The sequence below is a fragment of the Rhinolophus hipposideros genome, assembly GCF_964194185.1.
Source record: "Rhinolophus hipposideros genome assembly, chromosome: 21".
NCBI classification, from domain to species: Eukaryota; Metazoa; Chordata; class Mammalia; order Chiroptera; family Rhinolophidae; genus Rhinolophus; species Rhinolophus hipposideros.
In genome coordinates, this window is record NC_138067.1 from 44,733,547 (window position 1) to 44,789,984 (window position 56,438).

The 56,438-nt window shown below is 55.5% G+C and overlaps 3 protein-coding genes across 10 annotated transcripts; all 3 read right to left on the reverse strand.

The window, feature by feature from the left end:
- Positions 1 to 1,222: 1,222 nt before the first annotated feature.
- JOSD2 (Josephin domain containing 2) lies at positions 1,223 to 5,288 on the reverse strand. Of its 3 annotated transcripts, none has more exons than XM_081031240.1 (5): positions 4,965 to 5,288; positions 4,283 to 4,442; positions 2,624 to 2,749; positions 1,548 to 1,742; positions 1,223 to 1,466 (listed from the first exon to the last, which is right to left on the reverse strand). In XM_081031240.1, exons 2-5 carry the CDS (start codon positions 4,426 to 4,428, stop codon positions 1,367 to 1,369), a joined length of 567 nt encoding a protein of 188 aa, XP_080887366.1. In that variant the 5' UTR covers positions 4,429 to 4,442; positions 4,965 to 5,288; the 3' UTR covers positions 1,223 to 1,366. The 3 variants fall into 3 exon arrangements, with proteins under 3 accessions (XP_080887366.1, XP_080887367.1, XP_080887368.1); XM_081031241.1 differs by having other exon boundaries at positions 1,234 to 1,466; positions 4,283 to 4,445; positions 4,965 to 5,191; XM_081031242.1 differs by having other exon boundaries at positions 1,234 to 1,466; positions 4,923 to 5,191.
- Positions 5,289 to 5,450: 162 nt separating this feature from the next.
- On the reverse strand, positions 5,451 to 9,778 carry ASPDH (aspartate dehydrogenase domain containing). 4 transcript variants are annotated; one of them, XM_081031208.1, is made up of 7 exons: positions 8,330 to 9,778; positions 7,009 to 7,153; positions 6,665 to 6,749; positions 6,422 to 6,571; positions 6,120 to 6,340; positions 5,896 to 6,050; positions 5,451 to 5,600 (listed from the first exon to the last, which is right to left on the reverse strand). In XM_081031208.1, the coding sequence occupies exons 2-7, from the start codon at positions 7,065 to 7,067 to the stop codon at positions 5,557 to 5,559; spliced, it is 714 nt and encodes a 237-aa protein (XP_080887334.1). In that variant the 5' UTR covers positions 7,068 to 7,153; positions 8,330 to 9,778; the 3' UTR covers positions 5,451 to 5,556. The 4 variants fall into 4 exon arrangements, with proteins under 4 accessions (XP_080887334.1, XP_080887333.1, XP_080887331.1 ...); XM_081031207.1 differs by lacking the exon at positions 8,330 to 9,778 and adding an exon at positions 7,372 to 8,230; XM_081031205.1 differs by lacking the exon at positions 8,330 to 9,778 and adding an exon at positions 7,372 to 8,230 and having other exon boundaries at positions 5,453 to 5,600; positions 6,422 to 6,749.
- A 323-nt stretch (positions 9,779 to 10,101) lies between these two features.
- On the reverse strand, positions 10,102 to 44,659 carry LRRC4B (leucine rich repeat containing 4B). 3 transcript variants are annotated; one of them, XM_081031152.1, is made up of 4 exons: positions 44,284 to 44,659; positions 30,985 to 31,109; positions 28,582 to 28,912; positions 10,102 to 12,600 (listed from the first exon to the last, which is right to left on the reverse strand). In XM_081031152.1, exons 3-4 carry the CDS (start codon positions 28,876 to 28,878, stop codon positions 10,759 to 10,761), a joined length of 2,139 nt encoding a protein of 712 aa, XP_080887278.1. In that variant the 5' UTR covers positions 28,879 to 28,912; positions 30,985 to 31,109; positions 44,284 to 44,659; the 3' UTR covers positions 10,102 to 10,758. The 3 variants fall into 3 exon arrangements, with proteins under 3 accessions (XP_080887278.1, XP_080887277.1, XP_080887279.1); XM_081031151.1 differs by lacking the exon at positions 30,985 to 31,109; XM_081031153.1 differs by lacking the exons at positions 30,985 to 31,109; positions 44,284 to 44,659 and adding an exon at positions 14,768 to 14,918 and having other exon boundaries at positions 28,582 to 28,720.
- Positions 44,660 to 56,438: the final 11,779 nt, after the last annotated feature.

Below are 56,438 nucleotides of genomic sequence, written 5' to 3' on the forward strand. Positions count from 1 at the left end.
GCCGGGCTGCACAAGCCAGACCCAGAGCTGGGGCTCAGGAAATGAGTGAAAGGCTGACAGAACAGGGAGATGCAGGAAGGGACAGCAAGCCCTGAGGGGAAGGACATGGAACAGGAGGGGGCCTGCTCTGGTGAGAATGTGGGGAAGACAGCTAATGGGACCCTGGCCTTGCTCTTCTCAGATCCCAGCTGCCCACCCTGGGCATCATATTCCCCCTTTATCACCTCTCCACCTTCCCCTCCTTGCCTCTCCCTCTCCACACCCGGCACCACCCAGCCCCAAGGCCTTTGCGTGGCTGGCTGCTCTCTTCCTGGAATGCTTTTCCTCCAGACGTGCCCAAGGCACCCTCTCTCCCCTCCTTGCAGTCTTTGCTCAAATGACACCTTCTCCTGGAGACCCACTGCCCTAAATGAACCCTAGCACTGCATTTGTTTCCCATGGCTGCTCTAACAAAGTTCATGGCTTAAAACAATGCACGTTTATTCTTTTAACACTTGTGGCGGCCAGACTTCCAAAATAAATCTCACTGGACTAGTCAAAATGTGGGCAGGACAAGTTCCTTCTGGGGGCCCAGGGGGAGTCTGCTTCCTTGCCTGTGCCAGCTCCTAGGAGCCGCTCTCATTTCCTGGCTCATGGCCCCTGTGTCTTCCAAGCCCCCATGTGGGGGCTGGCTCTCAGCCCCTGCCTGCTTCCTTCTTCAAGTCTTTCTCTGGCTTTCCTCTCCTCCCTCCCTCTCCACCTTTCAGAACCCTCACCATCCTTCCTTTGGAGAGTGCAGGATCCTCTTCCTATCTCAATGTCAGCTCCCAGAGCAACGCTGACTCCCTCTGCAGCCTTCACTCCCCTTTGCCATGTGACTGAACATATCCCTAGGTTCCAGGGATTAGGCTGGGGACATCTTTTAAGGCCACTACCACAATTGAAGGAATAGAATTGAGAGTCAAGAAATAAACCCATGCTTTCTCCTTGGCACTTCTCTCTCCGAACGGTCTACTGGCACCTATTTGTTCACTGCTGGTCTCTCCCTGCCACCGGAATGTGGACCTCCCGAGGGCAGGGAGGAAGCCGAGGTCCAGGATGGTGTGACTCGCAGGAGGTCATAAAGCTGGGGGGCAGCAGAGATCCAGCATTAGGGTTCCTGGCATGGCCCGCCTGGGTGCCCCGCCTGTGACAAACAGAAGTAACTGAAGAAAAGGGGGCCCCACTCAGACTCGGGCCAGGCCTGGAGCAAATCTGCAGGTTTATTGAGGCAGCAGCAGCATAGGGAAGCAGAGGCGGGGGAAGGGAGAGGGGCCTCCGCAGGGTCCATGAGGCGCAGGCACAGGGACGCGCTGGGTGGACGGCAGTGGTTCCCTCCTCCACGGCGTCAGTCTGTGCGAAGCCAGCAGCCCGTTTCCTCCACGTCCCTGGTCACCACCAGCAGCACTTCACACAAGCCCTGAGCTAGGGCGGCTGCCAGGAAGGCCCTGGGCGAACAGACAAGGAGACTGAGGTCCAGGGGGCCTCGGCTGGCCTTGGGGGAAGGGGCCTCATCACCTCCCCCTCACCTGACGCTGTCCTCATCCCCCAGGGCCTCAGGCGCCCGCAGCTTGGAGTCCAGGTTGTAGTAGACACCGTCCACCTGGCGCAGGGCCACCCAGTGCCGCCGGCGCAGGGGCAGGGACAGCAGCCCCAGCGACACAGGCGAGGGCAGGTTCAGGATGAGCCCCAGCACGTGGGGCAGGGCCAGCTGGGACAGGGGCCTGTGTGGGCGGGGCCGGACACGTGGGCAGGGCTGAACAGACTGGGCATGTGTGGCCCAGGCTGCCGTTCGGCGGTGGCGCCTGAACCCACCAAGGACCCTCCTCAGTCAGCCCACCGTTTCCTTTAACTCGCCTGTTCTCCCACCCACCCACCCACCCGCCCATCAAAAACCCCCAGCAACCATCCAACTTCCTTCTACTATTCATCCCACCACCACCCACCCATCCAAGCCTCCGACCACCATCCACCAACTCTCCATTCACTCTTCCCACATCTACCATTGATCTGTCCTTTATCCATTATACACCACCTACCCACCACCCATCCAAAGTTCCCAAACAACTAACAACCACTCACCATCCAATGACCAATCTACTGTTCACCCAAACACCATCCACCCACTGATGCAGTCACCACCATCCAACCGGCCACCTACCTACCCACCAGCTTATTCAACATCCACCCAACTCACCCATCCATTACCCATCCACCCAACCACTTATTTGCTGTCCACTGCCTATCAACTAACTATCCATCCTTTATTCACTCAACCACTCGCGTACCATTCATACAGCCCATCACCCAATCACCGTCTACTCAACACATCCAAGCTCCATTAACCTTCCAGGTAGTCACCCAGTTACCATTAATTTACCCAGTATCCATCCATCAACTCACCCATCAACCATCCAGAAATTCACACATCCTTCTATCACCTCCCAAGCCATCAGTCTGCCAGCCATCATCCACCATGTAAACCTTCCACCCAACTACCTCTTCCTCCTTCCAGTCCACCCATCCCCTTCCTAATTCCATCCACATTGACCACCATCGTGAGGCATGCACCATCACGTGGCACCCATGGCACCAAGCCTCCCACCTCCTTCTGTCCCACCACACTGCGGCCAGGCCCAGTCCCTGCAGGGCGGCCATAATCACGTTGACGTCATAGTTGCCGGTGCCCAGGAGGCTGCGATGGGGGTTCAGCCGGGAGTCGGGGGCCAACCTGGTTGGGGGGTGATCAGAGTCTGAGTTTGGGGTCACTGGAAAGGTCTCCCCACAAAGCAGGAGAGTCCCAGGGTCCATGAGTCACCCACCCTTTGAACTCTTCCCTCTTTTTAACCCTTGCGACTCATCAGCCCCAGGCCCTACTCTGCCTGTCCTGCTCTCTCTGCCCTGTCCTCCAACCACGTCTTCCTGTTCAGGCCTTGTCCTCTGCCACCGGGACCTTCACCCAGCCTCGTCTCCCCCCTCCCGTCCATCTCCCACAGGACCAGGGGATCTTTTACACCTGGTGCTGACCCTGTCCTCCTCTGCTCCCAGCCCTGCCTGGTGCCCTGTCACCCCAGGATAGAGTCCCAGCCCCTCAGCCTGGCCTTAGCGGCCCCACATGGTCAGGTCCCTGCTGGCCTCCTAGCCTCAGCCCCCACCAGCCCCTTCCCAGCCACCTGTCTCCAACCACATCTCCTGTGATCCTGCCCCCAGTCTTTCCTCCAGCTGTCCCCCAGAGCAGGAGGGTTACCCCGCCAACACTCGTCTTTCGGGCCCTGCCTCCACTGAACAACAGGACCTTTGTTCTCTCTCTGGGCTCTTGGTGGTCAGGGCAGTGGGAGGGGGTGGAAAGGAGAAAATCTGTATATTATTTTTCTGTGTATTCTGTCTGCCTGGCCCCTCAGGGCAGGGCGCGTATCAGACACAGCTTTAGGTCTCCAGCATGGCCTTGGCACGACTGTGTTGAATGACACAGGAGATGGGTCAATTCTCTAGTAATCAATCTGAGGGGCTAAGACTCAGCCATGGGAGGGCTGCAAGCAAGAGAGAGGGAGATGGGGTCTCTTCTGGGTACAGGATCCTGTGGAGCCTGCCAGGGGTGGAGAGACTGGAGGCTGACGGGAGGATCCAAGGGACAATGGGTACTGAGCTGGGGCCAGGGCTGTGGGGAAAGGAGGGGGACGAGCCAGAGAGGTAATAAAGAAGTGATGTTTGAAATCTTGAACAGTGAGGAGGAACATTCCAGGCTGCGAAGAGGACGAAGCCGTGACAGGCAGAAAGAACAGTTTGTGCAAAGGCCCAGGGGCATCACAGTGGGGGTCCTTTAGGGACGGGAGAGAAATGTGGTTTTTGGGGAGCAGTGAGATGTGAAGCTGCAGAGGCCAGTGGGGAACAGCACGGAGCGGCTTGGATATCAGGCTGCAGGCCTTGGGACTTCTCCCCGGGATGCTGGGGAGCCACGGATGGGCTGTGAGCAGGGGAGAGGCGGGGGCAGCACTGGGGCATGTGAGGATGGACTGAAGAAGAAAAACCACAAACGGGGAGGCTAGAGGGAAAGTGGGGACCAGGGCCCAGATAAGAGAGGGTGAAGCCTGAGTTGGGGTGAGGCCCTGGGGATGAACAGGGAGGCAACACGTCCATCTCTGAGTCCCAGGGTCCAGCTTAGGCATGTGATGGGGGAGCAGAAAGCCGCTGGGCTGCACCCCTGCCTTGCTGAGACCCAGGTGGGCAGCTCTGCTTCTCCAGGGGTGGGGTGGGTGACGGTCACCTCTTGCAGATCTCATCGGCAGCCTCCTGGCTAAAGAGTTGCTGCTGGAGGACGTTGTTGAGGGCGTGGATGGCACACAGCTCCAGGCGCTGCCGCTCGTGGTACACGGAAGGCGGGCCCGGCTGTGCTCCCGGGCCCTGGGACATGCCGCCCTCGGCTCCTGCTTGGGGGGCGGGGGAGAAGGTGTTCGGGGGCCTGGGATCTGGAGGCCCAACTTGTCAGCAGGCCCTCGGGGCGCCACCATTGAGACGGGGCTCAGAGCAGCCTGAGGGAACGCTGGGCCCTTGACCCTTTTCTGGCAACAGGGTACACCCTCCATCCTCCATTCCTAGGGAAAAGCCTTTTTCTGCTCACCCAGCAACATAGGAATACCCCCACCACGTCCCTAAGTGAAAGGGTCCTATGGTGGTCACCTAGCAACAGAGAACCCCCCACCAGGTAACAAGTCTCTTCTCTGGTTACTTAGCAACAGAGGAATCCTCCTCTCCTGTCTCTAGGTAACAGGGTCTCTTCTGGTCGCCTAGCAACAAGACGACTCCCGTCCCCTGTCACTAAACAACAGGGTTTTCTCTTCCTGTCACCTGGCAACAGGGCCCCCTCCCCGGACACCAAGTAGCAGAGCCCTTTCCCCAACCCGTACCCCAACCGCAGCGCTTGCCCGTTGCCCAGCAACGCCCCTCACCCCGCCTGCCTCTCTCCTCGCCGGAACCAGGGGCTCCCGCATCCCCCTGGGCAGCGACTGTAGGCTCCGAGTGTGGGGCGGGCAGCACGGCGCTGACTGGGCAGGCCGGGCGGACCACAGCTCCCGGCGGCCGCCGCGTGCCGGACTACGACTCCCGGCGGTCCCCGCAAGTGCTCTTATTCCGCACGGAACGTCTGGGCAAGCGTGGCCCGGAAGTTCCGCTACTGCTCGGAGAACGGGGGCTGCAACTTCGGGACTGTAGTTCTCCGCGGAGGATCCCGGAAGTGTGTCCTACAGAGTCCCCTTCGCTCACTACCACGCCCCCTGGTGCTCAGAGGATTCTGGGAAATGTAGTAGGCACGCTCTCGCGATAGCTTCCAGGCTTTTTGCTCCCGGGGTTCCCGCCCCCTGATATGGCGTAACGTGCAGCGCGAAGGTGCAGCTTGACGTCACAGAGAAATTAGAAGGGAGTAGAGACGCCAGGCTGTGCAGTAAGAACCTCCAATCTTTAATGAGACAGGAGGGAGGTCCGGGGAAACTGAGGCCAGAGCAGCTGCAGGACGGTGGTGGGGGCGAGGTAAACGAAGGCTTCTCAGCAGAGGTGGATCCCCGGCGTTGAGGGGAGCTGGCAGCAGCCTACGGGCAGAGACGAGGGATGAAAGGCCGACACAGAGAAATGAGACAGAGACACCTGGGGGAAGGGACAGACCCAGGGTGGGGTGGAGGAGGACCTAGAGAAAGGGACCAAACCCAGAGTGGGACAGAGACCCAGCAAAAGGCACAGAGACACAGATAAAAAGATTCAAAGTCATGGCATAGAAGGCCAAGGAGACTCAGAACCGAAGGCCAACCCCCAGACACGCGAGCAGCACTGCGGGATGGAGACCCAGCTCTGCCGAGCGCGGAGCCGTGGCTTGGGGCCGGGCCTCACCCCGGAGGCTGCGCCAGAAGGCAGTCACGGTGGCCGAGCCGGTGACGGCGCCCGGCGCGGCGGGGTTCTCCCGGTGGGTGCGCACAGCGAAGCTCCGTCCTGTGGGGCCTGGGGGTCCTCTCAGCTCCACGTCCACCACATGCATGTCGCTGAGGCTGGGGCCAGCGGGGTGGTCAGTCTGGCTGGCCCAGTCCCAGCCCAATCTCCCGACCAGCTTAGCTCACCTGAGGTCAGCCACAAGCACCCCGATCACACGGTCGAAGCCCAGGCTGGGGGCAGCCAAGGCAGCCGCCGCCATGGTGTTGGAGTTGCGGGGGGCAAATGGGCAGAGGCCCCGGACCGGGCCTTCGTACAGCACAGTGCGGGACCCGCTGCTGTGCGCTGCCGCCAGGGGTCCCTCAAGCCGGAAGCCATCAGGATGTGTGGCCATAGTAACACGGAGGCTCTAGAAGTAAGAGCCAGGGTCAGGGGGCCCTGGGGTCTCTGCAGGCCCCCTCTGGATCCTGGGGGCCCAACAGGCCCTCACCTGGAGGCCTCCAGCTGCATCCAGTCTGCTGATGTCCTCAGTACCCCACAGGGCCCCCCGGGCCACGAACACAGCATGGTGCCACTGGTGCGAGGCCTCCAGGAGCCGCTGTTCTGTGGCCTGGTCAGCCAGTGCTGACGGCGACCCGACCTGGGGTAGGTGAAGGTGGGAGGGACTGAGGTCGGGATGGGAACATCCCACTTTGGGGTGGGGTGGGGCCGAGGCAGAAAGGGCAGGGCTCACCAGGAGATTGGCGTGGCGCAGGATCTGTGCCCCAGATTCATGGATTATTTTGGGATGGGCCACTTCCACCACAAGGTCAGGGTGCCTGGGAGAGGGGAGAGATGGGGGAGGGCCTTGGAGAGGTATTAGGCCTCCCCTCCCCAGATTTCCTTAGTCTATAGAGGCCTGTCATTCTTCACCCTGGCCTGGGAGGGGGAACAGGATGTATGGGCTTGTCCCATGGCACATTTGGGTGAAGCAAGGCCCAGAGAGGGTAAGGGATTCCCCTGAGATCACACAGCAGCTAAGGAAGGCTAGAACAGGAGCTTCAGGGAGCCCCACTCTCTCATGGCGAGGTCACTGACCTCTCCCCAAGAGCAGCGAGGTTCTGGAGCTGCAGGGAGGGGGGCACACTCCCCGCCATTCGTCCTGGGTCACGATTCCAGACAAAAACAAGTTCTAGGCCCAGTTCCGGTCCCTGAGTCAGCAAATGGGAGACCAGGGACTGTCCTAGGGAGAGGGAAAGAAACTCAGAGAGGGGAACAGAGAGAGGGGGACAGAGACACAGAGAAGGATGGAGCCCTTTGGTGGGGAGTGGAAGATGATCAGGCAGACAGACAGCCAGGGCACAGATAAAGGCATAGATGAAAGGGGTGTTTGTGGAGGACATGGGGGCGTTGGGGGCTTCAGGAGGGGACCTGGGGAAGAGGCCCCAGGCAGGGACTCACCAAGCCGGCCGTAGCCCACCACCCCCACCCTCTGCGGGACCCTGTCGAGGGCCATGTCCTTGAATCTGGTGGTCTGCGATCTGAGCTCTGTCCGTCGCCTGCTGGCTGGCCCCCCCAACACACACACACCAGGCCTGGGCAGCCGCTGATCTTTGGACATTTGACCCTTGAACCTTTCCCAAGCTCTCCCCCTTCCCAGCAGAGGCCCAGAGGCGAGGGTGCAGATTTGCTGGGTGGGGGCGGGGTGACAACCCTGAGGACAGTGGGCATGAGGATTTGGGGTTCCAGTGGCCCTGCGTGGCCCCCACTGTATGGGCGGCTTCCTTCTCTGCATCACTCCTTCCTTCCTGCTGATGTGGAAAATTTCCTCTGCAGTCCCCCGCCCCCCCTTCTGGCCGGCCAGGTTGTCATGGAAACTGCATCCTGCTTGGGGTGGGGGTTGAGAGGGTTGGGAGCAGGGAGAGGAGATGGTGATGGGGCCTCTGGGCTCTCAGTCTGGCCCTTTGTGCATTTCCAGTTCCCATCCTGTGGCCGCTGCACCCAACCTTGGCACTGTGTTTGTGAACACTGTCAATGGTCCTCCGTGTGGTCCTCCCTTTGGGTCTCTGTATCTCTCCGATCTCTCTCTCTCCATCCCTGTTTCTCCACGCTGGATCGCCATCCTTCCAGCCCCTGCCCCCATCTCCTCTGGGCTGGCTGCCATTCTGTACCCAGCCGGGCCAAGACATCATTTCCTCCCCACCGTGAGGTCTGAGGGAGGCCTGGCCTGGTCATGCTCCGTCGTCTCCCCACATCGCAGCAGGAGATGGAGTTCCACTCACCCTAGCCCCTCTCCAGAACCTCCTTCAGTTCACCTTGACTTCTCGTCTTTCATTCTCCCCTTCCCCAGCTGTGCCATCTGGCCCCCCCATCCTGTGCTGTATTCTCACTCCCAAGCCTGTCCCTCCCCACGCCCCACCTCCCACAGGTCAGTGAGAAGCCTTTGAGGCCTGGGGAGGCCACGAATGCCCCCCAAAATGAGCCTCAGCCAGTGCACCTCATGGGTGCCCGGCATTGGAAATGGTGGAGGCTGCGGCAGTGCTGGTTCCCTGCCCCCAACTGCCACCTGGTACCCGCTGCAGCGTTGCCACGGCAACCAGGATTGGCTCTGAAAGAGGACCAGGGAGAAAGAGAGCATGAAAGAGGGAGTGAGGGGTAGAGTCCCAAGTTGACAGGCGACAGAGCAGACATGCAGACAGAGCCCCGCAGCCGATAAGGGAAGACTTTGCTTTAGGGGCCTCAGGAGGGGGAAGAGATAAGATGCCGTGGGGCAGAAACAGACAGGGAAAAGGGGCAGGGCCACCCTGGACTGCGGCCAGGCCCTCACAGAGCATACTGGGCCCTGGTGTCGACCTGGGGCTTCCTGCCTGCCCTGCATTCAGTCCTCAACTCCATGGGGCCTGAGTGTCGCACAGCACCCACGCCTGCTGTATGTGCTGTCAGGTTGGGCTGAGGTGAGAGAGAAAACGGCTGAGACCCAGCCTACGCCCCGGCCTAGTTCTGTGTGTCCATGGCTGAGCCGGCCTGGACTGGCCCCTCATCCAGAGTGGGCCCCTGCTTCCATTGGTCTCTGTCTGTCTAAACAGCAGGAGATGGCAGCCCAGGGAAGCCCAGCCCTCCCAAGGCTGAAATGCCAGCACCCTGGCCTCCCCCAGCCCCACCAGCAGCGCCCACTGTCCTGGGTGGCCCCTGGGTTTGCTCCCACACCCTGGCTCTGGGGGCTCTGCATGCGGCTCCCTGCCCTTCTGAGCACCAGCATAGTCCCCTCCCAGTCGGGGACCCCATCCGTCCTGCCTCTGCGTTAACAAGATGGAAGTGCAGCTCTGTCCTGCCCCGCAGGCCCCCGCTGCGGCTGCAGCACCTCACACCACTTTCCTCCTTCCCTCCCTTTTACCTTCCCTTTCCCGTGTCCCTCCTGACCCGCTCCCTGTGGCGGTGTCTTGAATGGGTTTGCAGTGGGGATGGACGCTCTCTGGGTTGGCTCTGTCATGGGCTGACCTGTGTCCCTCAGTAAGATGTATTGAAGTCCTGACCTCCGGGGCGTGCCTATGAGTGTGACCTCATTTGGAAACGGTCTTTGTAGACGATCAAGTTGAGATGAGGTGATGCTGGAGTAGGAAGGGCCATCATCCAATATGACCCATGTCCTTATAAAAAGGGGCAATTGGGACACAGAGACAAGCATGCACAGAGGGAAGACAATGTGGAGACCCAGGGAGAACGCCAGGTGGAGATCAGGGTGACGCTGCCACCACGCCAGGAACGTCTGGCGCGACCAGAAGCTGCAAGAGGCAGAGCAGGGTCCTCCCCTGCAGGTTCCAGAGGGGGCCGAGCCTGTCACCCCTGATCTCGCACGCCCGGATCCAGAACTGTGAGACACCACATTCCTGCTGTTCTGGGCCACCCAGTTTTTACTACTTGTTGCAGTAGCCCCAGGAAACTAATACGAGTCCCTCGGTTTCTGCTGAGAAGTGGGGACAGGGGAGAGGACCCCAGTACCTACCTCAAAAGAGCAGTGGGGAGATTAAATACTAGTGCTGGGTGACCGAGCCCCTCCTCGTGGGACCTCTGAGCTCAAGGATGAGGGTACTCAGCACTCGAGGGGCCAGCACCCCCACCTTCCTGAAGGCCCTGCAACGTCCTCTCATTCTGCTCCCCACCCACATTCACTTCGTTTTTTCTCTCCTTCATGCTTTCATGACCAAAAAAAATATTTTTTTACTTTTTCCGTGTTTTTTTTTTTAAAGTAATTACAGAGCAGGTAGTCATTGACGCAAACCTCCCTTCAGTATCAAAAGAGTCTGTGGTGTGGGTGAGGGCTGGGGCGATTGTGGGGGGTGGGCTGAGGCTGCCCCACCCCCAGCCAAGGGGCCTAAAGGACAGGAACGGACTCAGTAGAGGGCAGGGCCAGGGGGTGTGGAGGTGCTGACGACCACGTGTCTCTCTCTTCAGTTTCGCGGGTGGACAGGAGGGGGCTGGGGACAGGCGTCAAACTGCAAAAAATGAACCGTAAAAGGAGGGTTGTTGGGGGTGAGGGGGAAGGACGCCCCTCCGAAAAGCTCCTGTGCCCTGGAAGGCAGAGGGCCAGCATGTCGGTCAGGAGAGCGAGGAGGAAAAGCGGAGGGTTCCGGCCACTTCTCCTGAATCCCACAGCGCCTCGGGTCACCCAGGACCACGGGCTCCACGCCTGGGGCCCCACCCTGTCCTCGCCGGGCCAGCCGCCCTGGGGTCCAGATGGGCTCTGCGCCCGTCTTCCCCGACCTTCCCTGGGCGGCCCGCGGGGGCGGGGGCGGGGGCTGGGGGGCGGGTCCCAGTGGGTCCCGAGCCCGGGCCCGGGCCCGGGCAGCGTCAGATCTGCGTCTCTTGAACGTTCTCCTTGGAGCCGCTCTTGAAGAGCAGAGGTTCGTGGATGGAGTTGAGGCCGGGCGGGCCCTTGCCCCCGCAGCCGCCCCCGCCGGGGTTGCTGCCGTAGTGCGCCTTGAAGGCGGCTGCCACGTAGTGGTGGTGGTTGAGGTGGTCGCGCTCCAGGGCGGGCAGGGCCAGGTGGCTGTCCCCGCCCACGCCACCTCCACTGGCCACGGCGGCCGCGGCGGCCACGGACACGGCCGAGGCGGCGGGCAGCTCGTCTTCCACGTTGATGATCTCCACCGTGCGCGTGGGCCCGTGGTGCTTGTGGAGCTGGTGCTGCTTGCGCAGCTTGTAGAAGGCCACAAGCATGACGGCGGCCATGAAGGTGATGGCCACGAAGCAGCCGATGATGATCTTCGTGGTCTTCATGACGTCGTCCAGGTCCTTGAGGGCGTTCTCTGTCACGTCCGTGATGGGCACCGTGAACGCCTTCTCCGTGGGCCTGGAGGAGCGCGGGGCAGGGGCCGTGGTGGACGAGGAGGCGGGGCCGGCCGCATCCCCGGGCCGCGCGCCGCCCCAGGCGCCGTCGGTCGTGGGCCCGGGCGGCTCCTTCTCCGTCCCCCGGGCCTGCAGGACCTCCTCCCCGGGCTGCGTCTCCAGGGTCTCCACGGTCACCGTGGTGAAGTAGGTGTAGCCACCGCCGCCCCCTCCGCCAGCACCGCCCCCCGGGCCGCCCCCAGCGCCAGCAGCTCCGCCCGCCGCCCCCGGGTCCACGGCCGACACGTTGAGCGTGGCTGAGGCGGTGGTGTTGCCGGCCGAGTTCGTCACCATGCACGTGTACTGGCCCGTGTCCTGCACGGTGACGTTGGTGAAGTTGAGGGTGCCGTCGTGCAGGACGGAGATGCGCACGCGGTAGGAGCCGTGGGTCATGAGGGTGCCGTTGGGCGTCAGCCAGTTGACCGAGGTCATGGAGGTGCCCGTGCGGCACTTGAGCTCTGCGGCCATGCCCTCGGTGACATTGAGGTCCGTGGGCGGCTCCACGATGACCGGCGCGTAGCAGGTGAAGTGCGACTGGTCCAGCTCTCCGATGTAGCGGCCCTTGAGGCCGGCGGGGGCGTGGCAGCGGGCGCAGCAGGTCGTGTTGCTCGGCACCGTCTCCTTGAGCCACCAGCTCAGCCAGAGGACGTCGCAGTTGCAGTGCCAGGGGTTATGGTTGAGGTGGACGCGCTCCAGGCGGTGCAGAGGCGTGAAGAGGTCGTGGGGCAGCGACATCAGGTTGTTGTGGGACAGGTTGAGTTCCTCCAGCGACTTGAGGTCATCGAAGGCGTTGCGCTCGATGGTGGCCACCTGGGCGTGCATGAGCCACAGCTTGCGGAGGCTGGTGAGGCCCTGGAAGGAGCCGGGGCGGATCAGGTCCAGCCGGTTGCCCGACAGCTCCAGCTCCTCCAGGCGCACCAGGGCCGTCAGGTTGGGGATGTCCTTGAGGTTGCACATGCCCAGGTTGAGGTAGCGCAGGTTGACCAGGCCCTCGAAGGCCGCCTCCGAGATGTACTCCAGCCGCTTGAGCTCGCCCAGGTCCAGGCGCCGCAGCGAGGGCACGCGGTTGAAGGCGTAGGACGGGATGCTCTCGATGGGGTTGTTGCGCAGCCAGAGCTCCCGCAGCTTGGACAGGTACTCGAAGGCTTGCGTGGGCACCGTGCTCAGCCGGTTGTCGAACAGCTCCAGCGTGTTCAGGCTGGGCAGCCCGTTGAAGGCGCCCACCTCGATCTTCCGCACCAGATTCTTGCTCAGCTGCAGGATCTCCAGGTGCCGCAGGTGCTTGAAAGTGTCCGTCCGGATCACCTGGGGCGGGGGCGGGAGAGACACCAGTCAGTGACGCGCGAGGGGAGGGAAGGAGCGCCAAGGGCACGCGGGCCGGAGCGTCCCCAGCTCTCCATCTTTGCCGGGGGAGGGGGGGGCAGGAAGATCAAAAGACCACTTTGGGAAACGGTCTGAGTGTTTCTTATCAACCTGAGAGTTACCCCACGACCCTGCCTTCACACTCCTGCCACTTTCCCCAAGAGAAATGGAGACAGAGGCCCATCCCCCTGCCTAGGGTGGGTGCTCACAGCACCTGGGTTCATTCTGGCCTAAACCGAGGCCGCCCATATGTCCCTAGAGGGGGAAGGACAGCGCGCCGAGCGGTGCAGTGGACACTCCGGGCAGTCGTGATAAGGGACGAACTATCAACAGGCGCAACAGCTTGGGTGAATGTCACCGGCTTCGTGTTGAGCACGAGAAGCCAGCCGCACAGAGCGCAGCGGTGGGACCCCATTCGTCCTTCGCTCTAGATGTGCCGAGCGCTGTCTCTGGGCATGTGTGTGGGACAGGCCGGCAAGGGGCACATTCCTGGGGTGATAGAAATTGGGGGGGGGTTACATGGCTGAATGCAGCTGTTAAAACTGTGCACATAAAACGGGGGCATTTTATTGTATGTGTATTACACCTCAATAAAAAAGATTAAACAGCAGCTAACATGCGTTGAGCACGTCTTCAGTGCTAGACTCTGTTCTAAGTGCTTTATGGGCAACAACGGATTTAATCCAACAAACCGTCCTGTGCGATAGGTCCTTATTCAACACCTGAAACTGAAATCCATAAGCTCAGAAAACCAGATTTTTCATTACTTTGGCACCAAATCCCATTTGGTGGCAAAACCTGATCAGCACTCATACGAGCTGTTTAGGCCTTTTACTGATCCCACTCATGTGACTATTCAAGCCTTCACTCTAGAAACATTCGCACGTTTGATTAGGGGCATAAGATACCCTGACGTGCTATGAAAAGGTATGCTGTCTATTATTACCTTTCTACTACCAGAATGCCAAAACACATCTGGTCTCAAGCGTTTCACATGAGCGATTATGAATTCTCCCCATTTAAGTGGTAAGGAACAGAGGCACAGAGAGGTGCAGCGACTTGCCTAAGGTCACACAGGAGGAGACAGCAGACCTGGGATTGGACCGAGGTGGTCTGGCTCCAGAGTCCAGGTTCTTAACCCCTGAACGTGGCCACCACTCCTGGGGCTGAGGCTGCCGGGCCCCAGAAGGGGCAGTGCTGGGCTGGGCCTAGAAGGCAGAGTCTCACCAGATTCTCCTCACTGATCACCATGCCGGGTACACTGAAGCACAGAAGTCCATACAGCCATCGGATGGCATTTCTGAAGCCTAGTCAATACCATGGGGGATGCTTGCATTATAATATTAAGGGGAAATGGAGAGCACCACACAGTGTACTGTGTGGTCGAGACTTTGTAAAACTTAAAAAGAGGCTGAAGAATTCGGTAGCTGCACATAAGTGTCAGGAAAAGGCTGTAAGGAAATAGTCTGAGTTCTTTTTACAGTGAACTCCAGCTGTTGGGGATTAGGGGCCATTTTAACTCTTAGTTATTTTTTTTTCCTTCAATGGACAAAAACTACTTTTATAATCAGTAGAAAATCACTTTTTAAAAAGTTTAAAAAGCGAGACTATACCTGAAAGGCACCCAGCATAAGGAACAATAGTATTCCTGGTACAATCACACTCATAAAACAGTTAGCCACTATTTACCCCAGCACAATCCAACAGAAATACCCCGCGAACTATGTATTTTAAATTTCCCAGAAGCCATGTTAAATGAAAACGCAAAACAGGTGAAACCAATTTAATCGTACATTTATTTAGCCCAGTAGATCCCAAATATTATGATTTCAACACGTAATCAAGATGAAAACTGAATGAGAAGTCTGACTTTCTTTACACCCGGCCTTCCGATCCCATGTGTGTGTGACAGTTCACGGGCTCGGCGGGTGGGTTGCACATGTCACAGGGCGCTTTCCTGACGCCACGGTGCTTCACAGCACAATCACATTTTGTCCCCCAGCAGCCTGTGAAGAGGACCGTTAGGGCCCCATTTCAGGAAGGAGGGAATGGAGGCACAGGGAGGTGGGGACTGGCCAGGGCCCCACCCGCACGGCCACCTCTCACTGACCTGACGGATGGCATCGCTGTGACCATTCCACAGAGCTCCAGATGTGGCCACAGGTATGGCCATGAAGACAGCTCCGTTCACATCCCATGTCCCTGTCCTGGCTGTAGGGTCTATCACTCGAGCAATTGGGGCCTCAGGTCCATGGCTGGCCCTGAAGGGACAATGATGACGGCCACTTCGGGGGCAGTCAGGAAGGTGAAAGGAGGTCACAGGGCTAGTACACAGGCAGTGCCAGCTCCTCCAGAGTGCTCAGGGGCTCAGGTCACACCGTCATCGTTACTGTTACTACTGGTGTTGAGTAACTGCTGCTGTGCCACTGGGATTAGAGCCCTGAGCCTTCTAACCCAAGGCCACACTGCGGCCACCGATGGAGGATGGCTCCAGGGCGGCAAAACTCGGATCGTTAGTCTGACACTTGCTGTCCCCAATTCCCGAGCCCGGCCCTCTGTTCTCTGGCTCCCTATTCTGTTCCCCCCTCTCCAGTCCATGGCCCCAGGCCCAGCTCAGCTTGCCCCTCTCCCACCTGGACACCTGCCCACGGAAAGTCTGTTTATACCCATAGCTCTGACCCTCCCAGCTCACAGCCGTCCCAGAGCCCCATCATTCCCAGAACAAGACTCTTCCTCTCCACACAGACCAGGACGACAGCAGGGTACCACCCCCATTAAGACACGGTCCCTGCCTGGCGTGCCCTTCTCCCCTCCTCCTTCCCATCTCCCTCCTGCCTAGCAAGTCCCCGAACAAGGCAGACTCATCTCTGCCTCTAGGCCTTCGCACTTGCCGTTCCCCTCTGCCAGGAACACCTTTCCTGGCTACCTCTCCTCTGCCTTCAACACCCAGCTCAGGGTCTGTCACCTGCTCCAGAGGACGTCCTGACCCCATCTACCTACCCCGGCCCCCGCCCTGAGCTCCGCTGCCCCAGCTATCTGTCTGCCTCTGTCCCCTCTTGGGGTCCTTCCTGACCAAAATTGGGGTCCATTCCCTAGGTGGAAATCGGATTCCTGGGAATTTGGAAAACAACCTGGCACTGTGCCAGAGGGAGGGTCCTTGTGACATCAGGGTGCAAGGGACAGACAGACAAGGAACATTTGGGCTCTCAAAATGTTGGATTCCTCAAGTCACTTTGAACGGCTTACAGGGACATTGGGGGTGGAATTGGATCACAGAGGAAACGCACAGCACAGAGTAGGTGTCCAGGGAGGGACGTCCCCTCCCAACCTGCCCTCCTTCCTCTAATAAACACCAACCGAAGTCTCCTGGGGCCAGGCCTGTGCTGGGTACCAGGTTAGATAGAAGAACAGAGCAACTCTCTTTCTTCTGATAAAAGCAACATATACTCATTTTAGGAAAAAGCATAAGAAGAGAAGAAAAATCAGCCAAAGGGCCTGTACCGAGTTCACTTATGTGGACACCTTGGTGCATACCTCCAATCTCTTTCCCTGTGCGTACAATGCAGGGAAGTAGCTTCCATCATCTTTTTCATGCTTTTACAACATTTTGGTGATATGATCCCCTCTCCTGGGCCCTGCATTTCCCCGTAACAGTATTATATTGTGAGCATTTCCCATATCGTGAAACATGCTTCAAAAGTGATGTCCTGGCTATCTAGAACTTGTTCCCAGGCTACCCCTACTTTTGGACGCTGACATGGAATGGACAGGGCCCGTCCTTTATTGTCCTTATTATGCTTCCACAGTCTCTAATTTCCTGCGGTGAACATGGCTGACTCTTCAGCTGGACAAAACCTGGACAAAGTGGTATTTTGCACCCAGGAGGGGGTGAGTCTCACCTAAATCAAGCTGGTGGGTGGTTGGCCTAAGGAAGGTCCTGCCAGTGGGGAGGTGGCCCCTGCAGCACCTGGCTTCCCAGGGACCAAAGGGCAGAGATGATGGCAGGCTGGCCTGGGAGGCCGCAGGAAGGTTCGGGGAGGCCCCCAGCTGGCCTGGGGCCTCTGCGGCTGGCTGGCCTTGGGGCTGTGCCTGTCTATGCAGGAGGTTGAGGAGCAGAACAGGAGGCCTGAGCTCTGGAACCCTGGTTCCGCTGTGTGGGCGCCTGGGGCCTTGGTTTCCTCATCATCCGAGGACACATGCAGTGCAGCCCAGCCTGCACATTTCCCAGCACATCTTCTCACAGGACCATCCCTTGAGGTGCTAAACAGCAACATGACAAAATCTTTCCTGGTCAAAGGCATCAGGAGCCCGCGTGTCTCCCCCAGAGGTTCCAGTGCTCAGTGGGCTGAAGTTCCCGGAGGCCCTTCGTCCTTCGGGAGAGGACGGTTTTGCTTTGCCCCACTCTGTGTTTCCCAGACGTCATGACCACAGCACTCTCTGCACAGGACGCCTTTATCATCGCGCTGGCAAATGCTGGCGAAGCACAGAGCAGGCCCTCACTGCTATTTCTGTTATTTATAATGATAATAATAATAATAGGAGGAGGACATTCCCATCATCGCTGATCACCAGGGAGAGAATGAGGGGGACTCTGAAAGGTTAGACTTGAGAGTTTGGACTGAGAAGTTGAGAACAGAGGGATTTCTGGCCCAGGTACCAGAGAACTCTGAGGAAGTGGCGCCCTCTTCCTGTCTTAGTCACTTACTGGTTGGGGTGTGTGTGGGGGGCAGTTCCCAGGAAGCCCCTCTGCAAACCAAGCAGGGAAGTGCTGCCGGTGCCCCCTGCCCCTTCCTCCTTGCAGGGTCCCTGTTCTCAGCACAGCCTCTCCAGTCACCCTCCCAGTCAAAAGCCGACCTGCAGACTTGAATCCGGAACCACCCACCGCCTCATCTGTGGGGTCAGCCGGCAAGCCTGACGGTTCTAGCCCTTTTGAATGTCTCATTGACAGTCTTCTCTTCTCCAGCCCCTGGTTCACCCAGCTCAGGCCTCAACCGGCTCGGCCTGCAGTCTCTCCCCTTCACTCCATCTCCAGGGACTTGCTACACCCAGAGCGACCCTGCCTCTGTCCTCCTCTAGAGCCCTCCATGGCTTTCCAGTGTCCTCAGAGGAAAGTCCGCCTGTGTCGGAAGCCTTGCTTGGCCTGGAGTGTGCCTGCCTCGCCTTGCCCTCCACACGGCCCCTCGCTTGTATCCCTCGCTTCAGCTACCTTTCAGCCTGTACCAGCTCCTGGAACTATCTTACCAGGCCCTCCACCTTTGCACGTGCTGTTCTCTTTGCTCAGGAGGATGCCCTTCCCTTTTAATCTACCTGGAAAACTCCTGCTTACCCCTCATGCACCCGGCCCAAATGCCTCTTCATCATTGTTTATTTCTTGACTGACAAAGCAGTTCTGAGGGAGCAGACAGGGGAGGCCCATTATCTGTGGAAGGACATCACAACGTCATTTGCCCTCAGCCTCACAGCTCCAAAGTAGCGGGACCAGGACTCAAAGTCTACTTCTCCAGAATCTGAGCACAAGGTCCCCACCCTGAACTGAGAGGGTGCGACTCTTCGCAGGTTTCAGTGTGTTTTTCTCAGCAACACACCTCGTCATTCAAACATTACCTGTGCGTCAATTTGTTCATTTGACAGTCTTTAGGCGCCTGCTATGTGCCAAACACCATGTGGGGCTCTGGAGGGCCAGCTGTGGGCAAGACAGTCACAGCCATCTTCCCAGAGCCTGACCTCGAGTGGGGAAGAGAGACGCTAAACGTCATAATTACACGAATGATCATTTTAAGCTCAATAGTGTAACAGGTCGCAGGCGTTGTCCTGGCTGCAGGGGGAGACACAGGCTTCCACAGCAGTTTAAACCTCCCTCGTCCAGAGAAGGTGATGGCAAACCCTCTCTGAGGCTGGGGGCCAGCTCACCCTTGTGGCCACTGACAGAGTGGGATGGACCAGGTGGTTCTTGGAGCAGACCAATGCCCCCAGCCTCCCAGCCAGATGTCTTGGCCTGACATTTTGCCATGTGGCAGAGGAACGAGGCCTGGGGTCCTGCCTGTGATGACCACTTATGGCCCGAGTTCCCAGGCCTCTCACTTCTTCACCCACATTTGCTAAGCCTACCCTCACCCACACCGGCTCTGTGTCGAGTGTCAAGGACACAGACAAGAGTCAGGCAAGGGATGAGGGCTCCATCAGTGACCACCTCTAGCCCCCAGGGGGGGCTTCTCCCCTCTCTTTTATTCTGCAACTTCATTCGTGGAAAGTAAGTGCTACTATTGCTGAAAAAACCCCACTGTGTTCTGTTGGAATTTTTAAGAAAATAAACTGTCAAGAAATCCTTTATTAAAAATTTAACTGTGATGGGAAAATGATTAAGTGAATTGTTCATCTTAACATTATTAAGATAAATTTTTATACATTTTGAATATAATGAACTGATAACAAAAATTTAGTGAACAGTGGTACCTCGGTTTTTTAACGTAATCCATTCTGGAAGACCGGTCGAGTTCTGAAACGTTCGAAAACCGAGGTGCGGCTTCCCCATAGAAAGTAATGCAAAATGCATTAATCCATTCCAGACCCTTAAAATCAACCCCTAAAACTGCAAATTTAGCGTGAATTTTACTATCTAATGATACCATAGATCCATAAAATTTACGGCATTTGTAAACCGAAACATTAGTCAACGGAGACGTTCGAAAACTGAGGTACCACTGACCTTACTTTCGTAAATTCTTTTTGAGTCAAATTTTTTCTTTATATTTACAATTTTTAAAAACACTGTTATTTTGCTGTACCAGCTGCTTTCATGATGACCTCTCCTGTTTCCTCCTTCCCTGAGATGAGGGACTTGTCCCTCCCTATTCAATGGGGACTTCCCTGATTGCCAGGATGTGGCTAGAGCCTGGCAGGCATGGGGGCTCCTGCGGGCCTCCACCTCACTCACTGCGCCACTCAGACCTAGACTCAGCCTCCTGGCCTCGGCCTCCTCCTCTGGTGTGGCGACCAGGGCCCTGAGGACTAAGTGAGAACGAGCCCAGCCCAGCAGCAGGCTGCCACTCAGACCACAGCATCTCCTCTTTCAGTGAAGTTTGTTATTGCATCATTCCTTCCCAACCCCACAACAAATCCTGAACCTGCCCCTGCTAGGAGGCTCCAGGCCACGCCGGTATCGACCTCTGAGCAGTAGGGTGTCTAGAGGTTCCATGCGCACCTTGGAGGAGCCATACTCGGTGAGGACAGCTGGAGCCAACCAACCGCTCAGCTCCCCTGGCACCCACCACCACAGGTTAGCCCTCTACCGCCACACAGGTGGGAGTGGGGAAGGAGTCTGGCCCGCGCCCAGGAGCCCCCACCCTTTCCGGGAGAGGAAAAAGCCCGAACTCCACTGGCCTTCAGCACCCCGCATGACCCCTGTGCCCACAGCCCCCCAGCTGTTCTGCGTGTCGTGTCATGTGGAGCTGAGCCGGGCAGCCGCGTGGTGAAGGCTCTGGGGTCAGGCTGCCCCTGTACAACCTGTGTGACTTGAGGTGAACTTGAGACTTCTCGGGGCTTGCAAAGGAGTCTGTAAGACCCCTGGGATTGGTGAGAGGAGTAAACACCTTTTCACACGTCAGGGGCTTAGTGCACCACCGGCACCTAGTAGGTGCGCCATCCGTGTCCATGCTTGTCCCCCTCCTCCGCTCCTCCTCACCTGAGCTGCAGTCCCCTCCCAGAACACCATCTCAGCCTCTGCACTTCGACAGGGCCCTTGTCACTTAAGGTTTCCTAAGAAAGCCTTTCTCCTGGATAAACCTCCTGACCATCTCTGCCCGGTGAGACCTCTCCCTCCCGATGCCTGCCCCATTCATTCAATTATGTGACCATCCATCCATCCACGCATCTATCCTCTTCCCTCCCTCCCTCCCTCCCTCCCTCCCTCCCTCCCTCCCTCCCTCCCTCCCTCCCTCCCTCCCTTCTGCTCACTCTCTTTCACTCATCCACCTAGGAGCTGTCCCCTGAGGGACAGCTGTCCCCTGGCCCCTCTTGGGTCAGGCCGTGTCCTGGGTGCTGAGTCAGGCCTGGTGCTCCAGCCCCAGGAGCCCAGACAGGCATCTAAATCTGGGTGCAAATAATGCAGGGGTAATTCTATATCACAAGAATGCACTAGTGTCTAAATGCAGCCCAGCTTTGCCTAAGGCAGCAGCTGGGTGGAGTGGAAAACAGGTTAGGCGGGGGCTCAGGGATCAACCATCTCCTTTCCCAGGACGGTGTCCCTGCCCCCACCACCCCGTCTTGCCTATCTTGCTTGGCTTTCGCCTCTCATTTCTATCTAGGATGTGCCGCATCATACAGTTGACCCTTGAACAGCACGGCTTTGAACCGTGCGGGTGTTTTATCGATTATTACCTGCACTGTATTCAATCTGCCGTTGGGAGTCTGTGGATGTGGGGGGCTAACTGTACGCATTGCTCACCATATTTTTATATGGGGGACTTGAACATCCATGGATTTTGGTTTCTGCCAGGGGTCCTGGAATAACCCCCCTCGCGGATACCGGGGGACAACTAAGTTTTGGAGGAGTTTTGTTATACACAGACTTTCGACTGGGCAGGTGTCCGCACCCTTAACCCCCTGCATTGTTAAGGCTCAGCTGTATTCGTGTGCCTTCTGCCCTGTCTGTCCATCCAGCTTCACGGGGGCAGGAATGTGTACCTGTGCTGCTCACTGTGCCTAGAGCAGCACCTGGCACACAGTAGGTGCTCAATAAACCAGTCAGGGACGTGAACTGGCTGCTGTGGACGCATTAGCAGGGTCAGTCAGACATAGGAGGAAAAGGGACTCGAGGTCTCAGCAGGGCTCCCCACTGGGAGCCTGTTTCCACGTGGAAACGAGACCCACTTCACAGTGGAGTGAGGATTAAAGCACCGGTATCTGTAACCGACAGGAGGAGTGACTGGTACAAGGCAAGTGCCAACAGTGAGTGTGGTCGTTCAAGCACGAGGCCTGGAAGGGCTGAAAGCGCAGGGCTGGGGCAGCGTGTGCGCCCAGCAGAGGGCGCCCCTGAGTGCGGTGTGGCTGGGACCAGGACAGTCAGCTTGGGAAGGTCTTCACTGCGAGGGGAGCAGGGACCGGTTTAAAGCCCAGGGATGATGTGGTGATTCTGGCTGGGGGTGGGAGACAGATGAAGGCCAGGAGGAAGCTGAGGCAAACATCCTGATGAGCAAGGATGAGGCCAGAGCCAGTACAGTAATCCAGTCACCAGGGCGCGGGACCCAGAGCTGCACATTTGCAAGCATGAGAAGAGCATTAAGAAATCAAGTTCTGCAGCCAGCCTTCCGGGCTAAGTCCCACTGCCACTCACTAATGGTTGCCTCTTGCACAAGAGTCTCACTCTCCTACAATTTCCTCATCTGTAAAATGGGGATAAGGATAGGACCACTCATGGGATGGTTGTGAGGATGAAGTTTGCTGATCATGGAACTAGGACTTGGAGTGGCACTGGGGGCGCATGCGTCCTCCCAGCCCACCCTCCTGGCGGGCCTCTGGCTCAGAGAGGGAACGTAATTAATGGGAGGGGAACATGGGTTTTCTGCCTCAGTTTGCTCAACTGAAAAGTGGAGATGAGACCGCCACCACCCCCTACCCCTGGGGCTGTCAGGAGGTTTAGAGGCCACATGGCTTCTCTGATTCGGTAATTTAACAGGACAGCAGGCTCTGCGCTGAGTGTTGGAGCCAGCAGTGACCAAGGCTGGCGTCCACGGTCCCGTCGGGGCTTGCCTGGACTGGGCAGGAGCTCAGAGAACGCGCTTTTGAGGTTGACGTTTCTCTGAGTCAAGAAAGACGATGGCGACCGACCGTGACAACGGTCTCACTGTCTACATTCTCTGGCACCCTCAGCAGCTGACCACTTGCCAGGCTAACTCACCACACATGTGCTGCCTCATCTGAGCTGCCAACGACCACTGTGCCCCCGGGGCCATAAAGAACACCTGGCACAGGGTGGCACCAGATTTCTCAGCAGCTCTGTGACGGAGGGAGACTTATCATCCCCATTTTAGTGGTGATAAAACTGAGGCCCAGACGGCCTTGACAACACACCTGAGGAAAGTTGGAGTCAAAACTCAACTGTCCCCTGCAATCATAAGTGCTGCTAACATTTCTGGGTGGTCCCTGTTTGTTGTTGTTTTTTAAATTAAGTTTTAAAAACAAATTGGACATCCTGCTTGAATCCTTTGAAAGCACAGTACTGTATTCTGAGCCTTTTCCTGTGTCATTCACTGTTCTTCGAAACTCCGCTCTACGTGGCTGCATCACGTGTGGTGAAAATGCCGTGAGTTATTTAACTGAGGCCACGATTGTAAGGGACACAGGCTGCTTCCCCAGCCCCACAGCTGTTGGGCCGATCTAACTCGACAGTGCCTCTCAGTGTGTCCCTCAGAGGGGTTGATTGGTTTCTCAGGTCAGAAGCACACTCCTGGCCAAGTGCACGCACACGCTCTGCCCACGTGACCTCACGGCAGACCCCCGAGGGACCCAGGGCAGCCGCTACAAGCCTCCGGGATTAGTACTTTGTTAGGTTAAGTGCATGTCCTCTGAGCCACCAATCCCCCTGGTATATGTTCCAAGACATTATCACAAACGTCCCAAAGGAGGATTTGTGGTGGGGGCAGCGTGAAGCCTCCTGGGTGTCTGTCCTGATTGGGGGGGTAGGTGGGCAGGGTATGGGGGGGTGTCCATCAAAGGGAATTCTACAGCAGTTAAGCAACGGAGTAGACACACACACACACACACACACACAGCCATGTGGATGGCTCCTAACAACCCAGGCCGAGTGAAAACAGTGAGACAAAGAAAGCCATCTATAACACAGCTTCATTTACATAAATTAAAAATATACACACACAAAGCAACAATAAGCATTTTCCAGAACACACACAAGCAGAAAGATCCACAATAAACACATTAGGGTGGTTGGCTCTGGGGAGGAGGGGACCAGAGCGGGACCAGGACACAAGCAGTGAGGGAGGAAGGGGACAGGATGGGGGTCTCACTGAGGAGGAGAGTGGGCTGGCCGAGCCCCGGCGGCGCAGTTTCCACCCGGACCCACCAGGAGACAGAGGAGCAGGGTGGCACCGGACCTGCCTGGCCAAAGGGCGCCTCGCCAGCCAGAGCCCCGGCTCCACCCCTGCTTCTCCAGGGGGCTGCGAGGACAGGGGCACGTGGCTCAGCCTGAGTGGCATCAGGGCTTCGAGGCAGAGGGCAGGTGCACCCCCAGGCCTCCGCCTTAGAAGGTGTCCCCGTGGGCTTTGGCCTTGCAGGCCCCCTCCAGTCTCAAGCACAGTTAGGGGAGCACAGAAAACTGATTTTGAAAAATATTATTTTGGCCATGAAGGGCATTCAAACAACCACGTCCACCACCTGCTGTCCCCATCATGTCCCTGAAGGGCATTCTGACCCTCCCCCAAATTTGCCACCCTTGTCCCAGTGAGAGGCCAGTGTGGCCACTCAGCATAGCCACTTGGTTGGTGCACTTGGAGTCCCCCACACTCCCCATGTGGCTCACGATCCTCAATGCTCCACAGGCCAGGGCAGTGGAACAGGTGAAGGGAGCCCCAGGGCACCCCCATTCTCAAAGCGCCACAGGGATTCGACGCCTGTTCCGCTAACAGATGGTCCCCGACCTCTGCCAAGTCCCCTGGGTGGGAGCTCGCAAGCGTGCCTTCCTTCTATTCACCCACAAATGTCTGCTGAGCACCTACTGTGCACCAGGCTCTCTCTGCTCCACGTGCTGGGGAGACCAGAAGGGAATGGGTGAAGTCCCTGCCCTCCAAACAGTCTGTGCAGGAGCCAGGTGACAAGCAAGTGACCATGGACAGGGGAGGCTCTCAAGTCTCCAGATCTCAGACCATCTCTACAGAGCTTTGGTGCCACACCCCGTGTGTGCATGTGTGTGCGTGCGTGTTTGGGGGGCTCACTGCCACCGCGAGGGAGGACAACACTCTAATGAGCAGGGCACACAGGCCTGACGGGGCAGCGCTTCTCTGATCTGCCCTCCAGCCCTGCAATTCCACCTGTAGGAACGGATCCCAAGGGCAGAATCCAGCATGTGTGGAAGAACCAGCACCAAGGACATTATATCAGTGGAGACGTTGGAAACAAGAAGGGACTGCCTAATAGCAGAATGCCGAGCGCCGGAGTCGACACGACAGATGAGGGTCAGTGTCAGGGACAAGGACGGTGCACGGTGAAGCTCCTAGGTGCCCAAAGCAGTAGCAAACGGCAGGAAATGCTGTGATTTCGTTTTTTTCTTTGGGGGAGATAAAGGACAGCAAGAAATTGGTTTACTGACCGGAGCCTACTGCGTACAGACTGAGAAGGTATGTGGAGAGTGTGGGACTGGCAGACACCACGGCTCATAGGCGTTACCTGTGGCTGTCAAGTTACCGCTGGCGTTTGTCCTGGCATTTTTACTCAGGTATATTTTCTAGTGTTTCTAAATTAATTTGTATTCATTCTGTAATCAATAATTTAAAAATACATGGACAGAGGTACAGAAAAGAGCGAGAAAGGCTTTAAAACAAGATGTAGCAGTAGTTATTTATATCTACGGTAAATTGTGGGACTAGGGTGATTTTTTTCATTTTTTTAATTTAGATAATTAAAAAGTTATTATTTTTAAAGCGCCTCTAATAGGTCCCGAGGTGGCCCCATCCTGCCACCTGCAAAGTGTCCACTAAGGAGGCCAATTCGACTGAACGCTCACAAGCACCCACTCTTGTGGACAAGGCACTCTCTACCCTCATGGAACGTGCCTTGGGGGGGTCAGTGGTTTCCAGAGTGGGGGTGCAGGGACCCCCAGGATGAGAAATGACAGTGTTAGGGATTCGAGCACGTGCCCTATCCTTTAACAGTGTCCACTTGTGTGTGCGCTTTATAAGGTACATGGCGCATGGATGGCACACACAATGCTTGACTTACAAATAAATTCATCTACACCCCCTGGGCTCACATGTGTATTCGGTCAGGGATGCGAATGCGAATCAAAAAGTTTTGGAGGCCAGTAGCCCGGAGGTCGGGACGCGAGCAAACAGGTCCAACCAAAGGGGCCAGCTCAGACCTAAGACCTCGGTGTCACCGTCTCTCTCTTCCCCCTTTCCCACATCCACTCTGCAGGGAAATCCACTCATCTACACCTTCAAAACAGACCCAGAATCTGCCTACTTATCAGCACCTTCACCACAAGCAGCCTGTCTGAGCCAAGACACCCTTGGCCCTGCAGTCTGTGCCCAGCACCGTGGACAGAGACCAAGTCAGAGCCTGCCTGTCTTCTGCCAGGAGCCACCCAGGGAAGAGCCCAAGTTCTCACTGTGACCATGAGGCCCAGCAGGGTCTGCCCCCATTGTCCCCTCTCAGCCCTCCCCTCCCGCTCTCTCACTTGGCCCCTCGCTCTGCTCCAGCCTCCTCCCACCTTGCAGCCCACTGCCTGGAATGTCTTTCCCCAGATGTGCCCAGGCTCCCTCCCTTACCTTCCCCAAATGTGTGCTCAAATGTCACCTTCTCCACGAGGCCACCTGGGCTCTGTGTCTGCAAAGCTGCAGCCAGAATCCCCCTCTTGCACCCACCACCCCTCCCCCTCTACTTACTTTCCCCACTTCTGTTAACAAACACAAGCCACTGACCGACCACACCTATGTCTAGACTGTAGACCACAGACTCAGTGAGGGCAGGGCTGGCTGCTGGTTTTGGTCACTGATGTGTCCTGAGTGTCCAGACCCCTGCCTCCCACACACGAGAAAATGGGAGACATTTAATCAACAGAAGCATTTAGGGCAAGGGCTGGGGTGTCTGGGGTGGGCTGTGGACCCTGAGCGGAAGGCGGTGAGGGAAGGCTGGCCTGGGGGGCCCCAGGGCCAAAGAGAGGGATGTTCAGGCAGAGCGACGGCCTGAGCAACTCCTCAGCACTGCGAGAGCGACCAGTCAGCTGGAGAGGCTGCGGCCAGGCTAAGCTAAGGGGCCTCGGTTATTGCAGTAAGGAGCCTGAACTTCATTCCTGGAGTCCAGGAGCTTTCAGATGGTTTTAGGCAAAGGAGAGCACCTGGTCGCTTGTGTTTCGGAGGGCTGCTTGGTGGCCGCTGGGAGGATGGGCCGGGCATCGAAGGAGGCAGGACATGGCTGGGCTCTGGGGTGCTGCTTGGTTGCTGTCAGCTACGTGCCCTCCACAGGTCTGTGGGTGGCACTGAGAGCAGGCCCCACACTCGGTGGGCACTCAGCAAATGTTTGTAGGATGCAATTGTTCATCAAGCTCCCCAAAGAGAAAAAGGGACACTGGCATGGCACTGGGCGCCTGTTGGAGGGGACTCAGCAGCTCCTTCTTACAGATGTACCGCCTGGTGCTCTAACCTCCACCGCCAACTCTAGCGCAGCTGTCCCAGCCTGATGGCTGGCTCATTTATTTGTTTACTGCTGCTTCCCTCCTAAAATGTAAGCCAGCCAGGGGCAGGGAAAGGCTTTGCGGGTCATAGTCATCACCTAGGACAGGGCTTGGCACAGAACTGGTGCGGGCAGCATTTGTTGACTGTCAGGTGAATAAATGAAGGCTGGATGGATGGAGTACAGAGGCAGGTGTATGATGAGAATGAAGTGCAGAGTGTCACCCCCTTAAGCAGGACATGACAGGTTAGCTGGGACTGCAGCTTGAGGGATGTGAGGCGACTCAGAGCACTGGGAGGAGAGGTGAGGATGTGACTGGGAGGTGGCCTGCAGCCAGAGGACAGTCCTGCAGGAGCAGGGGTGGGGTGACGTGAGCAGGCCCCTTCTGTTTCCGGACCCCAACTCTGGCTTCACTGTTCCTTGCCCCACGGCCACCCAGGAGAGGACAGCCTTCTTGCCTGTGGCAGTGCGCCTGGCACTGCCCCCCTAACGGGTCCCCTCTTTCCCCAGCAGAGGGGAGCCCTGGTCCCCAGGCTTTCTAGGAGGGTCAGATGGGGGCCGCAGACCCCACCCCCTTCCTGAGGGACAGAGCAGGAAGTGTGGTGGAGGAGGGGAATGTCAGCCCAGGGAACCTGGGACATTTGCACAAGAGCCCTCTTCCTCCTGGCTTTATGAGCTGGGGCAGGAGACGTCTGCACCGATGGGGGCAGGGATCTCAACCGGGGCGACTCATCCCAGGGAATGTGGGCCAACATCTAGAGACATTTTTTGGAACTGAGGGCCAGTATTACTGGTACCTAGTGGCCAGGGACACTGCTCAACACGGGAGGCCCCAAGCAGCAGAGGAGCAGAGGAGGAGGGACCCAGCTTCACACAGGCACAGCTCTGCCCCCAAAGCCCTGTGCAGGGCCCATCTGAGCCACAGTCATGATTAATCGGGCGGCCGCTGCCCTGTCCCAGCACAGCTCCAGACACAGGGTACTCCCCACGTCTCACCCCCTCCCGAAAACAGAGACGCGAGCCACACAGAAAGAGAATGTGTGCTTGCCAGGCGCCAGGGAGATTTTAAACCTATCAGTCTGCACCCCAACCCCTCGGGCAGGGGCTCTTCTCACCCCCATTTTTTTAGATGAAGACACAGAGGTACAGTCACGCCGTCACGCGCCTGAGGCCATGCAAGGCAGGGCTGGGGCGGTGCATGCCGCACAGAGGCCCTGGGGAAGGGTGGCCCTTGGCACAACCTGCTACCCCAGGACTAGGTCAGGCCCAGCGCTTGTCTGGCCCCCACTGTGCGAGTTGGGCAGGTGGTCCTGTCCGGGCCCCAACACACTGGCACAGACACAGGGAGCCTCGTGCCCGAGAAAACCCAGTAGCTTTGGCTCAGGGTAATGGGATGCAGACAGCATCTCGTGAGGGTCCAGGGGGTGGCGTGAAGAGTGGGTGGGGACACGCAGAGGCCCTCGCCCGCTCAGCGGGGAGGAGCAGCCACCACCTGTGCCCCTCCCCACACAGGCCCCGGCTCACCTGGATGCCGTTCTCCTGGAGGTTCAGGTACCGTGTGTTGACAGGGATACTGGCTGGCACCTCGGCCAGCTCTCTCCGTGTGCAGATCACCCGGCTGGCCTGGTTGCTGCAGGAGCAGGCCGCAGGGCACGAGGTGGCGGGCGGGGAGCCCCCTGCGGCAGCTGATGTCAAGGCCACACCGCCCCCGCCGGCCCCCAAGGGTGGGGAGAAGAGCCAGAGGAAGAGCAGGGCCCCGTGGGGCCAGGACATCCTACCGGGCGGCAGTGGGGGGCACAGGGAGCCGCGGGCGTGCGCCATCCTCAATGGTCATGCTCCGTGTGGGTGCCCGGGGCTGTGGGGTGAGGGGAAGAAGGAGAGGCTTAGTGAAGGACAGGGACCCGTGTGGCCCAGCTTCTCCCCAACATCCAGCCCTCGGACGCTGCTGCCACCATCACCAGCTCCCTGTGCTCAAGCCCCCAGGGGCTCACTCTCCCAGCCCCCTAAGGAGGGACAGATAGACCCAAATGAGGCAACCCAGCAGGCAGAGGGAGGCCCGGGGAAGGGCTGGCCCCGCCCCCTGCACTCTTCTCATCTCATCCTCTCCCTGCTGGGAAGACTGTAGGCCCTTTTCACAGAACCGAAAACTGAGGCTGGGGGAGAGGAAGTGATTGTCCAAGGTCTCTTGGCCAGTAAGCGGAAAAGTCAGCCAGCTTCAAAACTTAGTTCTGTGCATGATTTCAAAAAGGTAGATAAATAGCTAGAGATGAAGAGAGAGAATGACAGAGAATGACAGAGAAAGGGGGAAGAGCCCAGCAGGAAATCTGGGTGTAGGTCTGGCCCCCATCACAGCACCCACCCTAGTCCCCTAGCTGCCAGTGTGAGCCTCCAGGAGGGGTGCCCAGCCTCCTGCCCCCACCCCTCTCTCCTCTCTCCTGGAGTGTTTGCAAGGAGGCCGAGTTCCCCAGTGCCGCACACCCTCCATCACTCTCAGCCCTCAGTGTCCTCTGGGCCAGCCCAGGCTCTGTGGGCCTCGAAGCAGCTGCAGGGATTTCAGTTAGTCTCACAGGGGAACCTGAGAGAAGGTGAGGTGCCAGACAAGGCAACTGTGGAGGTGACAGGTGGGGGATGAGACAGGAGGCAGTGCTGGGGGCGGCGGGGGCCCAGTCTGCCCTGGAGTGGCAGGTGCTCAAGGCCAAGAAGTGTGTGGAGGGCCTGTGCCAGCAGCTGGTGCAGGACGGTGCCGGGGGCTGGGGACCTTGTGCCTGAGTCCTGGAGGAGGTGGGTAGTGTGGGATCAGGTCTTCCCACCCCTACATCCACAGGACAAGAGAGGGAAAGGAAGATAAACTGATAGTGACAATAACAACAATAATAATAACACCCGCTCTGGAATTCTGAGTAAGCCTTTTCCGTGCACCAGACCCCATCCACTGCTGTCTCACTGAATGAAGCCTTACGGTAACCATAGGAGGAAGGGGCCCGATTTACAGATGAGGACAGTGAGGCGCTAGGAGGTAAAGCGGCTTGTCCCAGCGCACAGAGCTGGTTGGTGGGGACGGAAAGGGATGGTGGCCTTGGGGCCATCCTCTGGCTCCCAGCCCCCCTTCCACGAGGTGTAGGGCACACACAGATGCACCCACGCTGGCCGGCAGGCTCTACTCCGCCAGCCTGACCAAAGAGCTCCCCATGAGCTGTCTGCACACTCACACCACCAGCGGTGACGGGGCACGCCCTCACACCGTGGACTCAGACCCACCGACACAGGCCCCGCGCACATGCGCGTGCACACACGCGTGCACACACACACATTCATTCTCGTTCTGTGGTTTCCTAGATCATTTCTACTCAGATAAAAATGCGTGTGCATGTCTGTGTGCCTGAGTGCGAGTGTGAGAGTGAGAGCTAGACAGAGACAGAGGGACAGAGACAGAGGGACAGACAGAGACGGAGACAGAGACAGGGACGAGAGAGAGGGGGTTTATTCTGTGCCCGGATCCTGGACTCGTTTTTCTCCCTGGAGGGCTGGGGCTGTGTGTGCGTCTATCTGATGGGAGGGCGGTGGGATCTTTGCTTCCCCGAGTGTGACAGGGAGACAATGCTCCTTCCTGTCCTTAGCCCACCACTCCGGTCCCTCCTCATAAGACTGGTGACGACCCAGCCCCACACTGGTAGAGCCCACCAGGGCCAGGATTTGAGGCTGGGGTCCCATAGCCAGGATGCCCCTCGGGCCGTGGGAGCCTGCAGTGCCCACCCCAGGTCCGCAGCACCTACCACTCAATTTCTACCTCTACATCTGTCCCCACCTCTCCTGCCGCCGGCCCCCACCCCATCACAGCACCTGCAGCAGCTGGGCCTCCCTCCCCTTCCCTCCTGTGCCCTCGGCCATCTCTGTCCTTGTCCCCCCACCAGAGAGGGGGACACTCACCCCGGTGGCTCTGGCTCGGCTTCCGCTGGGCCTCTCCCTGCGCCCCAGGCCCCCTCCTCCACATGCCTCCAGTCAGCCAGGGGCTATGCCTCCCCAGGTCTCTGGGACTTCCTGTCCAGGTTGTGCTGGGGGGGGCGCAGGGGCTTCTTGGGTCTCCCCGCGCCCCCCCCTCCTGTCGCCCTTCCCACCCCTGGGGGGGCAGCTGTCACAGGCCACTGCAGCAGTCTTCTCCCTCCCTGCTCGCCTCCTCCTGTCTCCTCCCCCCACCCCCACCTCTCTCCACTCCCCCCCCCACTGCCAGCCTCTCTTCTCTCCAGCCACTGACCCCAGCCCCCTTCTTTTGTCTCCCAGCCCCTCCACCTCAGGTCGCTGTCCCTGTCCTCAGGCCTCAACCCCCTCTTCAGGCTCCCCCTTCACTGTCTGGCTTCCCTTGGGACCACCAGGCCCCCTCTCTCCTTCTCCTCCATCTCCTCCTCACTCTCGCTCGGTCCCCATCACCCTCTCTGTGTCTGGGAGCCGGTTTCAGGCAGATTCTCTGTCTGTCTGTCCGTTTGTCTTGGTCTCTCTCGGCCAGGCTCTGTCTGTCTCTCTCTCTCTCTCTCTCTCTCCCGCGATTACAATTTCTAGTCACACGGCAGTGCAGAGCCAAGCTGTGCCTCAGCTCCCTCCCTCTCACCCCTCCCTCCGCCTTGCTCTCCTGAAAGGGGAGGGCGCCTCCCCTCCTCCTCGGCCCCCCTTCCTTTCCTCGCAGGCCTCCCCCTCCTCCGCTAATCAAAGGCTCCGTTATCTAATTAACCCATTGGTTCTGGGCAGCAGGGAAGGTCGAGGAAGCAGGGGGAGGACGTTAATGGCTGGGCTGCCCAGGGAGGAGGGTCTGGGCCATGCCAAGCCTGGCCTTGTGGCACAGACAGTCTCATCAGCTGCATAACCAGGCAGGACTACCGCCGCTGGCCGCCCCCTCCACAAGCCACAAGCACCCCTCCTGCACCTGTGCCCCAGCCCTAGGGTAGACAGCCTAGCACAGTGCTCCCCAGGAGATTCCAAAGGCTCCCACCACACTGCACAGCCATCTACTCCAACCCCCGCCCCGGATATACCAGTGAAATGGGGCCCATATCACCAATACCCCAGCCCTTCCGCTGAGGGCCAGCTCCCATTCATGCCACACAGAAACCCATGTCCACATGCTGCCTTCTGCCCTGGACCCCAGCCTGGTCCTGATAGCTGCCTCCTCATACACTTCTGTAAAATGGGCAGGGAGGTTGCATTTGTTCATCTGATTCATCCAACCGTCAGTCCATCCGTCCATGCAACAAATATTTTCTGAGGTCCTGCTATGTGCAGACACTGGTGCTGACAAATGCTACCTTCACCCTCAAAAGCCAGGAAAACCAGAGGCCACAAAAGAGAAGCAGCAAGAGGAGAGCACATTCTAACCAATGTCACCCCAATAAATTAAAAAAAGAAGAAAAAATAAACAGGACAGCACCATGCTCCAATCCCGGGACCTGAGTTTGAATCCTGGGTCCGCTGTTTACTTGCTATGTGGCCTCGGGCCACGGACTTCATTTTTCTGAGCTGCAGAAAAAGGTTGTGAAACAGGGATAATAATAGTATCTGTCTCTTCGGGCCTTTGAGGGACTGACTAGCTCAACGCTCCATAAACGGTTCTACTTTACAAGACAGGCAGACAGCCACTTCTCATCCCCTCCGCCCCAGGCCATCACTCTGGCCCAACCGCCATCTCCCCCAGTGATCCAAGGCACCTCCTCAGTGGTCTCCCCACTTCTACCCTTGCCACCCTCACAGTCTGTTCCACGCCAGTCAGAGAGCCCTGTCAACTTCCAAATCGGACCCTGCCCTCCTCTGCTCCAGACTGCAGCCTATTCCTGCTCTGTCTACCTCACTGGGGTGTCGGGGCAGAGACATCTCTGGTTTACAAGACCCCTTGCCCCAGGCCAGGGGCGTCTGTGACTTCAGCTCCTTCCTCCTCCCCTTGCTCATTCTACCACCTCAGGCCACCCTGGCTTCTTCCTGTTTCCACAGTAGGTTGTGCACATGCCTGCCTCAGGGCCTTTGGAATCGCTCTTCCCTCTGCCTGGTCCTCTCCTCCCCATTTCTCCCTGTCTCCTCTCAGGTCTTTACTCCGATGTGGCCTTTCCAGTGAGGCCACCCTGAACACCTCGCATCACATAGCCCTCACCCTCCCACCCCTCTCCAGAACCTTCACTGCTTTATTTTTCTGTATAATGTTTTTCACCATCTGACCTCTGATAGGCCCACACACTGGAGTGTGCGCTCCCCAAGGGCAGGGGCTGCGTCTGTTTTGTGCAAGGTTGGGTTTCCAGCATCTGCAATGGTTCCTAGCACATGGCAGGTGAACCACAAACATCAGGAATGAACGGATAAGGTATCATTGCTGTTAGGCCATATTTCTCCCTAGTTACACCGCATTCCCTCACATAATCACACTGAGGCACACTTGCCCAGTCACGACCCCACTCTGCACACCCAGCCCAGCACACACTCCAGCAGACGCTCACCTCAGGCTCACGCCTCAGACTTATCCCGATCCTGAAGTCCCTTTCCAACCCAGGAGGCCTGCCCAGTGGAAGCAGCACATGCATAGGCCGCAAACACAACTGCCCCCAGCTCAACAACATGCCCAGGCCATGGCATCACCTGGCTGGCTTGGTCCCAGATAGTATACCCTAGGTTCCAAACAGCAGGTCCCCAGTGCAGCCCACTAAATGCCATGCCCTGAAGGGAGCTGCAGCTCAGATACCACTTGTGTGAGCTACACTCGTAGACAGGGCTGTGAGTCTGGACTCGGCTGTCCCCAGATACACCCCTCCAACACCCATGACAGGAGAGCTGGCTCACCCTTCCTCTTCTGAGCATGTTCCCAAAGCCAGGCACCGTGTATGCTTCTGATTTGTACCAACTCCTTAAATAGCGGTAACATCTGCCACACCACCGACACTGACCAGGCACTGCTCTGTAGTTCCCCCATTTGTCCTCTGAGAGTAGGCTGCTATTACCCCCACTGCACAGGTGGGGAAGCTGAGGCACAGAGGCCAAACGCACAGCTAGGAACTGTCCCTTCCTGGTTGGCCACGCCAGGGTCAAGGGACCCCAGGGACCCCCAAGCTTGTCATGACGGCCGCAAAAATTCCCACGGAGGTCCCCTAGGGAGCACGTTGTTCAACTGCTGTGCGCCCACAAGCCCCTGCCTTCATCCCCACTGCACAGGGTGTGACAACCCTGCCGCTGCTCCACACCCTGCTGCAGAGGCTTTGTGACCTGCCCTCCGTGACTCCCCCCCACCCCCACTCCCACCCATGAACCCCTAATAGTGATGGCAAGCATTAACCGTGCACTTGCTACGTGTCTAGTGCCCCGCTAATAAGCACGGTGCACGCCTTGGGCCACTGGTTCCTCCCTGTGGCTCTAGGAGGAGGCAACTGTTCTTGTGTCCATTTTACAGATGGAGAAGCAGACCCAGAGGGCTGTAGGCACTGGCTGAGGGTCACACAGCCTGCACGGGACAGCAGGGATTGGAACCCAAGGTCCAGAACTTGGCCAGGTCACCACCCTGCCTTTCTCATCCCAGTGCCCTGGGAGAGGCCTCAGCACAGCACACCTGCTCTTTACCCCCAGCAGGTGCAAGGGACAAAGCAGACAGAGGCCCCAAAGAGAGGAGAGGTATGAAAGGGGCAGAGACACAGTGAGACGGAAACAAAGACAAAAACTGGAGAGCAGTATGTGCTTGGGGGTGGTGGTGGGGAGGCTGTAGGGGGCCAGCGGACAGAGAAATGCAGATGCGTAAGAAGACAGAGGCATGGAAGTCCAGGAACTCGAGGTGTGGGGCGGAGGCCTACCATTCTCAGCCCAAGCTCGGAGAAATCTCGGGCACTGTGCCGGAAAGGATTCAGGTAGATGGCAGATTGGAAACTTGGGGGGCCCAGGGGAGGTGGGGCGAGGAGAAAAGGGAGGCAGGGAACATTCCTGTCAGGAATACTCATTTTTGGGGAAGAAGTTCAGAAGGTGAGAGAAAAGATAGGAAATTGACTGCCATCACAGCAAGACAGATGGAGGTTAGAGCTAAAGAAGAACTTCCCAACTGTGAGGGACTGGGGCAGAAGTGGAGCGTGGAGCCAGGAGGGTGGGGAGACATCAAAGCCAGGGAGAGCTGATCGCTTCTCTCTCTGGATGCCTGTCATATGAACAAGACAGGGAACTGTTGAGGTGGGAGGGGGAGGGTATAGGCAGCACAGGCTTTGGGGACGGATGAAACAATTTCACATGTGTGTCCCTCTGAGCCAGCCCGTGTCCTAAATGCTTTTAAAAATCAAAGCAACCCCAAAGCCCTAAGAACTGACAGGCCCCTAACATTTAAGATAGAAGAACCCTGGGAAAAGGGCTGCCCTGGCCCCTCATAGTTGCTGATGAGGACACAGGGCTGGCGGGTCAGCTCAGGACCTGCCAGGCCACCAGCCACTAGGCAACGGGACCAGGCTTCTCAGGGGCAGGGGTGGAGCTGGGGAGGGGTGACTTGCTTGGAGAAGGGGGATGGTCCTCTCCTATCTTCCTCAACTCTCCACTCAGAGGCACTAACTGGTCTTTCTTTACTCAAAAAAAAAAAAAAAAAAAAAAGTCAACAAAGGCAATATATACACTGCCTCGTCTTATATTTGGTTTTTCATATGTTCATTTAACGAGTATTGACTGGTGGCTCTTGCCCCAGGCTCCAGCCATACACCAGGCACACTCCCACCTCAGGGCCTTTGCTCCTGCTGTTCCCTCTGCTCTGAGCTAAGAGGCTCTCTCGGTTTCCATTCTAGTCTCTGTTCCAATGCCACCTTGGAGAGGGTTTCTTTGCCCCCACCTTCACCTCTTATACTTTCTTTTCTTCACAGCCTTCCTACAGCCTGGCATCTCCTGAAGGACAACGATTTGTTCTGTTTATTGTCTAGATAGCTCCCCACTAGAAGGTGAGCTCTCCAGGCAGGGAGTTCTGCGTGGCCAGTGCCTACTGCGTCCCCAGTGCCTAGGACACACTGACCCCCCCACCAGTCAATACTTGCTGAATGAAGAAAGAGCTGGCAAGCGCCCCACCTCATGCTGGGTCCCCTGCTGGCACCTGGTGCACAGGGGCCAATGAGACCTGTCTTTTTTTTGTCTTTAGGGAGTTAGTGGTACAGATGGGAGCTGTTCAAAGGCTAAGAGAGACGCTGAGCACAAGTGGGGGCCCTGGCCCATCTCAGCCAGGCACTGCCCCTGGCCCGGCGGAGTTAATGTCGCAGCTAAGGTCTGAAGGACAAGCAGGAAGGGAAGGGAGCCCTGTGTGCAAAGGCCTGGGGGCTGACAGGTAGACGGGAGTCAGGGAGCTGCACGGAGTCCAGCTCAGTTACAGATGTGCCACCTCCACAGCAGGCTGGGGGGGCGGGGGGGCGGTGACAGGGGAGGGCAGGGTCACCTCTGGGTTAGAAAGACCCCTCTGAGGGGACCGGAGAGGGGAGGCTGGAGGCCAGGGAGGAGCTGGGCCAAGGGTCTGGGGAAGAGGAGAAGGCCATGGCTGGGGCCATGGGGATGGAGAGGAGGGAATTAATGAAAAATTACAGCGAAAGCAGAACTTTACAAAGGCAGAACTTTGAAGAGATGTAGGAGGTGGGGGGGGGCAGGCTCTTTTTATAGAAAGGGGAGAAAGAGGGCAGGAAGTTGGGGGAAGAGAATGGAGAGGTCCCTGGACACAGGCCACCCAGACCAATCTTTGCTTGTAGGCCTGACTGGGGAGCAGTGGCGGAGGGACACAGCCTGACCAGTCGCCGTCATCCCGGGGCTCCCATTTCCTTCTCTGTAAAACAGGACGTGCTGACAGTCAGTGCTAGGAACTGTACCTTGCGATCCCTCCATTTCCTCATCCGCGACATGGGAATTAATAATATACTTTATGACCAGACACTCACTATATGAAGGCCTGAGAGCACCAGCTGTTTCCCCGCCAGTATGCAACGATTCGCCACCCACAGCGCAGTTCACTGTCCAACATGGTGGCCACCAGCACGTGTGGCCACCGCGCGGTGAGTGTGACCAAGGAACTGAAGTGTTAATTTAGTTTAATCAATGGCCACACGTGACTGAGGTGGTCACTGTCTTGGACAGTGTGGTTCTAGCCACGGGCACGGCCATACCAGGACGTCCCAGCTAAACCTCAGTGGCGCTTGGAACTGCTTCGGCTTGAGTCCCCAAAGCCAGGGCTCTTTCTGCTCGGCCTCCCAGCCTAGCTGCCCTGTGGGGCTCTTACAGGGAGCGTGCCCCCCCGGGGAGAGGAGCCACAGCAGCCCCACTACACAGAAGGGCATATTGGGGCGGTCAAGGTCCTGGCTGTGCAGGGACACCCAGACCGAGGCAGGCCCCTCTGGGAGATGGGGGCAGCTTAACTCCCTTTAATTCAATTTACCAGGAGAGAGCTAGGACCTGGCCTGGTGTGGGTGGTTTTGGAAACAGTGGCCATTGCCAAGGTCATTGCCAAGTCTTCTGCAGGGGTGTGTGAGGCTGAGTTTGCAGGCCGGGAGGGGCATGGTGTGAGCGGGCCTCCTTGGCTCCTTCTCACCTTGCTGTCCCAGGAAGGGCAAGGCTGAGATCTCTTGCCTGTCTTGGGGTGGGGATGGGTGGTGCACAACTATTTCGTTTGTTAAAAGAAGGCTACTATTAAAAGCAACAAAAAGTGAAAAACTACTTGAACCGGAGCAGTGCTTCTCAGACATCAATGTGCGCCCAGATCACCTGGGGACCTTGTGAAGGCACAGATGCTGAGTTGGTGTTTGGGTGGTCACGGTGAGCTGAGATTTCCCCAGAGGATGTGGCCCGGAACAGAAGCTGAGGAGCCAGGAGCCACGGGCCTCGAAGGGCACCTCGCTGCCCATTCCATTTCAGGATGAACAACCAACTCCCCTCCGCCCTGCCCCCTGCTCTGTGTAGGGATGGGCCAGACCCAGTCAGAAGCTCAACTGCCACAGAGACTAGCCCCGTGGCCTTGGGAAGGAGACATCACCTCTCAGGGCTTCAGTTTGCTCATTTTTAGAATAGGGAAAATAGCTAACCTACCTCCCAAGGTGGCAGGGCTTCGGTGGTCCAATACCTGTGGTGGGCTGAGTGTGAGTTTTTATGTGGCCCTGCACATAAAAAGCGCTCAATAGGGGCAGCCGGATGGCTCAGTTGGTTCGAGCGAGAGCTCTCAATAACAAGGTTATCGGTTCAGTTCCCACATGGGATGCTGGGCTGTGAAACTAAAGATTGAAAACGGCGACTGGACTTGGAGCTGAGCTGCGTCCTCTACAACTAGATTAAAGACAATGACTTGGAGCTGAGGGGCCCTGGAGAAACACACTGTTCCCCAACATTCCCCAATAAAATTAAACACACACACACACATTACTCTTTTTAAAAAGAAGCGGTCAATAAAGTTATTATATAACTTTATATAACTATATTTTATAACTGCACACCCGTCACACTGGCGCTCCTGGTGGGGGAGGAGGTGGAAAGAGAGTTGGTGTCAGGCAACCCTGGGCTTAAACTCTGACTCGCTACTTTCTCGCTGGCATACCCCTCCTGCCCCCCAGGCTCTGTCTGTGAAGATGATGACACCTAGTTTGGTGGGGATTCATGGTGACCTGTCCAGTGGTAAATGACAGCTACTATCTTAAAGGTCATCCTTTATTCTCACTGGGTCAGAAGAACAAATCTTTTCCTCATTCTGTGACTGTCCCCCATCACTCCTCATACATGAATCCAGCTTTTCTGGCACTCATTCACTACAGGTTGGGGGCTCTTAGAGGCACCTGAGAGACCTTGCCCCCTGCCAGCTGGACATGGATTGGATCCTCCACCTAGATAAGGACAGGCCACTGTGAGAGCAGAATGGGGGGATCCTTTCCCCTCTAGGGCTGTCAGAGCATAAACAAGATTGAGAGGCCAGAGTTCCAGCAACCCCACCCACTGTCTATTTGACACTCTGACCTTCTATGTGTTGGCTGTTAGTAAAAAAATCTAATGATTATTACCAGCGATTCTATTTCCACGTGGAGTAATATGTTCCCTTCTCTGGGCCTCAACTGGGGGAGGCCAATGCCTGGGTTTGCAGTCCCAGCTCTGCCACTTCCAGCCATGTGATCTTGGGCAAGGGGTGCCATGTCTCTGGGCCTCAGTTTCCCCATATGTCACATGAGCGATCATAATGGTGCCTCCCTCACAAGGCTGCTATGAGGGGTAAACGGACAAACTGCACAGGGTGCTCAGTACAGAGCCTGGCCCCTGGGAAGCACTCAGTGGGTGTGAGCTCATCATTACTCTCTCCACCCCGTGTGTGGGGGTTCCAGGCCAGGGGAGGGCAAATCTCTGCATTCATTGCCTGGGATTTGCCCCTCCCGGAGAGCTGGGGCTGGCGATGCTTTCTGTCTTTGGGGGCAGTATTTGAACAAGAGCTCTGGGGCCTGCGCTCAACTCCCCGGGCAGGGGTGAGGACTGAGGAGTTCAGGGGGACACAACTGAGACAGGAAGGGAGAGGCCTGGGCTTTGCCCCCTGCCCCAGCTTGCTCGTGCTCCCTCTCTCCTCCATGTCTGGGTCATACACAGGCTCCTCAGTCCCCCACCAGAACCCAGCTTTTTCTCTCTCAGCAGCCCTCTTGGGGACCTGGCAGTCCCCTGGGGCGGACTCCTGCCTGTCCATCCCACCAGGGCCTGGACAGACCATCTCCCAGGCCTCCCATGCAGCCCCTCCGCTTCCACCTGTCATGACAACAGTTGCCGGTAGGTTTCCAGGCAACCAGGGGGCATCCTGCCACTCTTCTTACTCTCCTGCCATCCCCCTGTCGGGCAGACCTATCCCACTCTCATCTCCCCACTGGGGAAGGAGGGCTCCTGAACTGAGAGATGAGCTGCTCCTCCACCCTGCCAGAGAGGAAGCACAGCTCCCCACAGCGTGATGTGCAGGACCAATGAGGGCCTGAGCGGTCATCCGAGTCCTGGACTCGGTGGGACCAAGTGAAGCCCCGCCTCTGGACCGGAGCCCCAGGCCCGTCACTGTAGTTTGATGATAAGCACTGAGCTCACCTTGTGTCCTCTGAGACCTGCTCTCTGATGAGCTTCCAAATGTGCCCCCCCCCCACCATACAGGGAAACCTACCCCTGCTTGCCCCGTGCATGCGATCCGACACACTTCCAGGGGGACAAGAGTGTGGGGTCTGTCAGCCAGCTGAGGGCGGGGGGACCATGGTGCTTTCATGCCATGCTGACTCAAGAACATAGCGAGGGGCCACAGTGACCATGGGGCACTTGTGTGTGCTCTGCACCCTGGTGGTCTTACAAGTCTTCCCATCCTGGGCCTGGCAGGGAGGCAGTGTAGGCGGAAGCAGGACACAGTTACAGGGAGGCTAGGAGCTGGGATAAAACTGCCCGGGGATGATGGAGGGAGAAGGGTGGGCTGAGAGGCCCGGAAAAGAGCCTCAGATTTTGGAAGGAAACCACAGGAAGGAGTGTGGAGAGAGAGATAGGGCAACAAGAGTCCCACGTGGAGGGCAAAGAGAAGAGGAAATAACAGAGGTGGAGGGATAGAGGGACCGGTGAGACCTCTGGGTGAGGCAGATGAGAGATGAGGAGGAGGTGGTGGCCTGAGCACAGCCCACTGCTACCCTGAAGAGGAACGGTTGTTTCAAAAGAGCTGATAGTCTGGGTTTTTTGGAGACACCATTGGCACAACATTATATAGTTTCATGTGTGCCACATAATGATTCAATATTTGTGAAATCATCACCACAATAAGTCTAGTTAACATCTATCATCACACACTCATACAGTTACAAATTTCTTTTCTTGTGATGAGAATAAATTTTTATGTGAAATCGCTAATTTTTTGGGAAAAAAATGTTGGCAACAAATTGAACATTTTGATAGCGTTAGGGGAAACAAATTCACGGCCCACGGGATGCCACCAGTGGATGTGCCCAGGGATGTGGGGAAGTGAGTGCAGGGCAAAAGCAGGAGGGGACAAGAAGAGGAGAGGGAGAGTGACACAGGAGCAGAGACGGTGCTAGGCTGAGACAGAAATAGAGGCGGTTCGCAGCAGATAGGGTGGGAGAGAGAAAGTCTGATGAATGAGTCCAGGGCGCAGACAGATGAGTGAGGAAAGGAAGGCACTGGGCTGCAGGGTGAGGTGGGGTGGAGTGGGAGACCCAGAGGCTTGATAGACAGGAGGTGCAGGTAACCCCTTATGACAGATGCTGGGCCAGAGACATGCGGAAGGGGTGAAAGATAGGGACGGCTGATGAAGGTCCCAGCAGGCAGGACAGGTAAGCAATGGGGGTGGGGAGAAGCGCAGACAGAGGTGGGGACTGTGGCCAGAGACTGGAGCCAGGGTGCTTAAGAGGCTGAGAATTTGGCACTTCCCCTCCCCCGCATAGCACCTCGGCCTGAAGAGCTGCCTCTCCCTCTGTGGCCTCTGTGCGCCTGCTCGCCTGCTCCAGTGTGCTTAGCTCTGGCTGCCTTCAAGAGATGTGTCAGTGGCCCTCTGACACCTGAAATCTCTGATCCTGAGGACACCCCCTGGGAGCCCTCTGCCGCGGGAGCATTCTCTTAGCCACCTCTAGTGGGGATTAAGGGGGACTGCTTGGGTCTGATGGGGCTGGCTGTCCCTCCAGCACGCACAGCACGGGTGCCCCCCACACTGGGCTCTGGGTGCACCTGTATTTGCTGCACGTGGGGCTACAGCTCTGTAGCTCAGCCCACCTTAGAGCCTCCTGCTTTGTGCCTCTATGAGTGGGAGGTCGCGGGCCAGCGGCTCTCTCCATGAGGTGCTGCCTTTGTCTCTCTCTCCAGGTCTGTGTGTATGCACACGACTTTCAGTGGGTCTCTGGCTAACTGTGGGCACCACAGCGGCAGGTGTCACTGGGTCTCTGACCCCACATCTGGGTCTCTGGCTGCCAGGGAATGACTGTGTGTGTGCCCGCGCCCCTCGGCCTACCCGCCCCCCCAGCCTATGGCCGGTCCTGGTCTCTCCGGTCCCTCTGACAAGTCACACACTCTCCCTCCATCCTCCCCACCCCCACCCCTGCACCTGGCCGCCAGTGTTCTCTGGGTCCTTCTTGCCAGCACCCTGCGTTTGTCCCCACCATCCCTGAGTCTGTGGCTCCCTGTGTCTCTGCCTGGCCCGCTGGTTGTCGCTCCTGTGTGTGTGCAGATGGAGTTGCCCTGTCTCCCTGACTCTCCCTTTCTTTTGGCAATTAAGTAACTATGTCTGTCTGGCTCTGATTGTGTGTGTGCATCTGTTTGGGAGTTGGGGCCCCTATCTCACTGTTGCTGGGCCTCCATCTCTCTGGTTCCCTCCTTCCTTGCCTTATCTGAGAGTCTCTCATGCCTGTCTGCTGCTTTGCTCCCTGACCCTCCTTTCTGCGTGTGCATTTGGACAATCGCCGGCCAAGATTAGAGGAGACCCAGGGAAGTGCAGGAGGAAGGTGGGAAGGAGAGGAGGCTTCCATGTACGTTAGCCAGGAGACAGAAGATGCTACAGGAAGAGGGAGGGGCTGATCCTGGCCCGGGTCCTGGCGGGTGGGAGTTTTCAGGGGGGAGAGGTTGCTGCCGGCTGCCTGAACCAGGAGGGAAGCGACTCGGCTACTCCCAGCTGCCGCTGGAGCCCGAGTTCCTGTCTGGCGGCTGCGCGGCTGGGACTTGGGATGTGAGGCGCATAGCAATGGGGCTCTGCGGAGGCTCCACTGCAGCTCCCAGCTGGGGGGGGCAGGGAGGGGGCTGAGGGGCAGCCCTGAGGCTCCCGTCCCCTCCCCCCTCCCAGCTGGGCTCTCCCCGGGGGATTTCCCCACCCTGAGAAAGTGTCCTCAGGAGAGTGGGGCTGAGGCTGCGGGAAGCAGGGCAGGGAGAAGGGGAGGGTGCTTAGGAGGAGCAGCGAGGTGGGGGTGGGGAGACGAGGGTGAGGATGGGAGTGGCAGAGAGAAGAGGATAGGGTGGGCGATGAGGCGGCCAGGGCAGCGAGGCTCAGAACCCGCCCTGACACTGGCTGGGCCCCTGGCCCAGGGGAAGAGCCCATGGAAGAAGGGGCTTGAAAACGTGGGCGGAACCCTGGATAGAGCCTGGGCCTCTGGCTTCCTGGACGGATGGGGACTTGGGAGGAGCCGAGGGTTGGAGAAAAAGGTTCCAGGGAGAAGGGCCCTAGTACTGGAAAGTCTGGGATCGGGGCTCCCAGGGGTAAAGAGACAGGGGCTCTGTGTGGAGAAAGGTCATAGAGGGGGTCCCAGACAGAGACGCGTCTAAGAGAGAGAGGCTGCGAGTGCTGAGAGATGCTAAAGTTGGGGTGTCCTGGGGAGAGGGCCAAGGGAGGAAGACATCTGAGGTGGGGAGTCAGAGATGGGGGGTGAGAGAATCCTGAGGGGAAGGTGAGGTGCAGTTAGAAAGTCCTGGAAGAGCAGGTGTGAGGGTGGGAAGCCTCTGGAGGGAAGCAACTGGGGGGAGGGGCGGTGCCCAAGAGGCCAAGGCTAAGGGGGGGGGAGGCAGTGGTCCCAGCGAGACACGTGCCCAAGGATAGAGGGCCCCGGAGTAGAATGGGGTCAAGGAAGAGGGTCTTGAGAAGAGGGCGGGGCAGGGGTTCAGCTGCCCACCATCAAGGGGTCGGGGGACTCCAGAGGGAGAATGGCTTAAGACTGGGGAGGGGTTGTCTCGCTTCCCAGTCACCCCCTCTGTCTTTCCCATCCACACTTCCCAAACTCCCCGGTTCTCCCCGGTTGCCAAGGCAACCGCTCCTGCCAGGCGCGGTCACCAAGGAAACCCCGTGCCCGCCTCTTCCCCCCCTCCCCATCACTGGCGTGCCCCCCCCATCCCAAGCAGCAGCGGTGTGGAGGGTGGGAGGGGCAATGGAGAAGAACCCGGACTCCCGCCCCAGAAAGGGGGGCCCAGACCTACCTACGCTCAGGAGACCCCCATCCCAAGCCTACATCCTCAACCCCACAGCTGGATACGCAGCGACCGCCAGACGTGCACCCCCCACCCTGACCCGTCCCCAGGCAGCTGTGACGCCCCCAACATAGAACTCGCTTGGCCCAGAGAACCCCCACCTGGCTACTTCCCCCACCCGCTTCGGCTCTCCATCAGACCCCGCCCACTGTCCTCTGCCACCGCCCCCCATCCCGGAGGAGGCCTAAGACCCCTGTCCCCTAATTAGAGAATGCCCCCCACCCGCTCCCCGCGGTTCCGCCTCCCGCCCCCGCTCGGCGCCCCTCGGTATCTACTCACAGCGAGGAAAGGGGCTCCTTCCGGGAGGCAGCATGCCCGGCCCGCGGGGGGAGGACCCCCCCAATGAGGCACAGGGATTTGGGGTGCGAGGCCCGTTGCGGGGAGGCGCGGGGGGCGGGGCTGCGGCCGGCCCGAGTCTCGCGCGTTATCCCCCCTCCCCGGCTACGGGATGGGGAGGGGGCTTCCGCAGCTGCAGCAGCGGGGATCGGGGGGCCGCTCTGCGTCCTGGCTCGCGCGCCTGCCTGCCGCCCGGCCCGGCGCCCTCGCCTGCCTGCCCGCCACCCGCCTTCCTTCTTGCCTTCCTTTCTTTCCTTCTTTCTTTCCTTGCTTCCTTCCTTCCAGCCTTCCCTCCTTCCTTCCCCCCTCCGCGGGCCGCCGGCGCCGCTCTCCCCCCACCCCACCCCCCCCAGGCCCCGGCCCCGGCCCCGGCCCCCGCCTCGGACGGTGCGGCAGCGACCGAGAGCAGCCGAGAGCGGCGGAGACGGGAGCGGAATACTGATGATGGAGGGGGAGCGGGAGGGAGGGGAGGGAGGGAGCGGGATGGGGGAGGCTGCCGGGGAAGGAAAGGAGGGGGGAGAGCAGAGAGGGGAGGGAGGGCAGAGAAGAGAGGAAGAGGGGGAAGAAAGAGGAGGGAGAAAAAGGGACAGGATGGGTGAGGGAGGGAAGGGGGAGGGATGAGAGTGGGGGAGGAAGAAGAGAGGGAGGATGGAGAGGAATGGTGAGGAGTGGGACAAAAAAAGGGAAGGGAGGAAAAGGGAAGGGAAGACAGAAGGAAAGGGAGGAAAGGAAGGAAATAAAGGGAGGGAGGGAAGAGGAAGAGGAAAGAGAGGGAGGGAGAAAAGAAGAGAGGGTAGAGGAGGGAAGAGATAGAAAGAGGGGGAAGAGGAGAATGTCAGGGAGGAGAGAGTCCTAGTACACTGGGGTAAAAATTTGCGGGGTGAATCTGAATGCGAGAAGGAAGGGGAGGTAGGTGAGAGAGAAATGATGGAGGGAAAGAGAGATAGTTAGGCAGGGGCAGGCCCAGGAGCCAAGTGGGGGGAGGGAGGGAAGGGGAGCCAGAGGCCTGGAGAGGACAGGAGGAAAGGAGGAGGCAAAGCTTTGGGGCAATGTGGGGAGAGGGGATGAGCAAGGGGGGGAAATGTCTGGAAGAGCCAGGGGACCTGGCAGGACTGGTTGGGGAAGAGCGCAGGGAGGAAGAAGACTGGACAGAGATGAGAGAATGGAGCCTGGAGGGAAGACCAGTGTAGGGTGGGGGCAGGGGAGAGGTGCAGGGCCTGGAGAGAGGAGACCTGGAGCAAGTCACGCAGGTACAAGGTAGGGCAGGCACAAGGTGGGGCGGCAGGAGCCTGAGGGGGCAGAGGAAGAACCACGGAGCTAGGGCAGCGTGCAAACCCACAGTCCAGAATCTGGACAGGGTATCTTGAAGGAGCTAGAAGAAGCTGGGCTCTAGTGTGGAGCCCCTGGCCCAGGCCTGTCAGGTGGAGGCCCTGGGAGGGGGCAGAGGACAGGGCCCCACAGCCTCCCTGCCCCCTATTCTCTCACCTCCCCCAGGTGTTGGCAGCGGATGTGGGGATATTTAGAGCTGTGAAGCCAGCTCTACACCTCCCATGCAGGGAGGGGGAGGGAGGATGCAGAGGCCTTGGAGAGGTCACCTTGGCCTCCACCTGCCCCATCAGCTCCCCCTGTCCACTACCCCCAAACGCTTAGGCACCAAGGATGAGGGCACCGAAAATTAGAGGACAAAGGGACCCAGAAGGAGGCTGAAAGGAGGCAGACCCTATCCAGGGCACTGAATCTCCTTCCAGGTTCTGAAATTAGGGAAGAAAACTCACCTCTTCCTGGTCCCCTCAAAAAGTCTGGCTACTAACTTCAGACAAGGAGGAGAGAGAAAAGATAATGGTTCTTTCCCTCCGTGCCAGGCTTCCAGAGAGATTGACACTCCCTCTTTGATCTTCTCATTCTGAGAGCCCCAAGGTGAGGAAAGTGTGGTTCCTCCACCCTAATGACGATGGAAATGGGGTGAAATGGAGGCCATCTGGGGAATGAAGGGGCTGGGATGTAGGGAGGGAAAGTGGGCCATACAGATATCTATAATGAGCCAGAGCAGGGAAACAGACCGGGAGTTCACAAGACAAGTGAGGTCATGCTTGGGTGCAAGAAGCAGCTGTAAGTGGGGATTGGTTAATGCAGAGATGCGAGAGCTACAGAGAGGGGAAACTGAGGAAAACAGAGACTGCAGAGGCCAGAGAGCAACATGTCGGTTGTGGAGCTTTGGGTTCCCACGTGGGTTGCTAAAATCTGGTTTGGGAGACTGGAGGAGTGAAAGTGTGTTCACCCCAGGGTGCAGCAGAGTGTGGCCCCAAGGTCAGTGGTGGCACTGGTAAAACAATAATTAGAGCAGCCAGGGTGTCCTGCGTTCTTGCTATGGTCAGATGCTCTGCTGAGCACCTCAGCAACATCTCATTGATTGACAACCACCCTGAACTTGACTCCTAGGGATAGGGGCACTGGTGGGCACAAGCAGAACAGGGGCTCCAGGCCCTTGCTGTGCCCAGTATTAATGCTTTAGTTACTGGAAGGTCTGTGGGGAGAGGCCAGAGCAGGGAAGTAGGGAAGAATTTCGATATCTTACCAATCCCTGAGCCCCCCTGGAAGCCTGTGGTGTGTGCTTCCCTGTGGGGACTGTCCCTGTGTGACTGAAGGAGAAATGAGTTGCCATCAGACACCAGTGTTCACTGAAGGCCTAATCAATGCCAGCCGCTGTTCAGGACCCTGAGAATCAGCTGGAGAACAGGACAGAGAGGGTCTCTGCTGTCAGGAAGCTTGGCTTCCAGAAGAGGTAACCCAAGGACCTATTTCAGAGAAATAAATGAGGGCCCTAACGAGGAGAGGGGATGGTGGGGCATCAGGGTGACAGAGTTGAGGTGATCAAGGGGGGCCCTCCCAGAGAAAGTGGCTTTTAAGATGAGACCTACACTATGAGAAGGAGGCAGTCATGTGGGTGCTCAGGGGAGAACCCCCAGACAGCAGAAACATGAAGAGCGGAAGCCCGGGGAGGGCAGCAAGCTTGGCCTGTATGAGAGAGGAAATAAGATACATGTGGCAGAAGGATGTCGAGAGACCAAGAGAGTGGAGAAAGAGAAGGACAGAGCCCCAGGTTTAGCTTAAACTCAAAACCAAATCTTGATGCTACTCTCTGTCCTCTAAATTTTGCCCAAAAGCTTAACTCAAGTGGCAGTCCTGAGTAAACTAAACCCTGACCTCCTCATTTTTGATTCACATTTTCAACATTGACTGGGGCCTATGGTACAGCAGAAACCAGATTACCTAAGAAGGGGTGGCAGTGACTCAGGGGCCACCCCCCCATAGTAATGGAGACTCAAACAGTATGTTTACTATTTCAAAAAACCAAATGTAAATTATAGGTTTCCTCTGGGATGGCATTTCGGAGGTTAAACCAAACATCAAATTTCTCTGCTTCAGGCTGTAAAAAAAAAAAGTTGTTTTTTTTTTAAATCCACTCCTTGTTTTAATTGCTTGTCTCACCCTGATCAGAAGTTCTGATGGGCAGTGAGATATACTTTTGATAAATCAAATAGCGATAAGGGAAAGAAATTTTCACTTAATGTAGTTTGGTTTGCTCAGAAAATTCATTCAAAGTGGGAACCCCCTCTCCCCAAGTGTTCATGTATTTTGTTAAATATGCATACAAATACTCTGAGCCTTCCCCTCTGCTGGTAAATGATCAAGATTGTCACTGAAGGCAGAGAGTTCTAGGAGAGGAGGAACATCTAGGAGTGGGAGTGGGTGCTAAGCTACGCCCTAGACCTTACCTCCAATTCTGACCTTCACCATGCCTCCGACCCAAACCCTAACCCTAACTCTTAGGAGAGATGGCAACCCCTGAAGAAGGGACATGGAGTCAGATGCTGAACTTTCAGAGCAGAGTAACATCTCTGTCACCTGCTTGCCTGGTTTCTAAAGCAGCTGTATTTGTCCTAAATCAGTGTGGCTGACCCTATTTCCCAAAGATTGTCGGCTGCAACAATCTCCCCCACCCCCCACTCTCTCACAGTCCTCCAAGTGTACTTCCTTCAGAAGTGGGAGGGCTTTTGTGACTTTTTGACCAATGGAGTGTGGCGGAAGTGATGCCATGTGACTTCCAAATCTAGGTTATAAAAGAGATGCAGTTTCTGCTTTACTTGCTGGAATATTTGCTCTTGAGCCCTTGGCAGCTGTATAGCTAAGTGGTGGCCCCGAGGCTGCCATGCTGGGAGGAAGCTCAACTAACCCCTGTGAAGAGGTCCTGACACTGAAGAGGGCAAGAGGCCAGGCCGCACACAGCGGCTATAGCTCTCCTCTGTTGCAGCTCTAGCCACGGTTTCACTGCATCATCTTTGGAGACCCAGAGCCAAACCACCCAGCAGAGTTCTCCCAAAATTCTTGACTCACAGAAACCTGAAGCAATACTAAAATGATTTGGTTGTTTTACGCTACTAAGTACTGGGGGTGATTTGTTACATAGCAATGGATAACTGCAACGGTCAGCAACACAGAAAGACAGCACTCTAATTCTTTACTAGCCAGGACAATCTCAAACCATCTGCTTCCATCAGTGGTTGAAAGCTTGGCTGAAATAAGCATGCATACCTGTCTGGTTTCTAGATATTATGCACCCAAAAGGAAGCAGACCCCTTGGAAAAGTAACTGCTTCCAGGTTTTAGAAGGGCCAAGTACAAAGTAAGCCTGGGACATCTTTTGTGACAAAAAGGCAAGGAAGTGCTCAAACACTAATGGGGTCACATTCAAAAGACACAGGATCCAGCTTGAAGGGGCTGGCAAAAGTTGGGACAGTCCGAGCTTCAAAAGGAATGACTGTAATGATGGTAATATGTTTTTTGTGTGTGGATGGTGACACATACATATAATAGAATGATAATCACCACTTTGAACCCCCAAATTCATTCTTGCAAGGATCACCCGGATATTCACATGTTGCTAAAGTCTCACCCTACAGATTACTCTCATACCTTTATAGTGGTCACCATCTTAACAAAGTGATGAAACTTAGCATCATTCAGTGTGGACAACATGACATGTGCCTCCTGATGTGTTGCAATATGAAGAACACAGAATCATTGATGAAGTTTTCTTGTCAAGAATGTTTAAGTTGAACACAATTAAGCCTTAAGACCCTCATACAGTTTCCCAAACTGTATGCTGAGGCACCTTAGGGAAAAAGGCAGCAAATTCACAGTGGGCCACAACTGGGCTGCACTGGCAAATGCTTAACAACCAGTTCTCTGGAAAAAAGTTGTCGCTGAACCTGACATCAGTGTTCAGTTGAGAAGAGGTTCCTCCTCCTCCTTGGAAAGCCGGTACTGGCCGGCTCCAGCACACAACTGGTTACAGAACATTTCAAATTTGCAAGTGAAACAGCGATACTTGATATCTGTTAGATAGTAGTTTCGGCATTAGATTTGCGCTATGTTTTGCGGGGGTGGGGGGTGATATATCTTTGTGCAGCTGAGTTTTTGGCAGTTCTGTAATTAAAAGCAAGCACTGTCCTGAAAATCTCTGTAGAACAGGAAATGAAGGGCATGGTGTCCAATCTGATTCTGAAGTTTAAGAAGCTGTTACAGTGCCCAACAGACGCACACATCCCATTAGTAAGTAATTAGTGTCATTTAAGAATGAAATAAAATAGTTTTTCTTTCCATTTATGTACACTACTTTTTCAACTGGTGTTAAGTGGTTAGGACACAAATACTTGTTAAGTTGTTTGGACCTAACTATTTAATAGATGGTTAGGCATTTTTTTTTGAGTCTAGGTACACCGTGACAAAGTGACCAAGATGCTCAAGGCAGCACCGTGCAGTGAGAATGCTTGGGAAGCTGTGTTCCAGTCCTAATTTCCTTTCTTACAGAAAACAGGATAGAAGCACAAGTTAAAACACACCATGAAGAAACAATCAGACAAGTCCAAAATGCGGGGCATTCTACAGGATAATCAGCCTGTTTTCTTCAAAACGTCAACATCGGGGAGGAGAATATGTTGGAGGAGTTGCTCTAAATTAAAAAAGAGGTTAAAGAGATGTAACAACCAAATGCAATGCTTGAAACTTGCTTGGAACCTAGTGTCAAACATTTTTTTTATAAGCCCTAAAATACAGTCTCTGGGCAATTGGGAAAAAATGTGAATTTCGACTTGATCTCAGAAACATTAGGGAATTAATGCTAATTTTCTTTCATGTGATAATGATAAGATATTGTGATTTTGTAGGAGAGGGTACTTATTAGGAGATTCATGCTGAAATAGTTATGTCTACAACTTTCAAATAATTCAGTATTTGAAATGTTAATTGTCAAAATGGTGGGTATATGGATGCTCATTACATTTTTTTTTTCAATTTTCTGTATATTTGACATTTTTCATAAAAAATTTGGGGAGATTCAGCTGATAGAAATAATATTTAGGGCAGGTTGTCACTTGCAATTAACCTCCTCTCCCTCCTGCATAAACAATTTCTCTCTTTCTGCATCAGCACTTGAAGGGGAAAAGATTGGAAGTACAAATTGGTAGTTAGAAAATAGTCACAGGGATGTAAAGTACAGCATAGGGAATATAGTCAATAATGTTGCAACAACTATGTATAGAGCCAGGTGGGTACTAGGCTTATTGGGGTGATCACTTTATAAGTTATATAAACGTCTAATCACTACGTTCTACACCTGAAACTAATATAATATTGAATGTCAACTGTAACTGAAACAAATAATTTTTAAAAAGATTGCCTTACTAGCTCTCATCTTAAAAAAAAAAACTCTCAAATCCCCTCCTTTCACACTATATCTCTCTACAGCTCGCCCCATTCTTTGTCCTTTGCAACAAAACTCCTGCAACAGTTGGAAAGACTCACTACTTCAACTTTCTCATGTCCTAGTCTCTCTTCAAACACTGGCTGAGCTTCTGCCCCCCACTCCACAAAGCGGCCCTCCATGGTGCAGACCCAGGGGCCGCCTCTCGACCCCCATCCCACTCATCCACTTAGCAGGACTCGACACAGTACCTCCTGGAAACCATTTCTTCTCCTGTCTTTAGTGACTCCAAACCCTCCTCGATTTCCTCCCTGCTCACCAGACTTTCTGAGCTTCTCTACCTTCACTTGGCCACTCAATGTGGGGGGAGAGCCGCAGGGGCCAGGCCCTCTCTGTGCTCTGCTCTCTCTCTCCCTAGGTGATCTCAGCCAGTTCCATGGCTAAAAAGCCACAGTCTGCTGATGACTTGACATTGGGGTCCAGCCCTGACCTCTGCTCTGAGCCCTCCCAGCATGCACACCAAGGGCTACTTGACATCTCCACTTCTCAAATGCAACATGTCCAAAACAGAGCTCTCGACTCCCAGCCCCTACCCACACACACCTGTTTTGCTTCCAGTCTTCCTTCAGCTCAGAAAACTGTACCACCCTCCATTTCATTGTTGAGAAAAGAATGTAGAAATTGTTCTCAGTGGTGCCTTTTTCCTTTCCTCTAACTCCAATCCATTACACCCAGTCCTGTGTCTCTACCTCTAAAATATATTGCAAAGAGTCCCTTCATTCCATCCCTTCTGCCACCATGATAGCAAAAGCCACCATCCTCTCTCCCAGGGCCAGCTGAAGGCCTTCTCACTGGCCTTCTTGCTGCCACTCCTGCCTCCCTACAATCCATTCTCCACACAGCAGCCAGAGTGATCTTGTTAAAATGTAAACCAGATCATATTATCCCTCAACTTAAGACATTTTGAGGACTTCCCACCCTCCTTTGAGTGAAATCCACACTCCTTGTGGTGGCCTCTGAGGCCCTGCATGGTCTGGAGAAGATATGACTTCTTCCGCATCTCCTCTTCTCTTACTACACTCCAGCAACCTTTTCCACTACAGTGAGCCCATTCCTACCGCAGGGCCTTTGCACTAGCTCCTCTTTGCCTGCAACACTCTTCTCCCAGATGTTCACATGGCTGGTTCCTAGTTTTCAGGTCTCAGTTCAAATATCACCTCCTCAAAGACGCCTTCTTTTTTTTTTTTAATTAATTAATTAATTTATTAGTTTCAGGTGTACAAAACAAGGTAATACTTAGACATTCATCATTTATATCCCTCATACTGTGAACCCCCCTCCCCCCAAAGACGCCTTCTTTGTCCAATTTATTTAAAGTCCCTCTCCCCCACTCCTGGCCACTCTCTACAACACTTCTCTATTCTGTTTTCTTCATAGTACATTTTCATATCTGTTTACTTGCTACTCACTGACTGTCTTCTCTCATTAGAACGCAAAGTTCTTGAGAACAGAGACCTGGTCTGCTCTCAGTGATTACATCCCCCGTGTCTCAAAAGTGTCAAGAAAATTGTGTATTTTCATTAAATGTGTTGAATACAGTACACAATCCAGCCAGTCTGCTATGTACTTCCACTGTTCTTGAAACAATCACCCACAGCCTTACAAACATTAACTGTTTATGTTGCATATATATGTGTTACATAGGCACTTGAATCTTCTCTAACCCTCCCAACTGCCAGGAAGGAGCCATTATCCTCCCCATTTTACAGATGAGAAGACTGAAGTCCAAAGACGTGAGTACGTGTCTAAGACCACAGGGTGAAGAAGCATTAGATTGGGGTTCGAAACCTGCCCCATTGGAGTCGGAAGCATATGTTCTTTCTGCCCCACCATACTGTTTGGGGCACAATTGAATTTTTTTCATCATAAATGTACTACAGATGGTCCCTGACTTATGATGGCATGACTTACAATTTTTGGCTTTACTAATGGTGTGAAAGCCAGACACGTTCAGTAGGAACTGTCCTTTGAACTTTGATCATTTCCCGGGCTAGCAATATGTAGTACAGCACTCTTGTGATTCTGGGCAGCGGCTGTGAGCCTCAGCGCCCCCCCAAACACGATCACGAGGGTAAACAATCGACAGTTCACAGCGTACTGTGTTGCCAGCACTTTTTGGGTACTGTGTTTTGTTTTTGTATCCCATCATGTCTACAAAACACCCGTCTGTTTCTCCTGCTTCTGGTGAGAAGAGGAGGGCAACTACAGGTTCTCTTTGACTTACGATGGGGTTACGTTCCACTAACGTAGTGTTCTGAGCACGTTTAATGTTGGCTAGGCTAAACGATGATGTTCAGGTCAGATGTATTAAATGTATTTTTGACTTAAGATATTTTCAACTTATGATGGGTTTATCAGGACATAACCCCATTGTAAATTACGGAGCTTCTGGACATTTGGGAACTCCTACTTATGGCCATGCTGAAGTAACTGGTACCAGACCTGCCCTCCTGAGACAGACTACTATAGAACTGGACAAAGTGCACGAGGCCACTATTTACAGCCACTGAACTAATAAGAAGAGGACTACAATCTTATAACCTATGCTATCACCCAGCAATTTCACTCTTAGGTATTTACCCAAGAGAGACGAAGACATGTATCCACACAGGTCACATGACGACTTAGGTAAGACTATTTGGGGCATCTTTATTAAGAATAACATAAAACTGGGAACAACCCCAACTTTTATCAACACTGGAATAGATAAACCAATTGTAGTGTATTCATAAAAATACAATGTGCTTTTAAAAGAAAGCATAGTAGAGCAGTTTCATGTACTTGGAGCAGAAAAGATTTCTAAAACAAGATCAAAGTGAATCATAAAGGAAAAAAATTGGCAAATTGGACTATATCAAAAACTTCTGTTCATCAAAATACACCATTAAGAAAGCGAAAAGGCAAGCAACAGACAAGAGTAGATTCTTACCCAGAATGTGAGGTCGGACAATTAAGTTCGCAAACTCATCCTAGAAAAAGTGCCACATACCTCATTGCTCTGAATATCACTACGGTCACCTTCGAAGTGCTCCCATGGGGAAGCTATGCACTGACGCCAGCACCTAGTCCACCCTTCAAAGCAATTTTGGAACTCTTTCTGGAATGGCCATCAGAGCGGTCGTTGCATTACCCTTGATGTCCTGAATGTCATCAAAATGTCTTCCTTTCAGTATTTCCTTTATCTTTGGGTAAAGAGAGAAATAATTGGGGCCCAGATCAGGTGAGTAGGGAGGGTGTTCCAAAACAGTTATTTCTTTGCTGGCTAAAAACCCCCTCACAGACAGTGCCGTGTGAGCTGGTGCATTGCCGTGATGCAAGAGCCATGAATTGTTGGTGAAAAGTTCAGGTCGTCTAACTTTTTCATGCAGCCTTTTCAGCACTTCCAAGTAGCAAACTTGGTTCACTGTTTGTCCAGTTGGTACAAGTTCATAATAAATACTACCTCTAATATCAAAAAAGGTTAGCAACATCGTCGCAAGAAGTTTGCAAACTTAATTGGCAGACCTCGTATATAAAGAATTCCCTCTAATCATTAAGGAAAAGTCAGGCAAACCAACAGAAAAACAGGCACACTCTACACTGCTGGGGGGAGCACGCTGGAAAACAGCCCTGCAGTGTCCTCCGAAGCTGACCGTCTGCGTACCCTATGACTCCTGGACACATGCCCACCAGAAATGCATACAGGTGTTCACCCAAAACACGCACAAGGACTTTGTAGTAGCACTGGTCATAACAGCCAAGACCTGAAAACTGTCCCAATATGCACGGACAATAGAATGGATGAGTAAATTACAGAATAGCCATATCCCACACAGCAATGAAAATGAGTGACCTACAATCACATACTACCTGGGTGGATCTCACAAGCATTATTTCAAACAAACCAGAAGCCAATCACAAAAGAGGCAAAACTAAGGATGGGGCTTGAGGTTAGGATGGTGAGTACCTTTGAAGGAGGGTGGTGCCAGAAGGATAGGATGAAAGGGCTTCTGGGAGGCTGGGAACGTTCCTTTTCTCCATCGGGCGGCTGATTACACAGATGTATTCATAGAAATGTACTGAGCCGGACACTTGTAATTTGTACATTTTCTCTGTGCGTATTATACATATTTAAAAGCGTTTACTTTTTAAATTAAAGTAATTCATAAATTGTATTAGTTTTCTATGGCTGCTATAACAAATGACCACAAACTTAGTGGCTTAAAACAACACAGATTTATTACCTTAGAGTTCTGGAGATCAGAAGTCCAAAGTCAGTCTCACGGGGCTAAAACCAAGGTGTGTTCCTTCTGGAAGCTGTACCTTTTTCCAGTGTCTAGAGGCCACCTGCATGCCTTGGCTGTGGCCTTTCGTCACTCCAACCTCTGCTCCCACTGTCACATCACTTCCTCTGACTCTGATCCTCCCGTCTCCCTCTTATAAGGACGCTCCTGATTCTGTTTACATTGGGCCCACCAGGCAATCCAGGATCATCTCCCCGTTTCAAGGTCCTTAATTTAGTCACATCTGCAAAGGCCCTCTTGCCGTGTAAATCAACACATTCCCAGGTCCCAGGGATTAGGACCTGGGCAGAACAAACTGTCTGCCACAGTGATCATGGAAGAACAGGTGGAAAATAGAGGAAAGCAGAAAAAAATTTCCATACTCTCACCTTCCAAATGCAATCACTCCTTAACAGCTTGGTGCATTTCCACTTAGTCCTGAAAAGCAGAGTTACATTCATACTTTGTATAAAATGTGTGCATTCTGCTTTTGTTCATTGAACATTACCTTCCCAGCATTTGCATGCTAACATGTATTCATCAAAATGTCATTTTAAATGGCTGTGTAATATTCTATTGAGTTAGCTAACTTAACCATTCCCTTCTAGTTGGATACCCTGGTAATTTCATTAAACAAAAAACCTATTATAAATACATCACAGTGAACCTCTTTGTATATAAGTCTCTGTGACTTTCAGGTAGATTTCCAGGCTTTTCAAGCATGAACATTTTTCCTACATTGACATCTACAGCCAAATTGCTTTCCAGAAGGGTGGTAGCAATTTACATTCCAACAGTGTGTATGGGCCTGAATGTCTGTTTTGCTGCTCTCTCACCAGCATGCAGGAGAACCTGAAAACATTTGTTGCTCATTTGATGGGCAGCAAAAAGAACCACTGAGTTGCTTTAATGTTGTGCCCATGGGCTTTGTCAAAAGGAACCAAACAAAACAGTTAATGTGAAAATTACTTCAGCTTTCACTGAAAAGTTTTGTTAATGATGCAGTAATTCAAC

Excerpts from the sequence above, each read along its gene's own strand:
- JOSD2 (XM_081031240.1), bottom strand. The coding sequence starts at position 4,428 with ATGTCCCAGGGCCCGGGAGCACAGCCGGGCCCGCCTTCCGTGTACCAC. Across the intron at positions 1,743-2,623 it reads GTGTGGTGGGACAGAAGGAG|GCCCCTGTCCCAGCTGGCCC; the intron begins GTGGGAGGCTTG and ends CCGCCCACACAG. Across the intron at positions 1,467-1,547 it reads GGGGATGAGGACAGCGTCAG|GGCCTTCCTGGCAGCCGCCC; the intron begins GTGAGGGGGAGG and ends CTGTTCGCCCAG.
- ASPDH (XM_081031205.1), bottom strand. The coding sequence starts at position 7,705 with ATGCAGAGAAGGAAGCCGCCCATACAGTGGGGGCCACGCAGGGCCACT. Across the intron at positions 6,750-7,008 it reads CTCGCTGCTCTTGGGGAGAG|GCACCCTGACCTTGTGGTGG; the intron begins GTCAGTGACCTC and ends CCCCTCTCCCAG. Across the intron at positions 5,601-5,895 it reads CTTCTGGCGCAGCCTCCGGG|GCTGCTGCCAGCTCCCCTCA; the intron begins GTGAGGCCCGGC and ends CTCTGCCCGTAG.
- LRRC4B (XM_081031151.1), bottom strand. The coding sequence starts at position 28,878 with ATGGCGCACGCCCGCGGCTCCCTGTGCCCCCCACTGCCGCCCGGTAGG. Across the intron at positions 12,601-28,581 it reads TCCAGGAGAACGGCATCCAG|GTGATCCGGACGGACACTTT; the intron begins GTGAGCCGGGGC and ends CCCCCGCCCCAG.